A 72,089-nucleotide genomic window follows, 5' to 3' on the forward strand; every position below is an offset into this window, starting at 1 on the left:
CCTATTCTTGTATGTGTTTTTCGTACAGTTATATTGATTATACTGAACAAAATGAATGCCGATATGTGAATTCAAATAATGAAAAAATAATTAAATTATTCACTGGTTGGAAATCTATGTTTAATATGGGTCATGAACTTCTGAAAGATTTATTATTTAAAAATGATATTCTGAACTGGAAAACAAGAGCCAAATCTGTTGCAAAAAACGAATTTTCTTGATTCTATTCAACAAATATTTAACAAATGCTATTAAGTAGTGGAAATAAGTCATAGTAGTGAACGATTATTTGTACACTTGTGAAATCTGTGGCTATGGTTTAAAGAAATCATGTATTCGATCACATATTGGTGAAAGGTTTCACTTTTAAAATAGAATTGATACACATTCAGATGCACATCTGAAAAAATATATTCTTCAGGTAAAATCTTTGTTCATTTTTGTATCAATTAATACTTCTCACAGATGTGTTTAAAAGACCTCAGACAAGATAAATCAAAATTCCTGTGACATATTTTTGTGAATTCAAAATTCAAATTCAGTGAGGCACACCATGGTTAAATTTCTGTTCTTATGATGTATTTGTAATTTCTTGTTCTCTTAAATCAAGTTTACTTACACATATGGAGATACAAAAATCATGTGTTTGTAAAATATCTGAATGTTCTTGTTGTACAAAGGCAAATAGAACATAAGAACTTACACTGAGAAAACACCCTGTAATTATTGTGAATATTCTTGTTCTGTGAAACCATATTTAATGGCGCATAGAAAAACTCACCCTATAGAAAAGTCACATTTTTGTGAAATATGTGGCCATTGTTTTTCTAATAAATCACATTTAATAGCACATATAAGGACTCACACTGGGGAAAAGCCATATTCTTGTAAAGTTTGTGGATCTTCCTTTTCCGTTAAATCAAGTTTAGTAGCACATATAAGAACGCACACTGGGGAAAAGCCATATTCTTGTAAAGTATGTGAATATTCTTGTTCTGAAAGAACAAATTTAGTAGCCCATATAAGGATTCACACTGGAGAAAAACCTTATTCTTGTAATGTTTGTGAATATTCTTGTTCTGAAAAATCAAAATTAGCCGCACATATAAGAACTCACACTGGGGAAAAACCATATTCTTGTAATATTTGTGAGTATTCTTGTTCTGTTAAATCGAGTTTAGTGACACATATGAAGATACACAGTAGGGAAAAGCCATATTCTTGTAAAATATGCGGATATTCTTGTTCTCAAAATTCTAAATTAGTGAAACATATGAGAACTCACACTGGGGAAAAACCATATTCCTGTAATATTTGTGAATCTTCTTTTTCTGTTACATCAAGTTTAGTAAGACATATGAAGGTACACGGTGGGGAAAAGCCATATTCTTGTAAAGTATGTGGATATTCTTGTGCTGAAAATTCTTCATTAGTAAAACATATGAGAACTCATACTGGGGAAAAACCCTATTCTTGTAATATTTGTAAATCTTCTTTTTCTGCTCAATCAAGTTTAGTAAGACATATGAAGGTACACGGTGGGGAAAAGCCATATTCTTGTAAAGTATGTGAATATTCTTGTTCTGAAAATTCTTCATTAGTAAAACATATGAGAACTCATACTGGGGAAAAACCCTATTCTTGTAATATTTGTAAATTTTCTTTTTCTACTCAATCAAGTTTAGTAAGACATATGAATATCCACGGTTGAGACTATATTCTCGTAAAATATTTTAACAATCAACTTTTAATCTGCATAAAAATATTTATTGTGTAATATGTTAATACTCTTTTTCTAAAAAATCAAATCTTTTAAGAACAAACTCTAGGAAATGGGAATATATTGAAATGTGTAAGATATTAGGTAAATGTTTGACATCCAGCGTGTTGCTTTATCTGCAACTCGAACAAAATATAAGAAAATTGTTTTAAAAATTATATTATAACACAGTAAGTCTATACTTTAAACCATCATAAATTTAGTTTAGTATTACATATGCAAAAATCACACAATTAAAAAAAGACATATTCTTGCATATTCGTTTTATAGATCTAACATTTAATGTTTCAAAGTAACAAAAATATAATTATGAAACTCTGTATATCTTGGATATCTTTTATCTATAAACATGAAAGAGTCTGTCTGTGTGTCTGTATACATTTCTCTACACAATAACTCTGTCAATTTTCAGTTTACAGACTCGAAATTTGATATACAGGGAACTGAGATTTGGGAAAATCTTTGTAATCTGTTTTCAGCCAGAAATTTGGTTGTTAAGGGGTCAAAGTTCAACGATTTGACCTTTGAGAACTCTACCATACTCCTCCGCCAATTTGGGGTATAAACAATTGAAATTTTAGATATAGGTTCCTTGGACATGGGTCTAACTTAATAACTTTATTTGACTCTAAAGGAATAAATGTTAAGGGTTATAATAGGGATCAAAGTTAAAAAAAATTATCTCTCTGGTCTCTACTAAATTACTCAGACAATTTCTGGTCTAAACATTTAAAATTTTACATAAAGGGTATTCAGATATAGGGCAAGCTTTTTAATCGGTTGTAGTCGAAAATTGGAGCTACTAATATGTATGTATGTTTGCATGTATGCCTAAAACTTTCGATAGAGGCGACGGACTTTCGCAAGATCAGTATCGTTTTGAAGCTCGACCCTTCAGACAACAAATACCGAAAAATTGGCTAAAAACATTAATATCTTCAACCTCAATTGGGCAATTTTAAACAAGGAGGGGTCTCTTTTTTCGCCGATATTTTCGAAAGTCATCCCCTCTTTTCGATTGTCTAACTTAATTTAAACCTACGTCACCACCAGTTTGGCGGTGGTCGTAACAGCAAAGACGTCACTTTTTTCCCCATTCTTTTCCTCCTTTGCAGTACGGATTCAAGCCTGCCTTCCTACTACCACATTTTTTTTTTGCTCAACACACACCTCCAAACCCCCAGCCAACGCCGGGCACCCTTGCTAGTGCATAAATTATGAAATATTAAAAAAAAAAAGAAGTGTATGCTGCAAAATAATGTATGCAAGCCTGAAATGATGTAGCAAGAATTAACCTGTTGAATTTTAAAGAGAATGTATAATCCATTAGTAATTACTAAATAGTCTCACTTAGAAAGCCTATTAAATTGTTTGCCTATTAAATTCTATAGCAACTATAGTGGCTACTTCACCAAACTCTAAGGCGACACCATCAAATGAGTGAGATACATTACTGTAATAACTAAAGCAGAATCGTATACAGTCTCCACTGATTTTCTTGTATATAACAAACTAGACTCGAACATCAAGCTTTCAATACAGGCTGTTAAACACTTTACATTCGCCACCATGTAGGAGAAGAATTGTTTTCATGGAGAAAAAATAATAGACGATTGGAGGTTGAAATACAATCAACAGTACAAATTTACTAAACTACAACTAACAAATTACTTTGGATTGTATCGCAAATTTTTAAATATCTTCCAAAAGAATATGAACGATACTGTTGAAACTCAACTGAACACATGGAATAAATAACTACAACACAAAAGTAAAATAGAACAGATATATCGAAAGCAAAAAAGTATATACAATATTTACATAGAGTCCATTGGTATAGTCATGGGGAGACCGTCCCTGGAGAAGGTGTCGACTGGGTAGTCGTCGATTCACGATCTCGTCTATTTTGAGAGGTTCTCATTGGGTCTCTCTTGTCTTTACGGTACCAACCATATTTATAGGGTTGACACTCCACATATGCTAATTAGGTGGTTCTTATCACAACAGATATGATTGAAGTAAATGCTGTTAGTGAAACAATTATTTTATGGGAAAAAAACAATTAAATTTGTACAAAGTCAATGGAACAGGGAAGAAACATTCAAGTTTATATGATACAATATTATATATAATTGGTTGGTTGGTTGGTTGGTTGTAAAAACAAATATATTCTATTAAAAATATTTTTTCTTCAAAATCACTGGATTCGGCATTAAATAACCTGAAGCAAAAGTTTTGCGGCATTTTCAGGTTATCTAATGCCGAATCCAAAGATTTTGAAGAAAATTTTTTTTAATAGAATATATTTGTTTTTTGCAAGTCAGTTTCTATTTATCCCATAGTTGGGACCCTAACAGGTACTACCATTCTGGGTCAGAGTGGACCTGGGAGCAATGGCAATTAAAGGGTGGCTCCACACTCCCCAGAGCCTGCAAGCTGGGGCCTCACCATCGGATATAGTTTAAGGTCATATCCAGAACCCCTATTGAGGGACTTTTACCCACTGCAGGGGGCAGTCGGCGTATTCTAATGCCCCACCGGCAGGGCCGTATATATAATTGGATATGCCAGAATAAAACATTTTAAACTGACAGAAAGCAAACATTTTCCAAACACTTCCACCAGAACAAAAGAGACACTGAAAAGAAATTTACATGTCAAAAACAACATTTTTCGATCGAATTTCACACAGTTCTGTCAGTTTAAGAATCTTTATTGTACACTGTATATATTTGTTAAAGAGCTGCAAAATAAACACCACTCATTTACTAACCTTCTTATAGCATTAAACATGATCTTACCTGTAACATATGTACATTATATTTGTCAGTAATTTGAACTGTTCATATGTGTCAACACGTAAACTACAAAATATTGGCATAAACTTTTCAGAAAAACAAATATTATTTATTACAAGAAATGAAAGTCCATAGCAATTAAACAACAGTCACTTGGATGTAATCTTGACATATAAAATAAATAACACACATGCTATCCTATTTCTAGATAAAGTACAAAATATTGGCATAAACTTTTCAGAAAAACAAATATCAAATGTTTTTTGTGAAATCACGAACCTTTTGTATTATGTGTAGATGTTTAGGCTTGACTGAACTTTTCTCTTGATTTAATAATAGAAATGCATTTTATATGTTTATGTTATATGATATTAAGATACAATAAATTATCATTTTAATCTGAAAGCATCACGTAATTCTTTACTAGAATTCACATGACAGAATATTCTTTACTGGTACTGGCTAGGCTCAACGTTGCTTAACTTCGGTGATCTGGTGAGAACTTGTGTCAACGTGATTGTGCCATATTTTTTTTTTGCATAAGCATCATCACTTATCAAGGTTAAGAGGTCACTCGAGGATAAGGGTTAAGGAGTGTACAGTAGAAATTGGACAATATAGTAATCGTTAATAATTGAAATTCGGTAAATTTGTTAACTTATATGGAACGGTTCATCAAAAACTTATTTACGTTAGACTTGAAGACAACCAGCTGGAAAGCAGGAAAACAGAAGATAATTCCACGCGATGACCGTTTTCTTTTCAAAAATGAAAATGCCAAAGTTTATTTCAATCAAAATCAATTTTTATTTGGAGTCACGGAGGTCGTATTATTGTAGTTAAGTTACAAATTTGCAATATTTTTCTTTTCTAGATGCAAGAGTTAATATATTTATTTCAGTTTTTAATCTTTATCTTTATTTCATTGTTTTATTGTGTAAATGGTTTTCTCGTGGAAAAATGTGCCGATTCTATCTGGCAAGTTCATTTGGAATATATATTGTTTTATCTTTTTATAATGGATTTTTCTTGTTCATAAATGTTGTTTATATTTTCCAAGTTGATAGCATAAACAGATTAGGCAATTGCATTTATTTTCAGTTAGGGAGAGGGGAATCTTTCACCATACCTTCCTCTAAACACGCCAAATGGACTTTTAAAGTACTTTATACAAGTCCGGAGATAAGTAAATCCCTAACTGACTGGCCATGGCTATTGTATCTGCACAGATGTTGTGTATATGATATGAAAGCATTACGTGATAGAGAGAAAGAGATGTCCTTGTGTCAGATAATGATTCGTCTGATTGATGGTGAGTTTGAAATGAGAAAGGAAATCCATGCCAAGTAAATGCGTCTTTACATCAATGATAATGAAAATCCAAGAAAATCGTAAGCAAAGTCCAAGATCAGGCGTTATATATAAGGTGGCTGAGCCAGCTTCCGCCAAAAGAAGTTTCATGAGAGTACAAAGTTGTCCCAGTCGCATGTATATCTCTGCCAGCTCTTTTAAGGAGGTGTTTACGTCCTCCTACATACAGCGTCTGCTTTTCTAAATAGTCACCCATCTATTACTGACCAGGCGCAAAGTTGCTTATTTCGGTAATCCATCGAGAACCAGTGTCTCAACATGGTGTGACAAAACGTGTACTGACGCTGGCAAATTCAAACATGGCCGGATGATATACTGCAGATAAAGATTGAACTATTGTTCGTGGTCTGCAGGGAAAAGGAGTCACCTTCTTTATTGTCATATCATGTGGGGAAAAATCACATTTACAAAAACAGCAGTATTCACGGGGAATTTTAAGCAAGTGAGAACATTGGAGATATACATTAGGTGACATGGCTTGCGAAAGGTGATTGGGTCTGTCGCATAATTCTATGTGCTTATCAGTTTAAATAGTCCAGTTTCTGTAAGGAACATAATTGCTCCCATTTACAAGCCCTCTGCAAATTTTCGATGTTAGAAACACAAGCTAGATCTGTGTCACTGTGTTGAATGACGTTTGTCCTGAAAGATACGTCTCTTACGAGAATGTGAAAGTCTGCTTCTAGGAAGGCTTTTATTGTCCTGAACAAAATGTCGATTTCTACTGATGCAGAACTGGAAGTTAAAGAAATTGAAGGAGTCGCTGTGGTTGCAACAGTGATTACTGCCGGCACATGATAGACATTGTCAGCGATGTAGTCAGCAATGACCATCAATTGAGGAAGATCTTTATCACCAACAATTATTGACAGCCTGTGGGACATTTACTTTGGGATTTGTCAAGCTACAATTGAAGAAGGATGTAGTTGTTCATTGTTCCCTGTCATAAGAGGCTTTTCATCTGATGACAAGGCTGGGAGCGCTTACAATCTCTCTGAGAGAGAGAGAGAGAGAGAGAGATCGTTGAAAAGTTGTGTAAGACAAGTGATCTAAAACGTGCCTCTTTGTTCCAGAATAGTTTGTTTCGGCGCATTGTTTGGATTTTCCCAAGATGAAGATGCAAGTGTAGCAGCAAAAACTCGCTACAATCACAGACAGGAGCTAATTCTCACGACTCGAGATTTGAAATCCATTTTCTCCCTGGCTTGTCCAATCACAAGCCAGCTCTCAATCACGTGACCAAGTCTGTAAAAGACGAAATCTGAAGCCTTTCTTCCACTTTCCCACTGGTTTCTGCTGACAGTAGAGAGCCTGGGACCCTAACAAGAAACACTCGTCTAGCTGTAAACACTATCAATAATTCCCCCCCACTCTTTATCTGTGCCTAAACCTAAACGTAGATTCCATGAACAAAGCTTTTTTATTAGAACTGCACGCCTGTGGAATTGTCTTCCGTTTTCCTGCTTTCCGGCTGACTACAATATGGTTGTCTTCAAGTCTAACGTAAATAAGTTCTTGATGAGCCGTTCCATATAAGCTATCAAATTTAACAAATTTTCATTACTAATGATTATTATATTGTCCAATTTCTACTGTACACTCTTTAACCCTTATCCTTGAGTGGCCTCTTGGCCTTGATAATGTGGTGATACCTATGAAAAAAAAGAAAAAGTACAATGTGAACAAGTTCTAATTGAATCGTCCCCCTAAGTAATCCAAGTTACAAAATTCCCACTGTTTACTATGCTAAAATCACAATGACTAATGTATACCTATTAACCCTTATCCTTGAGTGGCCTCTGGGCCTTGATAAGTGGTGACACCCATGTAAAAAAAAAAAAAAAAAAACAGGCGATACGTGAGTACAACAAGCTAAATTGGCGACCTTCTAACTCCCACTTGTTTCGACATGCAGTACCCAAACGAACATTCTTTATCATGGAAAGGAACATACACCGGCGCACACACACACACAACAACAACAACACATAAACACCCTGAATACCTTTCCTTTTCTGCTTTAACCAGCCTCCTTCGTTCCAAAGACTACTAGCTATAAACATGTGTAAACGGAACTGTACTCTCCTCAACAAGCCGGCAATATATTAAATCAATCTTTATACAAGAACACTACCATCTATTAACCCGTTTTTCTTATGCATACTACTAACGAAGATGACAAATAAAGTTGTTTATCAATATAGAATGAAATTACATTTTGTTGTCTCTTATTCTATACAAGGATATCTTTGATCACATCCGTTCCAGTTATGGGTAAATTTTTCACAATGTAAAAAAATCTCTGGAATGAAAACATAACTTTTGCATAGCAAAAATAGTTTCCGTCTGAAAAAAACAAAACAAATGTGAAGTTTGTTTATATTATACTGAGGCATTTTGAACTGAAAAAAATCTTTCTATGAGGCGTGGAGTCGTAATATTTTCTTTCATGACGATGCAAATAAAATTCTTTAGTTTCCAATTATATTTCAGGTTGGATCTTTTTTATATATATATATAGTTGTTTTTTAATGTTTGGGGGGGGGGGAATAAAATCTTTTTGTTTATTTTTTTTCTGCTGAATGTGCCCGGTGTGAAAAATATTTGTGCTGACACTGGCAAATTTGAACGTTCAAATGAGTGCTAATTTATGCAATGTGTTTGAAATAATTGTTAATCATCTAATTACGACCTGTTCACCTTAGAGAAAACACTAGATGCGTAAAACCCCATGTTTACAAAGTGATTGAGTTCACAGTTTCGTTTTTTTTTTTTTTAATGTGTCAGGAAGTTAATGGCGCTATCTTAGCATTAGAGGTGGTTATAAGATTTATGCAACTAAGGGCGGAAAATCTACATATGGTTATGATTAAACCGGCAGCTGCTGGTGGATTGTAGTTGTGAGCGAACAAATGCTCGTTGACATTTTTACTAGATTTTGCAGAATGTCATTCAGTAATTTATTGAATGGATGGAGAATCAATTTTCTGTTCCGTTGTGCTAAATTATCTCAGAATAAAATCACCAAGAAATGATATCATGTGAGTTCAACACGTATTGCAACAATGTTAAAATCAATAACGTATATAATGTCACGCAAATATCATGGATAATATACTACCTTAGAAAGGACTAGAAAATGATAAAATAACTGGAATAGATCTGCAAAGTAATTTATATTAGATTCCCACTTAAACACGATGTAGCATAAAGGTGTAGGGGACTAGGATATATAAATACCCCAATCCGGCTACCTGGTGCTATCACGGTAGTTATTCCCCGTGGAATCGTCGATACCATTAGAAATTACCGAGGTGGAGAGAGAGAAGAAAAGGGAGGTGCGTTCTGTTTGATGTCTCTCTCAGTAAGCACGAGTTGTTGTTCTTCAAACCGGATGTTTGCTAGTTTCCTTAGGGGATAGGAAGGATCAATGCGCCGTACCCCTGATTAGTCAGTATGTGGCCAAATAGCACAGGGGAGAGGCATTGATTCGAGGAAGAAAAAAGTTCCATTTGTTTCTGCTACATAACCCCCGCTTATGCTGAAAGCCGACAGAGAAAAAGGTAGCATAACAAATAGCGAAAAATAAAAATGTCTTTTTATTGTATTTATTTTTTAAGAGAAAGAAAAAAAATGTTCTTACTTTTGTATGAAAAGTTGGGGAATATTTGCAACATTTTGTAATAGAATAGTCTTTTTTTTTAAAGAAGGGAAAAGGAGGAAAAATATTTTCTTAATAGAAATACCAAGTTTTACACAGTCTCTTCGGCCAATGTACCCATCGACCACTACGTGTAATGGTGACATGATCGTCTTCATTAGGAGCATTAGCTTCAAGTGTATGCATGTTTTGATGCTGTGTGAAAGTAGGGGGAATGTGTGGCTCGTGTGTTTTTGTGTCAAGAAAGGCTTTTTTTTACTCTATCAATAGAAACAGTTTATCTTTTACCACTAATATCTAAAGTAAAAAGTTTATCGGTACGTGAAAGCATGCGATAGGGGCCAGTATAAGGTGAAGTTAGGGGGGCTTTCACGGCGTCCTTTCTAAGAAAAAAGTGAGTCCAAGACGAAATGTCCTTTGGGACTGAAGATCTAATGGCCTGTTCCTTAGTGTGCATCGGTGGGAGCTTACTGAAATAAGCTTGCAGTCTGTTCACATACAGAGCTGAATGGTTTGTTGTTAACTTTATTGGGCTCAACATTTGGCCTGGCAACGATAGAGGTACTCCATATACAAGTTCGGCTGAAGAGTATCTCAGGTCCTCTTTGATAGCAACACGACAGCCAAGAAGGACAACCGGTACATATTCATTCCATCGCTGTTGGTCAGGGTAAGCACGTAATGCTGCTTTCAATTGGCGATGGAAGCGTTCATTCATCCCGTTAGAAACAGGGTGATACCTTGTAGTGCGAATACGTTGGATCCCTTGAATCCTGGAGAGTTCCTGGAAGAGGTGGGATTCAAACTGTATGCCACGATCAGTAGTGATGATGGTGAGAACCCCGTAACACGATATCCAGCCTGATATAAGGGCTCGCACTACAGACTCAGCCGAAATGTCTGTGAGGGGAATGGCTTCAGGCCACCATGTGAAACGGTCTATACAGGTCAGGAGATAAGTAAATCCCTGACTGACTGGCCAAGGTCCAACCAGGTCGATGTGCACATGGCTAAACCGAGCGTCTGGGGTGCTGAATGTTCCAAGGGGTGCACGGATATGCTTGTGCACCTTTGACTTTTGGCAGGATACACAGAAACGTGTCCAGGCCGTGATATCACGCCTCATATTTGGCCAGAAAAATCTAGCTGTAATCAGCTTCACTGTGGCTCTGCATCCGGCGTGTGCCAAATTGTGTAGAGTGTCAAAAACAACTCTACGGTGAGTCAATGGAACGAATGGTCGAGGTGAATCCGTTGAAGTTCACAAATGATCTGTGTGTCCGAGGTAGGCACGAGCAGGTATGCGAATTTGCAAGTTGCAAATTCAGGTGACGACGGATCCAACGTGTCCAGACTTGGCTGGTCTAAGGCCATCTGCTGCAAGTCGATATCCGATGGTGAGGATAGAGAATTAATGGGAAGGCTGGACAAAGCGTCTGCCGCAGCATTCTGCTCACCTGAGATATGTTAGATATCGCTGGTGAATTGTGAAACAAAGTCCAAGTGGCGCGTTTCGCGGGAAGAATATTTGTTCGGCTTAGAATGCAGTGCATATGTCAGCGGACAGTGATCAGTGTAGATCTCAAATTGACGGCCCTCGAGTGAATGTTGGAAATGTTTCACTGCAAGGTACATTGCCAGGAGTTCACGGCCAAACGTGCTGTAATGTTATTCTACCGGTTTCAGCTGTCTCGAAAAGTATGTGAGAAGTTGTAAGTGTTGTTGGTGCTGCTGTTGCAACACTGTACCTACAGCTTTGCCTGATGCATCAATGACCAGAGAAAACTGGGCATCGGGTACAGGATGTGCAAGTAGAGATGTTGTCGCCAGTTTTGTTTTCACTTCATTAAAAGTCTTAAGCTGGATCTCATTAAGTGAGATTTGCTCATTTTTCTTTTTCCTGTTACGTAACAGGTCGGAAAGAGGAGCTAGGAGATCTGTGCAGTGTGGGATAAAGCATCTGTAATGGTTTAACAGACCGAGGAAGTGCCTTAGTTGACGAAGTGAAGTGGGTGGTTGAAGGTCTTGTAGAGCCTTCACCTTTTCCGGTAACGGAGATATACCATCTGGGCTGATAATGTGGCCCAGGAAAACTAGTGACGCACCGAAAACACATTTACTGAAACTGTTCGAATAGTAGGCGGAGGTGAGTGACATGTTCCTCAGGTGAGGCACTTGCCACAAGAATGTCGTCTATATAGTTATAGACGAAGTCCAAGTCATGCACTACTTCATCCATGAAGCGCTGAAATGTGCCAGCCACGTTTCATAAACAAAAGGGCATAGTTAAGAATTCAAACGCTCCAAATGGAGTCATTACCACAGTCTTGGGTATGTCGGCCAGATTCACTGGAATCTGATGGTAAGCCTTAACTAGGTGTAGTTTGGAGAAGGTCTTACAACCATGTAGAAAGGAAGCAAAGTCTTTTATATGTAGGATTGGGTAACGATCAGGTACCGTCATGGCATTGAGTCATCAGTAGTCCCCAGTCAGACGCCAATTTTCGTCTCATTTCAGGACCATATGCAAAGGGGAAGCCCATGGACTGGACGAGGGGCATATTATTCCTAGTTGAAGCATATGGTTAAATTCTGCCTTCGCTGCCTTAAGTTTATCAGCAGGGAGGCGGCGAGGGCATGAGAAAACAGGAGCACCCGTGATCTCGATGTAGTGTTTTGTGATGTGCGTGGGTTCGCTTACCACAAAATTTAAATTTGTTAACTCCGGGTAGGAGTGTAAGGTGGTCTGATACAGGTTATCTGAAGTGGCAATGAAGAATACTGGGCTGATAGAGGGGGGGGTGTTTGTTTTTACACCAGAGACAGAAAGTTCGCTATTTGCGTCCATCAGCATCTGTGCATATCCACTATCATGTTGAAGTGGTACAGGAAGTCTGCGCCTAGTATGGGGTAGGGTAAATCTGCTATAGTGAAGACCCACGTAAAGTCTCTCCGAAATTCCAAGTCCAGAGAACGAGAAATTTGACCGTACGTGGGGATGGGGGAGTGATTTACTGCCTGCAGTGGGATGGACGACACTGGAGAAGTTTCAGTGGCCAGATACTGCAGGCCGCTCTGGTATCAACCAAGCAACGTGCTTGAGATAGGGAGTCTGTGATGAAATAGGCACGGTTGTTGAAAATATTCCATGGAGAGCCTGCCGTGCTCAGCTCCGCAGACCTTAGTTTCCCTGGTTCATGTATGAACAGGGGTTTTTGCATTTCCGCGCTTCCATACCAAAACGACTGTGATAAAAGCACAGTTTCGGCTTGTTTGAGTGGTGGCAGTGGCGACGGTAGTGGCTTGTATGTAAGGAGTTAGTCTGGAGTCGGTGCCTTCGTGACTGCGGCTCCAGCTTGCCAAGTTTTTTTTATCTCGTGAGTGAGTCTCTCAATGGCTTTTAAAATAGCCATATCCACGATGTCGTTAGGTTGTGACATCATTGCAAAGGCTCGTGGCAACTATTTTATATATATATAAAGAAAGCGACAACAGACCAAAAAAAAATTAACTATCCAAAATATAGATAGGAAATTGTCGAAGGACCACGTGAGAAGAAAAGGGGAAATATTTAACACGAGACAAAAAATACTAGAGAAAATACTTAAAAGACGAAAATGAAAAAGATTCCACAATAAAATAGAATAGAAAAATATACTCTTGAAAGGAAAATACAGTCATAAGAGTTGATATATGTGTGTGTGATTTTTCTTTCTTTTTTTTTGAGTGTGTGTGTGTGTATATATATATATATATATATATATATATATATATATATATATATATAGAGAGAGAGAGAGAGAGAGAGATTTTTTATGTGTGTATATGTAAAGCCTGAAGTTAAATCTTTTTAAAAGGGTACTTACGTTTTCTTTGGCTGAGAGACGAAGCGAAATATTATATATTTTTTTTCTTGGAAAAGTTCTCTTTTCTGTATTTGTTGTCTCTTGCTTGAGTGTGTATGTGTACGCACGTGTTTGCATGCGTGCTTGCGTCCTTCTTAGCCAAAACAAAAAAAATGTTTAGTCACTTTTTTTTTTAAGAAAATGTTTTGGGCAATTGACTTTGTATCCTGTTGTTTTGTTGTTAAAATCGTATATTTCTTGATACAAAATGGGTATTTCTCAATATATTTTAGCTAGAAAAGATTCCTCAAATATAATGCTTGCCTACACAGAATTTTTGGTTGTTCCAAAAACGGAGTGTGTTCATAAAAAAAGGTATTTACTTACGCGTGAAAAAGGCGTTTACTCTTTTTTTAGGGCTGACATTTGTTTTGTGTTTTTTTTTTATGCGTAGCCATTGTGAAAGAAAATGTGGTTTTTTGTTTTGTTTTAAGGAAATGTATCCAGCTGAAACGTTTTATTTTTCTCCGTGAAACTGTGAGAAGTATTTCATACGAAATGCGTTTTCAGCTTTTTTTTTTTTTTATATGTGACCATATTTCGGCTTTTTAGTTTATCTTGTTCGACGAGAATGTTTTGTCTTTCTTTCCGGCAAAAAGAATGTCCAGAGTTAGAACAGTGTTCTAGAAAATTCTCAAGTGAGAAGCAACATTTAAAGGTTGTTTTCGCTCGTCAGTGTAAAATGCCGTTTTTTTTGGGGGGGGGCTGGTTTTTCTATGCTGTGTCGGGTTTTACAAAAAAATGAAGAAAAAAGGTTTGCCACTCAGAATTGCTTGTATATCACGAGGGGGGTCACCATTTTAGGGGTTTGAATGCTTTTAGGGTACACTCTAAAAAAATAAATAATTCAATACAAGCTTCTGAAATGACGAACGCAACAACTTCATAAAATGTAACACAGCAAAGGTTTATTAATGAGAATGTGATATGTTCCCTGTTAAAAGTTGGACTCCAGCTACCTGGTGCTATCGCGGTAGTTATTGCCCGTGGAATCGTCGATACCATTAGAAATTACCAAGGTGGAGAGAGAGAAGAAAAGGGAGGTCTGTTCTGTTTGGTGTCTCTCTCAGTGAGCACGAGTTGTTGTTCTTCAAACCGGATGCTTGCCGATTTCCTTAGGGGATAGAAAGGGTCAATGCGCCGTACCCTTGATTGGTCAGTATGTGGCCAAATGGCATAGGGGAGAGGCATTGATTCGAGGAAGAAAAACGTTCCATTTGTTTGTGCTACAGTTTTCACCAAATTCTATTTTTTATTTTCTTTAAAAAGTAATTATCCACTTTATCGATTTTCGTAATTTTTTGATACAATCATCTTAAAAATACGAGGAATACCATCATTTTCTTGTGAAATTCAGTATTACGATATCCGAAATTTAGTCCCAATAGTATAGAAGCGCCGATTTTTCTTTATGTTATAATTTGCCCCCCCCCCCCCGAGTTGTTGCTAGTTACTGCTATTTTTTTTTTTTTTTTTTTCTGTTGGGGAGAAGAGTTTTGACCTGCTCCCGTCATATTCATAAATACGGACGTCTGTCGTTACCCCCTTCCTTCACCACTCACGCTTTTAATTATGTAAACAAGACATCAGTTTAAGAATAACAAGTTATCCAAAATGGCCGTATTTGGAACCGTTTGTTGTTAATTTTAACTACTGTTTACATAAAATCGTATATTTCTTAATACAAAATGGGTATTTCTCAATATATTTTAGCTAGAAAAGATTCCTCAAATGTAATACTTGCCTACACAGAATTTGTCTCGCAATATCTTTGTTTAATTTTAATTAAAAATTAATATTTCATTTTTAGCCTGACAAATGTGCTTCTTAAACTCTAATTTTGATTCAAGGAACGACAAAAGGAACGGACATTTTAACACGAGGAACGAAATAAAGATTACACCGGGTGACGATGACCTAATTTAATTCTTCTTTATCAGTCATTTTTTTTCTTTAAATAATTTCACGCTTAAATCGTGTTTTCTAAATCTTTTCATCTTGATTCTTTCATATCTGTATATATTTTATTTGATACTGCATTGGACACACGACCTGAAATTGTATGATTTTACTGAAGAAATCCCAACAAACCGAGAAAATTTCTGTTTTTAACACAAAAGAAATCATCCCGCTTTTTTTTTTTTTTTTTTTTTTTGGCTTGGTTTTTCATCTGAATGTTTTGGAATAAAAGGTAAGATTTTCATAACACTTTATGGTATTAGTGCAGAGAGTGATCCGGACGTAAATAATAACGTTATTATTTAAAAAGCCATTCTTAACATGAGGAGGGTAGGGTGTTTTGTACCTATTCTATACTTCAACCTTACAATTGAATTAAAAAAAAACATATCATAAAACTTTAATTAAACTTGGAAATACGATTTAAAAAATAGCGCGGATCACTCTCTGCACTAGCACATACTTTATTATTTTTTAAAGGTTCATTCAATTACTTTTTAAACAATCTTAAATATTTCAAAAGAGGGTGATGCATGCGATCGCCGTCGTAAAACGAAAATTCGAATTTAAAAAAAAAAAGTGTAAGGCTATATTTATTTTTTTTAGATTATGACAGGATGAAAGTTTTTGAGTTGAATAAATTTGCCAAATATGGACTTTTGTACGTTGATGAACCAGGATGGGCGACTGCTGCTGACGTCACATGGTAATTTAAAATTGCGAAATGCGAACATAGGAACGAAACGCGTTCTAACACACACACACACACACACACACACACACACACACACAACACAAACGACCTTTTTTGCGTATCCGCTTTTTAATTTTTTACCGAAATATTTTGCATTTAACGAGAATTTAAATAAAAGAAAGTAAACAGTAGGCACCGCCAAAACTGGGGGGGGGGGCAGGTAAGTACTTTTTGACAGACCGTCTTTTTAAAAATCTACCAAAAATCAGGTAATTATCCAATCAATACGAAATTTTAAGCGATTTTTAATAGAAGAATGAACTTTATAACAGTCTACTTATTTTTCATAAACAATATTTATATATATATTTTATTTTGCTTACAACCCCCCTTGTTTTGAGGGGGTTCCAAATATGCTTAAAATAATCATCTGAAACTGAACACAACATATTGTGTTGTTGTAAGGGACGGGATTATAGATAAAAAAAAAAACTTGTTTGTATACCTTATTTTGCTGTCTGAATATCAGAATTTCGATTGTGTTTAATTATCTCGCTTTTGAGTTTTGAAGTGTGAAATTCGGTGAATATGTTAAGTAAAATAATTAATTTAAGTTAAGCAAAACAAAAAAATATTTTCTTTTAATATTTATACGAAAAAAGTCATTTTAAAATCTTTCATAAATAAATAAATTTCTTTTTAGCGAGCCGAATAATGCATGATCATTATTAAACAGGGCATGCTAAGCATGCCGCATGCTTTGAAGAATCGATACAAAAAAAATTCGATAAATATTGTGGCCTTTGTGTTAAAAATATCATCATTTTTTTCGATCCAGTTTGGAAACGTTTGCCGCCTTTCGACTATGGTGACCAAACGCGCTGAAATAATTTTTTTAATTCTGCTTTAAATTGCCCCCTCCCAATTTTGGAGAGCCTGGCCCCCACACACATACACATTAAAAACCAAACTCATACCAATGGTCACCCATCTGGTACTGGCCAGCCTCAGCATTAATAATACATTGAAATTTTTGTCACTGAAAAATAAGTTTTTTTTTTTTTGGCGTTTTGGTCTTCCGTAGTTTGCTTTTTATCAAGTACAAATGTAAACAGAGTAATCAAATCGACTCGAAGTGACTGGTTAGTGGTTGCCTATATGAATAAGTGGAATTATTTGAAATCCAGGTACTTATATTATAATATTTTTGCATATTCTCATAGAAAATCACCCTAAATCTTAGTTAGACAAGAAATAAACAAATTAATTCTTTCAAAAACCTTTTCTTTTCTTTTTTCTAACTATTTATATACTTTTTTTGTACAAAACAAAAACGCCAATTGTTAACTTTTGGAGGAAATTTAACATTTAAAATTTAAGTAAAAATAGTAGAAAAAGTTTTACATTATTCTGCTTTCTATATGATAAAATACAGGGTTTTATCTTTCTGGAAAAAAAAGTTACTCAGAAATAATGGATTTTAATAAATGTAATTTCGTTTTAAAAACAACTTGATTTTTCGGTCATTTTTGGCGGTGTCTAGTAAACAGCAAGCATAAAGTTTTTATTAAATGAGTTCATCATCACGCGATTAGTTCATTTGCATAATTAAATAAAAATTTTGGAGAAATAGTATTTTATTTTATTTTAATTTTTAGTTTTTTACGAATAACATTTTTTTGTTTAAGTGTAGTTTCAACTTCTTGGGTTTGTTTTACTATACACATAGATTCAAAAAAGTTGTCAACAAAACAAATATATAACAAACAAATGTCATCAAAGGCAAGATAAGTTACTTTTCTACCTAACTGGATATGTTTTTAGTGTTTTTATTTAATGTAAAATATTTATTCGGTTAAAAAAAACATACAGTGGTTATCGATATATTTGAAAAAGGCAAGTGGCAGTGAGGTCTCTGTTGAATACCTTAAGTTTGGGAAAATGAGCTCAAACTAAAAAATTATACAAAATACTGTTAGAAACTCACTTAATATATGTCAGCCTGTCACAATAAGGTATATTGGATGGGTTTATTTTTCATTATGATTTAAAAGCGCACTTATCAGCTGCATTTATTTGTTATATATTGTTTTTTTTTGACAACTTTTTCGAATCTATGTGTATAGTAAAACAAACCCCGACTCCTTTTTCTTTAACTTCAGAAATAAGTCGAGATATGATATAAAATATGATATAAAATGAAATAATGAGCGAAAATATATTGTAATAAGCTCGAAATAAGTAGTTTTAGATGCATTGCTTTCCTTTCTAAATTTATCTAAATTTCATTTATTTACACATTAAACAATGCTTCAAGCAAACTATTTTAACCTCTTATAACTTTTGTGATTTAGTTAAAGAATTTCATTCGAAGGTGGTTTAATGTAAAAAAACAAAGTATAACCATTTTATTTTCACTATTTTTCTTTGTATAATTCTTTGCCCATGTTAGAAATCGACCTTGTGATGAAAAGCTAAGCAATTTAGATTTCAGTTTTGATTGTGTGCACAGCTCAAAGACGAAACGTCTGTCACTTTCATCCTTCTTATTTCTTAGGTCCTTATATTAGAAATACCTGTTTATTATCAGTCTCTAATTCCTGTGTATTATGCTAGGTGAACAGAAAAGTTACAAATGAAGTTGAAATATAAATGTGATGTAACATAATCGCTTTAGCATTTTAGCATGAGGCATAAGCATAACATTAGAGAATTAAATTAGGTATTAATATTAGGAGACGAATGGAGAGGAAAAAAAGAGAAAAAAATGTTGTGTGGCAGTTATCATCATTCGATAAATGTGAGTTTCCTCTCTCCTACTACTCTATTAAAAATTTGAACTTTTTAATAATTATTGAGAATTAAATTAGGTATTAATATTAGGAAAAGAGTGGGGAGGAAAAAAGAGAAAAAAAATGTGTGACAGTTATCATCATTCGATAAATGTGTGAGTCTCCTCTCTCCTACTACTCTATTAAAAAGTTGAACTTTTTAATAATTATTTAGAATTAAATTAGGTATTAATATTAGGAGAAGAGTGGGGAGGAAAAAAGAGAAAAAAAATGTTGTGTGGCAGTTATCAAGTTATGTTCGGTAAATATGCGAGTCTCCTCTCTCCTGCTACTCCATTCAAAGGTCAAACTTTGTAAAAATTATTGAGATTTATCACATTTTTTTTTCCGGTGCGCTGTACTGACAGACAGTGGCTGTGTTGAGTGCATTAAATAACTTTTTCATTCAGCAAGAAAAGTTGTGTTGAGCTTCTCATGTTCCTTTGCGACTCTCTACATTCAATGTTTATCAATCTTTAGATAGAACAACATTACAATTAGGTATTAATATTAGAAGAAGAGTGGGGAGAAAAAAGAGAAAAAGAAAATCTTGTGTGACATCATTCGGTAAATACATGCATCTCCTCTCTCCTACTACTCTAGTCAAAAGTCGAACTTTGTAAAAGTTATTGCGATTTATAGCATAGGTTTTTTTCTGGTGCACTGTACTGACAGACAGTGTCTGTATTGGGTGTATTAAATGAATAAAATAAATACCTTTTTTTCATTCACCAAGAAAAGTTGTTTTGAGCTTCTCATGTTCCTTTGCAACTCTCTACATTCAATGTTTGGGGTCTGTTAGATAGAACTACATTACAATTAGGACAGCAGACATTATAAAAAAACATGTGTACAGTGGCCAGCCATCAGTTATAAGCCAAACAGCTGCAAAAAAGTATAGAAATGTCATCTTATTTTTCATTATGATTTAAGAGCGTACTAATCAGCTTTATTAAGCATTAAATATGATTTTATTGATGAGTGTGCTGCAAAGTGATGGCTTAAAATTTTCCACTCGGGAGATTTGCATTTCTGTTATGAGCCCTGCAGTGAACAACTACAATAATAATAGAATGCTGAAGGCAGCCCTTGAAGAGGACAGTAGTCGAGCATGTGGTGAACTTGCAAGACTAATGTTTCTGGTGTAAGATTGTACATGCATACAAACTGAGGAAGTAGGTTCTGCAAATGCTGTTGTAGGTTCTCAACGGACAATGACTGGTGGCCTGCATATCACTGCTGTCTCAACACTGTACCACGTCTTTATGCAATTGACTGAATAAAAGTGCATTCCAGACATTAGTTGTTTCCTCAAGATGCTGTTCCTCACACCCCAAGATCGCCTATACACCAAGACAAGGTAAAGCTTTGTGTCTGGTAGACAGGTTGTCAATTGATTATTTATGAAGTGGTAACAATGGATCAAACAATCACTATAGACATGTAATCACAATTGAAATTTGTGCAGCAGGCATTGTGCCAGAAAGCGCCAGCACTGGTTAATGATGAAGGTGTTGTTCTCCTCAATGACAACCCTAGGCCATATGTTGCATAAATCCTCATACATTCACCTTATTCTCATGACCTTGTGCCATCCGATTATCACCTTCTTCACTCATGGGAAATCCTTCAATAAAGCAAACTTGCACTAAGCCCTCATGGACTAAGCGTAACATTCAGTTATGCCATGTTTATATGTTAAACATTCTTGATGATGGCTCTGTTGACTTCAAAAGTGCAATTAGACATCTGTGACCATCTCTCGTGTTGAGGTCAACAACTGACCCCTGAAATAATCGTCTTCGGACTTTGGCTCATAACGTTTAGTTCTCCAAAAGGCTATCACAGGAAATCCTGAACACCTCGGTGTAGAATTCTCTGTAAGCGGTAAATATAAAGCTCGCATATGTCAGAAAGAAAAATAAACAATTGGGTTCTATTCTAATAAAAATTAATTTTACAAAAATTACAACTTTTTACAGATATGTACACTTCAGTTCTTAGCATGCTTTTAATGTCTCAAATCTCCGGTCTTCATAGATTGCATCCAGGCAAAATGATGAGGGGGTTGTCATGCCTTTGGGGGTGCTATTATTATCTCGAGATTCCACGCAAATCTCTCTCCAATCTGTTTCCGATCTGTCTAAAAAACTTGGGTGTTTGGTTTATATAATAAGGTCAGGTGTGGGGTAGACGATCTCCCTGGGCAATCAGAGCACGCTACATGTCCAGGGAATCTAAAATGCATGTGTGCAATTCAGCCATGGTCTAGAGTTTTGAAATCTGGGACCAAAAATGATATCTATTCTCATGATCTTAGAGGCCAATCCCTGTCATTCATAATACCTGGCCCGGTGCTCTTCAGGCTAACAAGTACAATCTTGTTTCTACATTGGCTGACATTTCCTGTTATTTTTTTTTCCAAATAGCAAATATATCTCTGATTTTCGAACAATAAAATGAAATATATCTATATATTTCAATTCGAGAATTTCGATATCTGCCATTGTCTGGGATTAAATTAAGCAAATTTAGCATATTTACCTCGTCTTTCGCAGGTCCCAGGGGAGTCTCAACCTTCCCAATGAGGAGCAAATCGCTCCCTCAAGTCAATTATGTCACACATCCACTTTCATCGTATTCATGAACAATTTTATTTGAATACGACTGCTATACCCTTTGTTATCAGACATTCAAGTGTAGCATTGCTAACTTATCTGCTTTGTCTTTCATCGTAGTTGTTGATAAATGTTTGATAAAGCCTGTCACCACATACGGCAATATCGACACTGTTTTTCGATACATAAAGAAAATACATTCTTATGTCATGCATATAGGACCATCCATAGTACTGCTTCTATGCTGGCGTCTTACTTGACCAAAGCTTCTCATCCCAGTGCTTTTGCATAGCTTCTGCTGATTCCATATCCTTATTGATTTATTATCTATATATTAATACGATTCTATTTCTTGTAGTAAATAATTTTACCAAAATTTTTTCATAAGTTTTGGTTTCAGTTTCGATTATAGCTGATGGCACTTAAGTCATCTATTTTTTTATAAATAATTCTATCCAGAATTCTTCATAAGTTTTGATTTCGGTTTCAATTATGACTGAAGGAACTCAAGTTCGGTTTCGATTCAAACTAATGCACCCATGTCATATGGATATATTTTTTATTTTTAAAATCACAACTTTACAATATATAAAAATTGATAGAACATTAACTCTATAATAATATATACAAAATCTGCAAGAATTAAAATATCATATTTAAGCGTACTTTACGACTCGGCTTTACCGAACATTCATGCTAGCTTAGATAAATACTTTTGCAGTTTTAACAAAAAAGCTATAATAATATTAGAGCATCTCCATTTACACTGAACATCTACAGAATGTCAACATCAATATATTACATATGGATGAGTCCCCTGTGGAATTTCCACAGGTCCTACTAGTTATTATTATTATTATTAATAATAATGTCTTAAAATATGCCTATTGGTTTATATCTTTGCTATGCTTATTTCATCATGTTGAATTAACAGACTTTCTAGCACAAATGGCTAGAGTTGCCACATTTAAGCCGAGCTAAATCTGAGTAGATAATATATTTGTCCTGTAAGGTATGCTTATTTTTTTAAACTGCAGTATGGCCATGAGTGGTATCGGTCACTTTGATAACCCAAACTCTTAAACATTATATGGAAGCAATTAACTATAGTTTATCTCATTTGGCAAATCTTCCTTAATTCATTAGATATCAGATATTCAAACGTCCGAGTTTCAAGCATTTCCATATTCTCTTCCACTTATCAAATTACCAAGCAAAATCAGCTTCATTGGTATGATGCTTTGCAGAAATAGCTTATGTCTCGTCAAACTTTTAAACTCTGCGATGTGGTTGTCACCATGTGCTTTTGTGGCATCAATGACATTTAACATGTTAAAATTTCATTTAACAATTTGTATGAAAAGAAAGTTGAGAATGGTAATCACATCTTAAAACAGAATGTTTCTTCAATGCATGAATGACTTTTACTAAAACTCGAGCATTAACGTTTATTTCTGCTCTTTTTTGAACGCAACTGTCTACTTCCAGTATGTCTGTTTTCTCTGGACATACAAATTAGTTTATGCATGCAAGCCAATCCTAGCAATAAAATGATTTTTTTAAATTTAGACAAAATCAAATTAAAAAAATGTGATAAATAAAGAGGTAAATGTTTTTTTAAATAAGACAAAATAAAATTATAAACATAGATTCATTTGGAAGTAAATGATTTTTTTAATTAGACAAATTCAAAGTAAAAACAAGATTAATTAACAAGTAAATTATTTTTTTAATTAGAAAAATTCAAAGTAAAAACAAGATTTATTAACAAGTAAATAATTTTTTGTAAATTAGACAAAATAAAATTAAAAATAAAATTAAGATGTAAATGAGTTTTTAAAATAAGACAAAATCAAATCAAGAACAAGATTAATAAAGGAGTAAATGATTTTTAAAAATTAGACAAAATCAAATTAAAAATAAGGTAAATTAAGGCGTAAATGTTTTTTTATAAATTAGACAAATAAATTTAAAAAGTAAATGATTTTTTTAAAAATAAGACAAAATCAAATAAAAAAATACGAATCATTTAAAAGTAAATGATATTTAAAAAAATAGACAAAATCAAATATAAAATAGAAAGAGTAAGTTCACTTTTTTATAGAAAATAAAAAATGCAAATATTAACTTAAAAACTCTTCTGAACAACACTCCTAAATTTGTGTATGATTGTACGAAAATAGAAAATCAGAAAATAAAACAAAATGGTTGAAATGCAAGAAATACAATGTAGGGTTTTCTTATCACATCAATTGTTTCAAGATTTTATTGAATACACGGCATTTCTCAATTGTTCTTTTTATGTAACCCAGTTTCAACTGTCTGCCAATTTTACTGGCTATCACACTTTTCTAGTATAAATGTAAACATAACACATTAATATTCTATGCCAGCACTTTCTCTTAAATGACGATTGTGTAGTATAATCGAATTAGTATGCTGGCTTTACCAGTCCTCTGTTCTATTCAGCAACACTAGCATATTATTACAAACACTTTTCTACTCTGCATGTTCCACCCAACACCTGTATCCACTTTGTTATGTGTCAAGTATAAAAATGTTGGCTTTCTATCTAATGCACGTTTCCTGAGTGAATTCAATCCAGAAGTTGTGAATTCAATCCGATATTATTGATAATAATAAAATTAATGTTAATGTATGAATACCAATAAAACCTTATTTTATTTATTTTTGTTTTACAGACATACCTGCTTGAGTGCCTTGCCGAACTTGATAAGATATTTTTTAAATAAAAGAATATATCTTGCGTGCAAGTCGACAGTAACAGCTGTTCAAAAAAAAGGAGTTTCCATGATTCTACTCATTAGCAAATCTTCCGTGATTGTACAGAATACAATCACACAGATGGAGACACACATTTGGAAAAGATAGGAAATAGTTTCACTTCATTTGGGATAAAACAAAATTCAGAAAAATGCTAAAGAACTAACACGAGAGATAAACCTGGAAAAATACATAATTTATAAAGATTTAGGTTTCTAGAAATAAAGTTGAAATATGCAAGTTGATGGCGATAAAAAGTCATATTGTTGTCAAACATGTGATTATTCTACTTCTTGGAAATCAAATCTAATGACTCATATGAGAACTCACACTGGAGAAAAGCCATATTCTTGTGAACTTTGTGAATATTCTTGTTCCCATAAAGTAAGTTATGAAATACATATGCAAACACACAGTGGAAAAAAGCCGTTTTCTTGTAAAATATGTGAATATTCTTGTTCTGGCAAATCAAATCTTATGAGGCATATGAAAACTCACACTGGGGAAAAACCATATTCTTGTGAATTATGTGAATATTCATCTTCTACAAAGTCAAGTTTAGCAATACATATGCAAAAACACAATGGAGAAAAGCGCTATTCTTGTAATGTATGTGATTATTCTTGCTATGAGTCGTCAAATCTAGTTACCCATATTAGGACTCACACTGGAGAGAAACCATATTCATGTGAAATATGTGAATCTTCTTTTTCTCATAAATCAAGTCTTGTACACCATATGCGGACGCACAACACAAAAGAGTCATTTTCTTGTGACGTTTGTGGATATTCTTGTTCAGGGAAATCAAACCTAGCCAGACATATGAGGACTCACACTGGAGAAAACTCATATTCTTGCGAATTATGTCCGTATTCTTCTTCCCTGCGGTCAAATTTATTAATACATATGAAGACACATAGTTCTGAAAAGCCATATTCTTGTAAGGTTTGTGCCTATTCTTGTTCGAACCAATCCAAATTAATAATTCATATGAGAACTCACACTGGGGAAAAACCATTTTCCTGTGAACTCTGTGACTATTCCTGCTCTCGGAAATCAAGTTTAGTACTGCATATGCGGACACATAGTGGAGCAAAACCATTTTCTTGTAAAGTATGTGAATATTCATGTTCTCGCTCATCATATTTGCTGAAACATATGAGAATCCACACTGGTGAAAAGCCATATTCTTGTGAATTGTGTGAATATTCTTGTTCCATACGGTCAAGTCTGGTAAGTCATATGCGGACACATAGTGGGGAAAAGCCATATTCTTGTAAAGTATGTGAATATTCTTGTGCCCAGTCATCAAATCTAGTAATTCATATGAGAACACACACTGGGGAAAAGCCATATTCTTGTACAGTATGTGACTATTCTTGTGCTATTAAATCAAGTTTAGTGTCTCATATGAGAATTCACACTGGGGAAAAACCATTTTCATGTAAAGTATGCGATTTCACATTTCAAACGAAATACTATCTAAAAAAGCACATGCAAACACACAATTGAATCAGTAAATAACTTCATAAACAAACACGAAATAATTGCTTTTAACCAACTTGCCATGCTAGTAATGTCATACACTTTTACAATTATTGAATTGCAAAAAAATTCATCAAAGGTCAGAGTATCAATGCCTACTAGACAACACAATCTTTAGTCTCGAATTACAGCAGCTTGTCATTATATCTTGGTAGTGGTATCTGCTTCTTTACACAAAATATTTTTAAATGATATTGTAAAGTATGCCCAGAAAGGTAATAATGCAAAATTGATAACTTAAGCGATTATTTTAGTAATGTATTTTCTCAAACTCAGAGAGAGTTACAACCTTGATTGAAGTGAGTGTTCCTAATGGTGGCGGTCTGAACAAAGCTGAAAGAGAGAAACAGACCAAATACTAAGGTCTCATGTATGATGTGAAAAGAAACTAGAATCTGAAGGAGATGTCAATCATACCAGTTATCATAGGTGCCACAGGGCTTATGAAGAAGAACCTGAAGTCCTACCTAACTAATATTCCTGGTGAAACAAGTGCAGATCCAGACAATTGCACTTAAGGGAACAGCGAGGATACTAAAAAGAGCTCTCGGTTGGTTTCAATAAAAAGCAGGCAAATGTTGGCAGCTGGTTTGGCTGCCCCATACCCAGCATTACAATCTTCAAAGGAAGAAAATTAAACAAAATAAATTTTAGTTTGTGAAATTAATTACATTTGAAATTGACTATTCTTATTATGTAGTACTATATTATTATATAGTACTATTTTTATTACTATATAGTACATCGTGAATGCATATTGCGTTATTTTAAAAAAAGTTTTATCAATAACATTCTACTAGTACTGATGAACCTCATCGATACTCTAACAATAATTCTTCACAATCATGACAATATCTCCATGTTCCTACTGTCTGAAGTAATATTCGTTGGTATTTTATTTAAGAAAGTAATATCCGTTGGTATTTTAATTAAGAAAGTAATATCCGTTGGTATTTTAATTAAGAAAGTAATATCCGTTGATATTTTAATTAAGAAGATAATATCCATTGGTATTTTAATTCAGAAAATAATATCCATTGGTATTTTAATTCAGAAAATAATACCCGTTGGTATTTTTATTAAGAAAGTAATATCCGTTGATATTTTAATTAAGAAGATAATATCCGTTGGTATTTTAATTCAGAAAGTAATATCCGTTGATATTTTAATTCAGAAATAATATCCGTTGGTATTTTAATTAAGAAAGTAATATCCATTGGTATTTTAATTAAGAATGTAATATCCGTTGATATTTTAATTAAGAAGATAATATCCATTGGTATTTTAATTCAGAAAATAATACCCATTGGTATTTTAATTCAGAAAATAATACCCGTTGGTATTTTAATTAAGAAAGTAATATCCGTTGATATTTTAATTCAGAAATAATATCCGTTGATATTTTAATTAAGAAAGTAATATCCGTTGGTATTTTAATTAAGAAAGTAATATCCGTTGGTATTTTAATTAAGAAAGTAATATCCGTTGGCATTTTAATTAAGAAAGTAATATCCATTGGTATTTTAATTAAGAAAGTAATATCCGTTTGTATTTTAATTAAGAAAGTAATATCCGTTTGTATTTAGTTCAGAAATACTAGCCGAATGATAAAGCAAGCATGCTAGCAACTTTATTAGGGAGAGTATGCTAGGGCGGTAAGAGTTACATCTGATGAATTTTGTCTGTGGTACTATAATATCACCAAGCTTGTTTAATTTTTTTTTTGTAATTGATATTGTTATATATTCTGGAGTGGTTTTTAAGTAATGCAAATGACAAAGTAAACTCAAAACAACATTAATGAACAACTAATCAATCAAAATTTCACCTAAAAGTTGTTTTACTTTCACTCTATAGAAATCAAATTTTGAATATTAAATACTTAATTAAATTTTTACTTGTGAAAATGTCATAAACGAAGGTGGCGCACAATATATTATTTTCAAACTATGCATGTCATTGGTCATGGACAGAAGGCACTTTTTTCTCCTAATCGTGAAACTTAGAACTCCTTGGTCCGCTATTTCTATTCTGACCTAATTAAAAGTAAAAATCAATTACAAAATAATTTATTTTAAATGTCTATTTCAACCTTAAGGAAAGTATGTGTGAATATTTTTTTATTGAAATATTTTTAAGCAAAAATACTTTTGTTGTAAATAAAAAACACTTAAACATTTTTTATTACAATTCACCCCAAACAAGGCACAGTTCACTTTGATGTAAGGGACTGCTATCGGGGACATAAGTTGCAGGGGTACTCTGTAGGGAGTTGAGCAGCTAGATGTCTGTTCACATTACATTTGAACTTCTGCATGTCATTACAATTGGGAAAGCAGGAACCTAGAAGGAAGTTCAAAAGTCTAGAAAGAAGAAGCTATTACTATTTATTGCATTTAGGGATCTCTACTGTGTAGGGGTGAGATTTAGCTGCTTGTCGGGGGTATTTACATTGAGGGGATACAAGGGCTTGTAGTTCGTCGGAACATCACCATTGAAAAACTTAGAGAACAGACGGGGATGCTAACTGAAACTAAAAGAGGATGTCCGTTTTTGTCAGCAGAGCAATTGTACATCAGTAAACGATTATCAACTGGCATTGTCCATAGTTCCTTTTTATTTTTGGAAATTTGCTTCAACATCGTTCCACATGGCTTATTTGTTTATATATGCTTCTAAAAGCATTAACTATTGTTTGTATACAAATTTTTTTTTAAGTACATATCACCGAATGATCAATTTTCAATGACATCTGTGCTTTTCATGTTGGTTTTTAATACAAGAATAAAGTTATTTAATCTACTAAATTCGGTGCTTCTATATTGAACAAATAAAGCGAAATATTGATTTTCAAATGAAATAAATGGTATTTCTGAATTTTTGAGATGAGGATTGGTTGTTTGTATAATTTGGATTAATCAGACTACTGTTCTCGCCTTGAGTGTCACTTTTCACAACGTTTCACCCAATGTAACCTCCAACCTTCTTCAGGTGTTTCTTGCCGAACTCCAGAATGTTTTTGTCAGACTGAAATTTGGACAGACTTTCAAAGAGAACCATATATTCACATTACGGGGATAGCATGTTTTTGTTATATCAGCCAAGATTAGATAAAAGTCCTAAGTAATTCACAATTGTATTTTTTGGTCATCCACATTGAGAATTGAACCTTAAACCTTCAAGTAAATATCTAGTAATTCATATTTTACAATTGATTTTTCCTGAGTACTCTAGCCACTGCACCATAAGGACCCGCGTCACAGTGGTTAGAGTACTTAGATATTAAGTATATTAGAGGTTACATCGACCGAAACATTCTGAAAATTACACTCAAGATGAGAACAGTAGTCCGATGAATCAAAATATTTGAGATTTCAGAGTAAGGCATAACGTTCCTATATAAATTTATCATAAAGTGAGCACGTGTGTGTTTTACTATACACAGATTCAAAAAAGTTGTCAAAAAACAAATATATAACAAATAAATGTTATCAAAAGGCAAGATAAGTTACTTTTCTACTTAACTGGATAAGTTTTCAGTGTTATTAAAAAAAGAACTGTTCCTCATCAGGCGAGAGAAATAAAGTTTATATCTACTATTCAGAGTATCTTGTATTTAAATGAAAAAAAATATTTTTATTTATAAAAAATAATTATATATAGAGAGAGTGAGAGAGAGAGAGAGAGGATAAAGATTAATAATTGTACATTATGAATAAGTTTTAAAAGGAATAACAAAACAAAATCGAATTGAGTTGACGATTGTTTCGGAAACGATATTCATCTTATTACTATTTGCAAATAATATTGGCAATAATTGCCAATAATTTTTTTTTCATACTGTCTCCTTATCAGCACAAAGATACATAATTTAAGACAAAGCAAGTGAAGAATCTCTTTCAATAAATAAGCATATTTATTTATTAAAATTAAATTCAACATTTCAATGCATTAGGAAATATAGGTTTCTTTTTTCTTTTAATTTTTTGTATCATCTGAAGGAAAACGTGCCAAGCATTACCACTGCTATGGTGTGTGATATAAATAATAAGAACCAAGAAAAAAATCTATATTTCCTGATGAATATGATGTTATGAATTAAAATTTCGAATTTAATTTTAATAAATAAATATGTTTATTTATTGAAAGAAGTTCTGCATTGTTTAGTCTTTAAAACTTTAAATTTTTGAATTTTGCATTCTATATCAACAGTGCTTTAAACGGTAGACATTCTTTTATTGATATATGTATAGGGTGAATCACATTGAAGTAGCCCGATCTCTCTAATCTTTCTCTTATTGATCAACTGACACCACAATACAAAACGCAATTCCTTTTCCAACAAGATTACGCTACATGCCGCACATCTCACATATCACTGACACGAGTTCATGGCATGTTTACGGAAGAGAGAACAATAAGCAAAGGGTTATTGCCACTATGTTCCCCGGACTAGTCATCATGTGGTTTTTATCTTTGAGAGACTTTAAAACAAAAAGTTTATGCAAATAATCCTCACAATCAAGACTAACAAAAAGAGAACATTACCAACGCTATCAGGAGAATCACTACGGGCAGCATCTGCAAACGTTGTTATAAGCGTGTCAAGAATGCATGGATGTCAATGGAGAGCAATTTCAGCATTTTTTTTAACACTACAGGTAATTTAAACAATAAAAGAATGTACCTCCTCTCTACTACATTTTCTGGGCTACTTGTAAGTGTGTCAACCCATATATATAATATATATATATATATATATATATATATATATATATATATATATATATATATATGTGTGTGTGTGTGTGTGTGTGTGTGTGTGTGTGGCACAATGGCCAGCCCCTTTTTGGGGAAGCTGGGGGCTTCTACATTAATAAACATTGTGTCTAACTTGGCCTGCACTTATGTGGAGGCAAACACACACACATTTCAATGTGGACACATTTTTTTAAAAAGGTTAGAGAAGAGCCTGTCGCGTGGGTTTGAAAGACAGGTGTTATGAAACTTTTAGCGGTGTCAGAATCATTCAAGAATGGTCAGACTTTCACGTGGATATCTGAATTTGAAAAGCAAAGCATTGCGTGAAACGCATATTTCTCTCTCTCTCTCTCTCTCTTATTCTCTCTCTCTCTCTCTTTCTTCCTTTCTCTATTTCTCTGATTCACTCCCTTCCTCTTTCAATGAAGAAAATATAATTTCGTTGTTGTAAAAACAGTTGAGGCTTGCACCCCACACGCAGTGGGTCGACTAAATATGCTTCCTACTTGTTAACTGTTAAATAAATTATATATTTTTATAAAAATGCATTTTTTCGCTATTTTTATACAAGTGTTCGATTTCAGCATGTCATTAATGCAACGACAAAAAGATGCCTGTAACGACACAATGAAGAAGCGAGCTATGCATGCCATTATAGCCGACGACATATTGATCCGTTTTCGTTGATGTTTCTAAAATGTGCCTATCGTTTAGATATCATTGGATATCGTTTATTCCTCGAGGAGCTGGTTGCTGTCATATTATGAGTTATGTCCCCTTCGGTCAACTCTTTAATATAAAACAATACAAGAGTTGCGTGCCTTGTGGGTAGCAACAATAAATACATGGACTTGCTCCATGGCTTATCACGCTTAAATGTATCTTGTCCTCTGGTGTTTTTTTAATAAGGTTCATCCCGTATCATATAGTGAAACTAACATAATCAGACATGGTGGCAGCTGCGGGGATTTTCTTAAAAAGAGAAAAAAGAAAAGAAATCCATCCACAAATAGAATGAACGCAAAAGAAAACATCAGTCTTAATGTTGCGTGTAAACGCACAAGGAGACAAGGACAAGCGGCATCTTAAAAAAAAAAATCGATGCACAAAGTAAGTTCGCCAATTTCATTCAGTCGTGTCATTGTTTTGTTTTCTTTGTCTTTTTTTATTTAAAATAAAGGGGGTATTAGTATAATAATAATATATAAAAAAAAATAATTAAATTAAAGTAAAATGAGTTCTAATGCAAGCGAACCTGTTTTGCACTGGGGGTCTGAGAATCTATTTGAATCGTTCAGATTCTTCAAGCAACGGTGCACATTATATTTCTCAGCAAAAAATATTCCCGTCGAGAAGCAGGTTGACCACATTCTACTGCTGTCTGGTGAGGAAGGTTTACAGCGATATAATGCCTGGACATTTGACAATGATGCTGATCGGACGAACCCGGAGGCAATTTGGCGTAAATTTGAGGAGCGTCTAGAGCCCCAAACTAATTTTCGTATTGCACGCTTCTATCTGCGTAAATATAAACAGAAGAATACGGAAAGCATTGACGACTTCATGGCGAGATGTAAACTACAGGCAAAAAAATGCAGGTTTAGGGATAACCAGGAGACTGAAGAACGTCTCATTGAACAAATGATTACCGGCACCAGACACACGGAGTTACATAAACTTCTACTTTCGAAAGGCATGGAGCTTACACTCCAAGAGGTCTTAAATAGTGGTTGAACGCACGAAGCGTCCCTTAACCACATGCGGCAAATGGCTGAAATTCGAGGCGATTGTCAGGAAATTAGTGCAATAAGAACAAGCCAGTGTCGACGTTGTGGAAATAAACATGAAAGAGAAAAATGTCCAGCCTGGGGCACCACATGTTCAGCGTGTGGCAAAAAGAACCACTGGGCGAACGTCTGCACTAACAGAAAGTAGGGCACAAGAAAATACAGCCAAACAAAAACGACGAACAGCCAAAAGCAGTCGCAAGAAAACAGATACAGAAAGCGGAACAGTAAAATCTGCTCAGTAAAATCTGAGCCCAAGGAGATGTATAGAGAATTTGAGCAGTTAAACTTTAATGCGATTCATCAGCCAAAAGACGAGCGTACTGAAATAATAACGGAACTTAAAATAAAGCTTCCCAATATATCAGGCACTCAGATACTCAAAGCAAAGGTGGACACAGGTGCAGAAGGGAATACGCTTCCTCTACAAACTTTTCGAAACATGTTTCCCAACAGAGTTGATGATTTAGGACAACCCATTCCAGGCTCCACAAAGAAAGAGCACACGATTCTGACGGCATACAACGGCTCAAACATAATACAGCATGGATCGATCTACATAAAATGCGGACACAAAGACAAGTGGAAAACTTTAAAATTCTTTGTAGTCACAACAGAAGGGCCTACAATCATAGGATTACCTTCTCTCAGAGACTTGGAGCTGATAAGCCTCCACTACACCATTCAACAAAAGAAAGATCCGATTAACTCCGTCAGCGAATTAAAAAAAATGCATATGCAAGTCAGTTCGATCGCATAGGACATTTTAAAAGTGACTACCACATCGTCCTAAAATCTGATCATCCTCCGAGGAAATGCCCTATCCATCTTAGAGAAGAAATAGAAGAGGAGTTGAAATCCATGGAAGCACAAAGCATCATCAGAAAGGTCACTGAACTGACTGAATGGGTCAGCAGCATAGTATATGTTCGAAAGAAGAATGGACAACTTCGCTTATGCCTTTACCTAAAGGATCTGAACCGGGCAATAATGAGATGTCATTACAAGACTCCCACCATGGAAGAGCTAGCACACGAGCTATCAGGTGCTCAACACTTCTCCAAGCTAGATGCCAAAAACGGATATTGGTCCATACCTCTTCACGCAGAATCCCAATTATTAACGACCTTTAACTCACCGTTTGGGAGATACTGTTTCCAAAGAAAGCCCTTTGGTCTGGTAATGTCACAGGATGTATTTATGCAGAGAATGGACATGATACTGGAAAAATGCCCTGGTACAATTGGATTAATAGATGATGTTATCGTCTTCGGAAAGACTAAGGAGGAGCACGACAGCAACCTCCACCGGCTTATGGAAGTAGCACAAACGGAAGGATTGTGTTTTAATGGTGATAAATGTGAGATAGATCAAAAGCAGATAAGCTTTTTGGGGGCTATCTATGACAAGAACAGCATTAAACCAGATCCTAGTAAGGTAGAAGCTATAAAGCAGCTTTCCAGCCCTACCAACGTCAAAGAATTGCAAAAAGTGTTGGGAATCATCACTTACTTGTCACCATTCATTCCGCGCCTATCAGACTTAACTGCACCCATGAGAGATCTGTTAAAATAAGAAGCAGACTACCAGTGGACTGCCAGTCACCATAAGGCTATGCAGAAAATAAAGGATGAGATCTGCAAAGAAATGTCTCTCGCTTACTTTGATCCAATAAAAGAGACAAACCTACAGGTAGACGCCTCAAACAAGGGTCTAGGTGTAGTACTCTTGCAAGAAGGAAAGCCCATTGCATTTGCATCAAAAGCTCTAACAGCAACAGAACAAAGGTATGCAAACATAGAGAGAGAGCTTTTAGCTGTAGTTTTTGGCTGTGAGCGCTTCAAAACATACCTATATGGAAGCAAATTCCAAGTAGAAAGCGATCACAAGCCGTTGAAAATGATCAGCTTAAAAAATCTAATTGCTGTTCCACCTCGTTGCAACGCATGCCGCTCCGCCTACAAGGATATGACATGACCATCATGTATCGCCCAGGTAAGGAAATAACCCTGGCGGATGGATTCTCCCGACTACCCAACAGAAGGAGTAACGAGGAGATCGACCTTGATATCCGAGTTAACTTTGTCCAATCTTCTGCTAAAAAAGTAACACAGATAAAGCTAGCAACGAAAGCCGACCCTATACTCTGTGAACTTAAGGAAACCATCCTGCACGGCTGGCCCAATATATTCAGGGAATTAAGCAAAAACTTGCAGCCATATTGGTCGTATCGGGATGAGCTGGCCATCGAAAATGGAATTTTGATGAAGAGTAATCGGATAATTATACCCAAAATGATGCAGCAGGAAATCCTACAAAAAATCCATTATGGTCATCAGGGTATGGAAAAATGCAAACTGCGGGCAAAAAGTTGTGTCTTTTGGCACAATATTAATAAAGATATAGACAGCATCACACAACAATGTACCACATGTCAACAGCACCAAAAAGCCCAGAGTGCAGAACCTCTGATGCCACATGAGATTCCTGTAAGGCCCTGGCAAGTAGTGGCCACTGACCTGTTCCACAGTGAAGGGCACAATTACCTGCTGATGGTGGACTATTACTCAAAGTTTCCCTTTGTGAGGAAATTAAAGGAATTTTCCAGCCAGGAAGTAGTCAAATAATAAAGCAGATATTCGGTGAACAATGGATCCCAGAAAGAGTCATCAGCGATAATGGTCCTCACTATAGCTCCAGTCTTTTCAAACAATTTGCAAGCGAATGGGGATTTGAACACGTCACATCATCCCTTAGATACCCCCAATCAAACGGTCTGGCCGAGCGCTGTATACAAGCCATAAAATCAGCGATGCAAAAGGCTGCCTCAAGTAGTCGTGATGTAGACATGGTATTGCTGTGTTTACAGTCAACCCCAATCGACCATGCAATTCCGTCACCAGGTGAATTGCTATGGAACCGAAAGCCGGTGGGAAACTTACCAGTGAAGTGCCCCAACAATTCGAACCAAAAAGAAAAAACAGCAACTCGCCTCTATCAAAGGCAATCCTACCAAAAGTCTCACTATGACCAACACACCCGAGAGTTACCAGAGATACAGGAAGGACATATGATCCAGATTCCAGCAAATGGTCTCCAGCAGTCGTCACACAGAGATGTGTCGAACCAATATCATATGCGGTGCCGACTCCATCGGGGATGTCACTTCGCAGGAACCGCAGACATCTGAGAACAGATAAGTCTGCAACAAGGCTGAACTCCAAAACGTATGCAGCCACACCCATGATGACCTCAGAATCAAACGATTCGTCAACGGATTGTATACCCATGGAGCATACCAGCCCCAACACAACCAATAACAGACCCGGTACAAATACGCCCCACAAAACACTGAACACTCATCCTGGAACACAGAAAGTATCCAGATCCGGTTATATAATAAGACCACCCAAAAGATTTTCTGATGATGAGAACAGCCGGGCTGTTCTACAGCCCATAGTTGAACACTCACACTATTGTACTAGTGTCAAGGTTCCTCCCTTATGTAATTGTTATTGTTTTTGTTTTATTTTTCTTCGGAAAAGAGGGATGTCATATTATGAGTTATGTCCCCTTCGGTCAACTCTTTAATATAAAACAATACAAGAGTTGCGTCCCTTGTGGTTAGTAAAAATAAATACATGGACTTACTCCATGGCTTATCACGCTTAAATGTATCTTGTCTTCTGGTGTCTTTTTTAATAAGGTTCATCCCGTATCATATAATGAAACAAGCATAATCGGACAAAAGCTGTTTGGATTTTTTCATTCTTTTTACAGTAAAATCTAACGAGAATACATAAATGTTTCTGAGTCGCTACATCAGTGGATTCATCCACAAGTAAAACATATTTTTTGTCTTTCAAATCATTTTTCAGTTCTTCTTTTAGTGCAGCCGAAATCACATTTTTAATTATTTCAGTGCACTTAATTCTATGCACGTTTATATTTTCTAGAACACTTTTTCGCTATATTTTTTCACAATCTCACCAATATGGTCAACTGAACGGGTTTGTAGAGGACTAGGACATATAAATCCTAATCCCGTTACAAAAGAAAATAATGAAACGAATAAAGTAAACAATAACTCAATTGCGGAATGAAATAAACATGTCGTTTATTTTCTGTTGGAAATAAAAATGGTTTAGGTGTAACACGTGTTCATTCAGGCGTTGACAACTACATGCGTGGAAAAGAAAGAAATGAAGTCGAGGGCGAGAAATGGCCGTCCCACATGTAAAAAGGAAAATAGAACAGGGAGTGTTTGCCTCAGCAAAACCGTGCGTTCATAATAGCAGTCGTCCACATGGAAAAGTCTTCAAACCAAGAGCTATGGACGCCGAACTTGCCTGGTTGACGAAACCAGGCGAAAGAGAAGAAAGAGGAAGTTGAATGGTTGTGTTGACTTTTATATCGGGGTGAGTGTTCTGACTGCGCATGCCTAGAATTACTTTCAGGGGAAGTGACGTTTCGCATGTGTGCGTACTTGTGCGCGTATATGTGCGTACATGTGTTTGCGTGTATGAGGATGTGTATATGCGTGCGTGTGTGCGCGTATTTGCGTGTGTACATGTGGGTGTGTATATGTGAGGGAAAACATGTTCGAACAGATTGAAGAATGGCAAACTATACTTAAACTATAAGTTTTATTTCTGCTTCCTTTTCTTAGTAATTTGATTTTGTACATATAAAATTATCAAGAGCACCTTGTGAAATATTCCTGTTTGGTGTTTTATCTTGATGTTTTTTTTTGTTGTTTTTTTTTTTTTTTCGTGTGTTGAAATATTGCTTTGCTTAGGTAAAACTGTCACTTTGCAGAATACACAGTACGTTCGCTGACAATTATCAGCACTTTTGAGCCATGGATATGACTTTTCCCAGGCTTTATTATATTTACGCCCAGTTTCATAACTATTTTTCTACTTGGGGATTTGCTTTTTAAAGGGATTACGAAGAAAAAAAAATTAATATTTGTCCAATTCAAAGGCTAGACTTGATGAATAATGTGTGTGTGTGTGTGTGTGTGTGTGTGTGTGTGTGTGTGTGTGCTTGGCACTAACCTTTGTTGCTAATAGTAGTAGTAATGCTGTTCCTTGTTGACTTAGTGGCAACTTCAATGAATGAAAACTGAGCTGTTTCATATTTGGTCAGCTAGCTGTTATATATATTGGAATCAGTTGAATTCAAGAGAATAATAGACAAGCCATTTTCATTGGTTAAGTATTTGTGATTTCACACCTACATGTAAAATCATGAAGTGGATACACCATGCTGTGAAAAAGAAAAAAGGAAGAGTAATCTACAGGGTAGCAGTAGCTCATGCAACCTTTTTATCAGGTCACATTAGAAGTATGGACTTCAAAGATTGTATTTGGCTTTTTTCCAATTATTTTAATTTCAATTTGATAATTATTAAAGTTATTTTAATTCACATGATTTTTAAAAGTTTGTAATGCTTATAATAGTTTGGTTTTTAAACTCTTCAATTTATTGTTTATAAATTTATAGAATTAACATAATTGTTTGAGTTTTCAGTTTTCCCTTTTATTTTTTTCATTTCAATAAATATTCGATTCATAATAAATTATATATATATATATATATATATATATATATTATATATATATATATTTTTTTTTTTTGAAAAACTTTGACTCATCTTCTTGGCACATCTCCAAATTCATCCTCGAGCACTCAATGTGTTCTCGTTTCTGGAATGGTGTGAGCAACCTGGGAATCCATCTGGCAGACACATGCATATGCAAATGGTCATGAATGATAGTTTCCACAGACCATGTACTAATCTTGACATCTTGGGCTATTTGGCCAATAGTAATGCGCCGATCTTCCAAAATGGCAGCCTCAATTTGATGGACAGATGCCTCATCAATGGCAGAAGAGGAGGGGGGGGGCGACCAGGTCTGGGAGCTGTTTCCACAAACTTCCGGCCATGTTGGAATTCATGATGCCAGCGTTTTAAAATGTCATATGATGGGGCATTATCACCATAAGTTTCTTTCATTTCATCAAAAGTCTCCTGTGGTGTGTGTCCTTTCAAATACAAAAACCGGATCACTGCTCGACATTCAACAGGCTCCATTTCACACCTGATTCAGTTTAAACACCTGTAAAACAGAAACCACAATTAGTTAATAACTGTAATTTACCACATAACCCGTAGAGATATAACTCATTGCACATGCAAAATTTCAACTAGATCAGAAGTGGGTCAGGGGCATTACTTATTGCACGACCCTCGTACATCTATGTGTCAAAGTAGATGAATACCCTTAGCTATCTCTATTAAAAATGTAATTCTACTTTTTCAAATGATTAGGTGTGAACATCCAGAAAGTGATATTTTATAATTTAAATTAGGTAATTAGTTTTGCATATAAATCAAACATAAAATGATCCTCCATTTTCGGGCCATCATAACTTTTTAGAGTAGTTAACTTTTTTCTATATCTTAGTCTGATTGGCAAAATCGTGAAACCAGATGAAATCGCCTTAAAAAGTGAAAAGCACAGAATTTATTTCCGATAGAAAAGGACAGACTAGATAAAGTATAGTATCAAAACAGATACTACTCTTTAACATAAACATTGATTCACGATGGGGACGGATTACAATAAAAGAAATGTTTATAGGCGATATAAAATTTTTAAAAGAATATGCCATTAGTAACCCTTTGGAGTTAGCATCTATTTAGTATTACACATGAAATTTGAAGAAAACATTTACAATGAGTAAATATGCTAGTGTAATCGACAGATTTCTAAGATGATGGCATGATTGAAAGATAGTTGGTTCCTATTTACAATGCCTCCCCACGGGACAGAGTTAGACACCAGGGTCGTTTTTTAACGTGGAGAAAGGGAACAAAAATAAAAATAGTCTCAGTCGTGAAGGATTTCTCCTCCACGGACAGAGAACAAGAAATTGAAGTGCAACATCTGAAGAACAGATACTACACTTTGATCTTGTCCCGAAGCTGGTTATTAGCTGAGATTTCACATCTATTTTTAAATATAGATAAGATTTATTTTTAATTTGCCAAAGTTCTGCGCGAGCCTTTTCTAGTCTCACACAAAAACATGCGTTCACATTTCAAGCTATATACAACCGCACACACAAACATACGCACCCACGTCCACACACGTACATATATTCACGTTCGCGTATATACACTCACATTCACGTGTATACACACACACGCTAACGAACACACATGTACTCACATACGCGCACACATACGCACACAAAGGAAATCCACACATGCGCAAAAGACCACCTGAAACAAGTATAAAAGAAAGAGCAATAAGCGGCTTCTTCCTTTTTTAGGACCAGCTTTTGAGCCGGTCGGTCTACAGACTGACCGCGTGCCTCACACCACTTGCTACTATGTGGGACAAAGAGCTAATAGGCCATACGTAAACTTTATACGCTTTCTATCTCCTTAACCTGGATTGACTTTCTCACTCTATCTCCCCTTTCGGCTTGGTCCATCAACACAGACATGTGCGCGATGCTCTTTCTACAGGCCGGCTTGCCACTTCACATTTCTCTATTGCATTCCCCTTTCCTTCCATGCGCGTAGTCGTCAACGGCTGAATGAACACGTGTACACCCAAGACTTTAATTTCTCAACAGAAAATAAACAACATGTTTATTTTATTCCAGCATTTGAGTTCTTTGTTTCCTTCATTTAATTTGTTTCATTATTTTTTCTTGTGGCGAGTTAGGGTATTTATATATCCTGGTCCGCAACAGCTCTTAATATTTTCCCTTTATGCATTGCATCCAAAATTTTCACAAACTCTTGAGATTTTTATCTATATCTTTCACTTCTGCTATTTTTTTCATATTTAATCCATTTTACCATTTTATTAGTGCCAATTTTTCCGCTTTTATTGATACAGTTTGTACATAAGTTCCTATTTGTCTATTCTATCTGTCTATCATATTCTTAGAGAATAATTATTTCAATCACCACAATACCACATTTACTCAGGGGTGGTGGTATCAACTTAAAATATCTCTAAAATATTGATAAGTTTAATTTTAGTCATAACTCTAAAACTAGACTTTTTTGTTCTCAGTTGGTAGATTAAAAATCCTTCACGACTGAGACAATTTTAAAATTTTGTTTCTTTTCTCCACATTAAAAAACGGCCCTGGTGTTCTACTCTTTCCTCCTGAGGAGCTAAATCAGAACTCTAAAACTAGACTTTGTTTCCGAGAACAATATATTATTATTAAGAAAAATATGTCTATTATGTCAAGATAGAAAATCTATAATTATTGATTTTTAATGAAACTTTTGGGACTTACTCACGAAAAAGTATAAGATTTGTAACGGACCAATGTATAATACCCTAGCTCGCCACAAGAAAATAATGAAACGAATGGGAATTGAAGGAAACAAAGACTCAATTAATGGATAAGATAAACGTCGTTTATTTGCTGTTGAAAGAAATGAACGTTTTAGTTATAACATGTCCGCGCGTATGTAACCAATGTTCCTTGCAGGACTGGTGTTGTAGCAAGAAAAGGAAATGTGTTTTCATCTCAAGTTCGGGTCACTATCGTTTGTTCGCGCGTGGGGAGAGAAATAAGTGTTATAGTGAAAATTGAGAATGATAGTCCAGCATGTAGACAAAAGGGGGGATATGAGAGTTGACATCACTTAGTAGTCAGCTACGCGAACGTGTTCTTAGGGACCAGTAGTAGATGGAGAGAGAAAGAGTGAGACGGTGTATACAGTCCGTTAGCTCGTGCCCCATACATAGTCGCAGGGGTGTTGACGCGCGCGAGCGTGTGCCTCCCGAAGGGGAGGCGGTTGGTTAGCCCAACCTCTCTAGCCGAGAGCTAGTCCTAAAAAAGGATTAGAAACAGCTTGTCTCCTTGTTTTATACTCGTTTCCGGAGTGTCTTTTGCGCATGTGTATTTCCTTAGAAAGCGGAAGTGACGTCGTCCATGTGTGCGTTCGTGTGCGCGTGTGTGAGTACATGTGTATACGTAAGCGTGTGTGTATATACACGTGAATGTGAGTGTATGTACGCGAACGTGAATATGTGTACATGTGTGGACGTGTGCGCGTATGTATATGACAGCTTGAAATGTGAATGTGTTTTTGTGTGAGACTTGATAAAGGCTCGTACAGATTATTTTTAAACATTTCTTTTTAAATACAAATTTAAATACAAATTTAAATACAAATTTAAATACAAATTTGAGAGATAATTTAACAGTTATAAGTTTTCAAATTTCCACAAATCGAAAATAAAATTGATTCAATTAATTTCAAAGCACTAGGTTTAAAGAATTCCAAACGAAAAATACAAACATTAATTATTTCAGAGGAGATATACTCAGTGACCGAATGACCTGACTGGACAAGGCCAAGGCACCAGTACTAAAAAAACGTCCCCAGAACGGTTTTATGCTCAACTGTGACCTGTCTGAAAGGTTCCATATAAACGTTTAGTAAGTAGGTGTGAAAACAAATTTAAACGTTAAGATGTGAGATTCCCTCAGTGCGGCCCTTTAGTCTTTAGAAAAAGAGTTTTGTTTTTTTTCCTGATATGACAAATGTTAACAGATGTTGATTCTGGTGGCTGTTTCTCTCATGCAAATCCATGATGGAGAGGGGAAAAAAAGCCAAAATATAAAAAAAATATCTACAAGTTTTGACATCCAAAGTGCTTTGTAAATTACTTAATTATAACTTCATTTTTTTTTTTAAATACTTACTATTAAATAAATATTTATATAAAATGGATCTGAAACAGGCCAAATTTGAAAAAAAAAAAAAAAAAAAAAAAAAAGCCAAACAGAAATTTTAAAGGCCAAACTGCTTTAAAAAGGCCAAATTCGCGAAATTTGGCCTTAAAAAGGCCAACCTATAGTGGACAAAAATAGAAGAGCGGCAATCAAGGGAGGTAATTTTGTACGGAAAATTACTTTTGCATTTTTTATTTAGAGAAGCCATTTTAAATTTCTTCGTATTTGACTTGTTTGAAAGAAACATGGTTAACCAGAAATGTATTTATTGTTTATTTAACATCGAAAAAACTAATTTCCTTCTTTAAATCAAATACACCATTGGAAAGAAGAAAAATGGGCAAAAAAGTAAGTACTCTTATGACTTCGATATTATTTGTAATGTGAAAAGAATTGATCACAAATTATCGAGTTTGTATTACTATACACATAGATTCGAAAAAGTTGTCAAAAAACAAATATATAATAAATAAATGTTATCAAAGGTAAGATAAGTTACTTTTCTACATAACTGGATATTTTTTGTGCGTTTTTATTTAATGTAAAATCTTTATTCAGCTCGAAAAACATAGAGTATTTACCGATGTATTGGAACATTTTAAATGGCGCCGGACTCTCTGCTGAACACGGTAAGTTTGGGAAAATGAGTTAAAAATTTAAAAAAATATACAAAATACTGCTAGAAACTCACTCAATATATGTTACCTTTATATAGGCTGACATTCGGTAGGTTTTTAACAGTATTTTGTATTTTTTTTGTTTGTTTTTGCTTTTGATAACATTTATTTCTTATATATTTGTTTTTTGACAACTTGTTCGAATTTATGTGTATAGTCATACAAACCTAAAATATAATTTTTTTTTAATTTGAATATTTTATTTTATAATCTAAATATTGTCTTCTATTATATAAAAAAGTAGGTTTAATTGGAGTTTAAACATTTTTTACAGAGTTAAAATTAAAAACATATTTGAATGAATTCCAGAGTAGGGATGAACAAAGCCATTAGTATTCTTATGTTATAACTTGTCTATGCTACTAAACCACACGTTTTTTTTTTTCTTTGAATGTCTGGTAAACCAGAAGTGTAATACAGCCGGACATTTCCAAATTCCAGATTTTAATTCTCCAAATTTTTCTCTTTCTTTTTTTTAATCTGTTCATATTTATTTTCAATTAATAGTTTATCAGCTCTAAAAGAAAGATAACACACACACACACACACACATTTTTCGGTAATGGTCCATAAAAGGAGACACTTTTTAAAACTTTTTTTTAAACACACTGGAAGTTGGCACACACGTTTCTCAATTTAGGTATGGAAGCACAGAATCGATACAATTTTCAATTATATTTTATATTTATTTTTTTTCATCGGCTTATAATAAAAATATATAAATATATGTAAACTTTTTTATCAATTATTTTTTATTCTAAAATTGCATAAAGATATGCGATAAAAAAATAATTGATAAAAACGTTTATAAATTTTTTGTTAATATATTTTTTCAAATATACTTAGTTTTTTTTTTCAAGTATAGTTAGTTTTATTATTGGAAAAAAATTGCCGAAGGGCGAAGCTCAAAGGCAAGCAGGCAAACGTCCTTTCTAGCATCTCTTACTCAGATGTGGCAACCATACTCCATCGTTGGACGTACCTGACTCTTACATAGAGAATTGCATCAGCAGTGAGATATTTACTGGATCCATAGAAGGATCCCACCATTTTTCCAGTGGCCTTGGATCACCTCATGCTAAACACTGACACTCATATAAAGCATCATGATTGGAACAGCATTGAGGGCCTATCCTCCATTTGGTCCAGAAGATGAGGCAATCTCTAGGTGTGTCAGAAATTTCGTGAAAATAGTGAATAATTCCACCCCATCTTTCCAAGCTTATAACTCCCAGAAAAATGTAATTCAAGCCCTAATTTTTTTTCAATTAAAGGAGTAAGGACCAAGGTTTCATTTTAAAAAAACAAAAAAAAAAACGTGTTTTTTTTAAAAAAAGGTTTTAAACTTCGAACTTTACAGGTGAATTTCTAAAAAACACTACTTTTTTGTTTTAAATTTTAATATATTATTCATTCACCTTTTCTCTTCAATTTGTGATATATAACACTTTGGTGAGTAAATTAATTATTTACTTTTTAATAGACATTTCAAAATGGGAGGCGTGAATTATTCGACCCCCAGTCTTCCAAGCTTATAACTACTCGAAAAATATAATGTAATTCAAGCCCTAATTTTTTTTCAATTAAAGAGCAAGGACCAAGGTTCCATAAAAAAACAAAAAAACAAAAGAAAAATAACGTGGTTAAGAAAACAGGTTTTAAACTTCAAACTTTACAGCTAAATTTCTTAAAAAAAACACTGTTTTTTTTGTTTTAAATTTGAATATAATGTTTATTGACCTTTTCTCTTCAATTTGTGAATAAACTAATTATTTACTTTTTGGTGAGTAAATTAATTATTTACTTTTTAATAGAAACTTGAAAAGGGGGTGCGTGAATTTAAAAAAAAACGTTTGTGTAAAATATTATATTCGGTTTATTGGAAAGAGCATGAAATTTCACATTGACCCTGAAAATATCGTAAAAATAGAATCAATAGAAAAATTTTGATAGATTTTTAAAGTTTAAAAATTGAAAAATATTGAGTTCGTAAAATTCATTACTGTATTTAAAAAAAAAAAAAATTTTGATTACTTTTAAAACAACTTTAATAGTTTATTTTGGAAGTATAATCCATAAAGAAAATAAACAACCCACTTTTAACTGAGAAATTAAGAGATTTTTATATTTTATTCACAGTTTTGTGTTACATTAGTGAGTAGCTAGACGCCTAACGTTGCTGGGCCAAGTAATATGCTTAAACATGATATTTTAATTTATGCAGATTGTGTATGTCTTATAGAATTAATCCTCTATTGAATATTATATATTTTGAGGAATAATTTGCCTGGTGGACTAATTTGCAAAACAAAAAGAAGAAATATATAAAAAATAACATGATAATAGTAATAATACGAATAATATGACTTCAATACTATTTATACTAATGCTAACATGATAATAGTAATAATATTACTTCTATATTAATAATACTAATGATAACTTGCTAATAATGCTAATAATATCATGATAATACTAACAATACAAATAATATCACTTCAATACTAATGATACTAATAACGAAATGCTAATAAATTTACTAACAATAACATGCTAATACTAGCAATACTAATATTATTACTTCAATAATAATCATACTAATAATAACATGCTAATACTAACAATACTTATAATATATGCAGTTCATCAAATTCCGTTTGTGTTTGTTTACAGTATCATGTCAGCTGACGATGAATGCCTTTGAAACTCACTTCTACTTTATGAGTAGTTTTAAAATATGCAAACAAAGAAATGATTTGCGGTGATTTTAAATGGTAACTCTTCTTTTATCGTAAATTGAACTCATTAATAAGAAAAAATAAAATGGTGAGGTACACTTAGATTTGAACACAGGATCATTCAATCTGTAGTTGAATGATCTACCACTGAGCTGTTTTTCCAGATGTCAACAAATCTGTTTTTTTCCTAAGAAAAAATAGTTGTTGAGATTTTATTATCTCACTTGCCGGTGCAACTAAAAATAATTCCCTGTAAAAATTTGTTTTCATCTATAAGAAAGAAAGACAATTTTTAGGATTTTTTCGATGTTTAGATACTTATCAGACGAATTTTGTACAAAACATATCTAAGAACACTGCCAGACATATAAAGTACCTTTGTGTGAAATTTGCAAAAGATACACTCAACCGTTTGGGAACCTATAATATAACAAAGGAACTCACACACACACAAAATTACTTTTATAAAATAGATAAGACTCAAAGTTCAGAACTTGAGAAATTCCACATTAAATTTTGCCAGGGTCTAGTGTCTAATGGCGCACCTCTGCTGTACAAATAATTAGATTAATTTTCCTTTTGTTCAGCAGCACGTCTCTGCTGTATATAAAAGAAGTGGATGGACTTCTATGTTGTCTCGTGGCGCCTCTATGGTAAAAAGAGTGTTCAACTTTTAGGTTGTTAGTTCAGCTCTGTTGCTGTGAAATAGATTTCCCTTTCAAACTTTCCAAACAAAAATTACAATGCTGTAGCAAAATATAGTAAGCAAAAATCAGGAACAAAGATAGAAAATAGCCAGTTTTGTCCTGCACTGTCCACCTCTAGAAGAGAGGGGTTTCTCGGCTGTAATGACCGTAGAGAAAGAAGGAGACAGAAAAAAGGCAAAAGAAAACTCGCTTCTCGCAGATTCATGGTTCGTCACAAAGAACAATCCAACCGCCAAAACCACCCACACACAATCTGCAGGACACTGCCTGACCGCTTCCCAGTATCTTGCCCTTATAGCGGCCGGGAATTATATATTTGCATAATGGCGGGAGAGCATGGGGTCAACGATTCAATTTTGACAGGAATTATTTAGTCGACCGGAATATTCTGACATGCTAAGTATCTCTCAGGGGGGGAGCACAATTAAATGCTTCGAGCCTCTGACTCATTCGCTCATTCTTTTGTTCTCAGGATTTTTAACTGAGTCACCTCCTTTATACTAAGGAAAGTGGAATGGTTTAGGAGAAATCTATCTAATCAAAAACCAATCAGAGAATTCCACCTCATCTTCGGACCTCAAACAATCAGACAGATGCATTCACTTTTGCTGTGAAATTCCCCGATTCTCACGGAAACATAACATTGTTCAGCTTGGCGTCATTCTTGTCATGAGCCTTTAACATCAACCTGTCAGTATGAGTGGTTTTAACAATAATAATTCCATCTGCCCCTGGCTTTAGGATTCGGCAAAACCAAAAACGATGATATGTGAGAACTTCTAACTGACCAACACTGTGTATAAAATTAAATAAAAACACTTTAAAGTTATACCCCTTTGGATTTAGAATAGCCTCCTAGGTTCAATCTTCAACCAGATAGGGGTGATTTTCTGTTAATTTTTACTTCAGCATGAAAATCCTTGGTCTATTTTGCTATAGTTAAGCGATTGTATCACAACAGTATCAGACAAAGCTGCGTCACAGTATATAATTACAAGGAGTATAAGCGTCACAGTATATAATTACAAGGAGTATAAACGTCACAGTATATAATTACAAGGAGTATAAGCGTCACAGTATATAATTACAAGGAGTATAAGCGTCACAGTATATAATTACAAGGAGTATAAGCGTCACAGTATATAATTACAAGGAGTATAAGCGTCACAGTATATAATTACAAGGAGTATAAGTGATAGAGAGCGGTTTGCAAATACCACCAGTTAACCACAACAGATACAGAGATCACAACATTTTGATCAGGTAGTATCCACATTCATTCCAGCAACAGTAGCCTTTTCTTCATATTCAGCAACTGCCTTGTCACTGATTTTGTAGTGTTGCTCACCGTTTGATGTCTCAGCCGCCTTACATGTTGAATATTAAATTCACTCTGAAGAAAATAGTAGTGATGAATTATTAAAACTGAACTCATTAACGCTTTCTCTGCATTTCTCATGGCAAAGAAGTTCATGAAATATTGTAGTATTGTAACTGTTTTTCAGAGGAATATGCGTCTTCACCAGGTTTGTAATGACTTGCCATGATCTAAGACAGCTATCAAGGGACTGGTATGCTGAGGTTTCCGTATAGCATGCCAGAAGCAAACGTCCATTTTTTAGTAAATGTACTCTGAAGTATCCTTGTTAGATCGACCCAACGTAATCACTACACTTAGCCTCCTAAGACAGTGAGGGCCTATGATCGTTAATTGGAGAATCTCGCATCTCAAAGCATGTTGTTCTAAACTGTTTTCCTTTACTTAACCTTTTATAGTATTAAGTGATCTGCAGTAAACAACTCCTGAAAATTCTTTATCACTGCTCATGATATCACATATTCTGGTCTGCCAACCAGTTGTGCCATTAGGGCAGGTCGATTTGCAACTTTTTTTTCAGAAAATCAACATGGCACTGGTGATGATAGCAGGGATTTGATGTGATAAGAACATATACCAAAAATTAGATTCCCATCTTGAACAGAAAATTGAGCATTTAATTTTTAAAATCTTGTAGAAAAATGGTGAAAAATCCTTCATTTTCATAGCATTTTTCACAACACTGACTTTGAAATTTCACTATTTTTTATAAAATATTCAATTAAAATTGATATATTTATATGAAATACATTGAAAGAAAAGTATATACATGAATTATAATTTTAATTATGAATCACACCTAGCAAAATATCTCAACTTTTACTGCATTGATTAAACAAAAATTGTAAAAAAGTTAATTAGCAACTAAGTCTTTTAAATTTCACAATTCAAAAAGATATGTGGAGATATATTACACAATATAACAACTTGATACAAGTTACAGAACCATGTATTTTAATTTTTTATTAAATGCAATAATATAAACTGTTACAATAGAACTAAATTGTTCTGTATACTTTCCTTTCAAGGAAAATGAAGGTCTAATTTGCTGGCATGATGACTTTGTAATAATGTGTCTATGTCTTGCTTCCTGTTCATATGCAACTTTTTGAGAAAAATCAATCTAATTTGACCAGTGTGTGGCTGAAAAATTGATAGCAGTAATGTTTTAATTTTTTTGTGTGTTGTTCACTATTTATGGAAAAAACAACACAAAAAAATTATTTGAAAACACTTATTTTTTATATTTTGCAATGTAATATGAATAAAACTAACTATTGTTTGTGTAAATTAAGAAAAATAATAAAATTTAATGGATAAATATTTATTTACCTTATGGGTAAAATCGTTTGAATGCACTCTTCTCTCACATCGAATTCATCTGAGTTTATCATCGATATTATATTTTCCAGAAGTAGTACAAAAGCACTATATTTTGTTTAAAACAGTAATTTGGATTTCAGTTAACTATTTTGTTCTCTGCAATCATATTAAAATATACTGCTATTGGTTAAAAAACTATTATCAGTTTTGATCTCAAACTAACTAACTGCATACACTTGGATAATAAATTTGACCAAAATGTTTAATTTATCATAGTGTTTGAAGATAGACAACTCTAGTCCATAAACACATTTATCTTGTGGCTTATGTTAGCCATCTTCCTTGATTCAAGAATCCAATTTTCTAAGTTAACTTCTCAACAAGAAATGCCAACAGCATACTCAAAAAGTAACCTCTGGTCTTTACACTTAAATTATTTGTTTCTTCTGCTGTCAGATAATGATGATCGGGAGGGACACTAATTTTTTAGAATTTTACTTGAGGCAAATCTTGATAATTATTGATACAAAGTTTCCCCAAAGGACCAATAAATGTTGTTAGGCTTTTTGTTGTTCCATCAATTAATTAAAAAATTGCTGTAAATGGCAGTTCTTCTAGTGGAACCTGAAAATTGGAAAATTTGCATGTTTTATAATAGAGCCAGATTACATAATAAACACCAATATATTATTTTATTTTCCACAAAAAAAAGGAACATAATTGCAGGTGAATCTATTGAATTAATTTTACCTCCTTGTTAGAAGGACAAGTGCAGATTATGTGCTTTTTTGACAATTTTCTGTCTTGTACTTTACTGCAAAGTCATCACATCTCAAGACAGAAAGTTTACAGCTACAAGAAAATATATCAAAACGTCTGTCTAGCTGTTCCATCATTCTTTTCACTGATTACTGCAAGAGATTCCCTGTGGATTTGTTTGGCCCTCTTATAGCAAAATATATTGACCTTCTGTCCTATGTAACATTTCCTTAACACGGGCAATTGTGGGTTGACTGCTTGCCAAATACTAATTATTTCCTTGGCAATTAACTTAGAAATCTCACTATTTTTTAAGTGGGGTTAACTGTTTTCGAGGAAATAACTAAACTGGATGACTTGTCGTGAAGTTGGGGGTGCTGTTTCATCCAAACGACAAGGTGGACCAGAAAATTTTGTGAACCACTGGTTAAAACTGAACGTCGTGCTTTTACTGACATTCTAATCTGAAAAGTAAAATAAATAAATGGATTATAACTGAAGGAAACTGTATTAGGCTATCTTCCATTTTCATATGTAAAAAAATAAGTGCTAGTTATAAGAAATAGTGAAAAACTTTGTAGAGTTGAATTAGATGTATTGAAGAGAGAGGACCAAACTAAATCAGAGGCATAGTAGTGTTTAGTTTAGATATTTTTAGCAGATTTTAGCTCCACCTTCGATAACATGAATTTATCCATAAAGAGATTCATTCTTGCTGTAGCTGTGCCATTTTAAACGAGTGTTTAGTGTTTAGAGTTTGAAAAACCAGTGCTTGTTATCTATGTTACTATGCTATTTTTAATAATATTTTCAAGTTAAATTTAATTTTTATGAAATATTTGTTTATTAAATTTTTAGGTGAAAGTACAATACAACCTCCTTCCCATATTAAGAATGGCTTTCTAAATAACAGTTATTTTAGCACAATAACATAGATGCACACATAACGAAAAACCTTTAAAGGAGTTTCCTTATTTACTTGTATTAATCTTTGTGGATTATCTGATTTTAAAACTATAATTTTAGAAGAAAAACACTGCTTAAAAATAATTACCCCTTAAAAATAAAAGAAATTAAAATTTGACACTAATTTTCTGCAAAGTATTTTTTTATTAAGTAGAAAAACTTGAAAATTTATGTGGTTATGTTTCGTAAAGAATGTATAGAATAAAATTGTATGGACTATATTTTTGTTGTTGTTTTAATATAAAACTGGAGTATCACCATATTTTAATAAAAATTTCAAATAGAATTTGACGTGAAATATTAGGTTGGTGCAACAATAATGCTTTTGACGTCAAAAAATGACATTGTTTTTGTGTCAACCTAATAGAAAAACAAAAAAAGATAAAACAAATATGTTTAAATTCACTGCAGACATTTGCAATATAATAATATATATATGTTAAACAAGTCTTTTTCGTTTTTCCTTTTGAAATAATTAAGCCTAAATCGTAATGTTTTCAAATTAAATAATAAACAAACATTAATTTTCAATATCAATAACGAGCGTGTTTTGCGACGATGAAATCTAAACTGCCCCCCCCCCCCCCCCCGCAAAAAAAGTTCCTGAAATGAAAAAGCGAACTTTGGTCGTTATTATTTAAAAAACATAATTTTTTCTTTACACATATTTATTTTATCAATTCATTACCCTCACACATTTTATTTAAAAATGTAGTTTAAAAATTATTCTAAATAATGATTCTATTTTCTTAACAGTATGGATTGTTTTGATGACGAGACGTTCTTGACAATTCACCGAAAAACTTTTAATCACTTCAATCTTTCAACTTTTAAAGTCATTTCCTCAAGCAAAGATAACGATTTTGAGAAAAATATTTCGTGTAGATCTTTTCTATGTCAAAACCCAACTATCATCACCATTGCCTCACCGGGGTTCCAAAATCGACCTGCCCTATTGTGCCATGTAACTGAGGCATTTGTAAATATAGTGTTGGAAGTCTGATATATGCAACCAGCAAGGACAGTTTCCTAATTGTCCTGCATGAAAAGGTATTCAAAACGAATGCACAGATCTCTGAATAACAGGGGTACACCTGATGCAGGGAACACACCCTCTGAACAAACTTACCAACATTAAGAACATATGGCCATGTCTCCAGACTGGCTCATTGGCCTAAGATAGCGATGTAGTTGTTCGCCAGAATGGAAATCTCCTGCAATGACATGCAGTCATTGTCCCATAATATGCTCTTTTGATAACAATGCACATTAATATGGGACAATACTTCCGATACTCTTATGCTTTTAACTTGGCTGCATCTGTGAACGAAATTGTATCTGCTGGTTACCAGTGCGCTTCCTTGACAAGTCTTCTTACTCATAGTTGTGCACTCAGACATAGGTTCATTGCTGATGTCATCAAGAGTAACAGATACCTAATTTTTGTCACACACTGTTGCATCCCTTATACCAGACATTGCAGGATAGTATTCTAAAGATCCGTATGTCGTCATAAAAACAGGCATCGGTTTGTAATATTTTCAAAAAATGATAGGTTAATGTGCAGCTGCAATGCCCTGATAAAGTCAGGTAATTCGCAAACCCCTAACATCAATTCTGTCGCTGAGAAGAGCATCCAAAATGTTCAAAAAGCTTCTCAATGTAGATGCATCTAGTTCACAGATCTCTATAATCTCCCTGTCTGTAGCTTGCAGTGCATTGAACAGTTAAGTCGTAACTTGGATTTTACCCTAGTGAGATCTTGTATTATTGGGAGCAATAAAATGAATGAACACATCCCCTTGATGACATAGAATAAACTAGCAGGGCTACCCGGCGTTGCTCGGGACCGTATAAACAATGAAAAAACAAAAGCAGATATTGAACATATGTTTTATTCTTAGGGGAGAGGAATCTTTCATCTCAAGTTTTAGCGTTACAAACAAACATTTGTCTTCTTTTATATATATAGATAATGACAGGTTTTTTGGGGGCCCCCCTCGAAGATAACTGATCAGTTGACCAACTTCTAGTGGTCCGTTTGATGTGAAATTTCGATATTTGTCATCCGGGTGATGGGGCTTCGATATGATACCAAATTTGTCAAGTTTGGTTCCGTCTTTCAAAAGTTTTAGCGTTACAAACAAACATACATACACACAGACGTTTGGCTTTTATATATATAGAAGAGAGACATCTTACGTGCTTGACCCTATTAGTCCATATCTTAAGAGGACAAGCGGTAGAGAAGAAAAAAATAAATGCACCATGCCAGTATAAAGTTATGAGAATATTTAGCAGTCACGATAGATAATTCTAAATGTAACAGTTATTTGTCTTTCTCATCTGTTCATTTTCCTTTCTTCCATTTTTGATCATATTACATTTTGTTTGTGTGCTAACCATGTGCTTCCACTCACAACCGCCGACACTAATGTTGTTTTTGTGATCTTCATCTTTTCCTGTGTTTGTGTCCCTCACATTTGCAATTGTCATGGGATGTGCTCATAAGTATATAAAACAAAATTAAAGAAGACACAAACAAAATAAAACAAAATTAAAGAAAACAGAATCAACATAGAAAGCCTTCCAAATGTTTATTCCCTTTTATTTAATACGCTTATATTAATCGATGAAAAATAACGTACAGAGTCTGCACCAAACTCTTTTATACAAATTTATATGATCAATTTTCAACCTCACCACGATCATTTTGTAAATGATCCACATGCTGGCAAGAATGTCAAGTTTGTGCTAAGGTTAAAATCTGACATAAAAAAGAGAAAATCCTAATGGAATCATATATGTATATGTTATTCATGAAAGGGCGAAATTGATAGTTTATTAGACTACAAACACAAATGCAAATTACAATATTCTTAATTATAATTGTTTGCATAATTGAAGTAGTTGGGTTTTAACTAGAATGACCTGCAGAAATTCCAGAAAATAAGAAATATATTTAATCAAAAATATGCTTTGACAAAGCTTATAATTTTGGAATGATATGCAAGTTTCATATGTCTAGTAATAACAAGGTTCCCTAATAAGTGTTGCATGAAAATAAGGTTGCACAGTAACGTGTTTGCATGATAACAAATTTTGACTGTATCTAATTACTGACAGCATAAGGTGAACTAAAAGCGACCAACAAAATACTATGTATATATGGAATCTTTGGGTGAAGTTTTGGTTATGGTGTTGCACATTTTGGAGTAACAACATTGAACATGAGTTGTTTTAAATGTTATTTGTCTAGTGAGCAAATAACAAAGCTGTTTAATAAGCACCAAACAATACCAGATTTTAGTTCTTGACATGATTTAATGCATACCAGTTATTATCCATGTAATTTTTTTATAATTTTGTTTTGTATATTCACAGGTAAGAGTATCCTTTTGAAGTGTTTGCAACGGAACTCTTTGTTATAAAAAATTAATATTGGAGGAGGCATGTTCAAGCAATACTAAATCACTTCACACTAGAGAAAAACCATATTTTATGAAGTGTGTGCTCTGGCATTTTTGACTAGTTCTCAGGTTAAATCTTGCTTACACACATGAAGAATATTCAGTGTTTATCTCTATTTCAAAATTTAAACGAACATGATAAAAAGATTCATGTTTATAAAGTATGGAGGGCTAGCTGTGTCTAGCCGAGTATTGTGGGCTAGCTGTGTCTAGCCGAGCATCGTGGGCTAGCTGTGTCTAGCCGAGTATCGTGGGCTAGCTGTGTCTAGCCTAGCATCGTGGGCTAGCTGTGTCTAGCCGAGTATCGTGGGCTACCTGTGTCTAGCCGAGTATCGTGGGCTAGCTGTGTCTAGCCGAGTATCGTGGGCTAGCTGTGTCTAGCCGAGCATCGTGGGCTAGCTGTGTCTAGCCGAGCATCGTGGGCTAGCTGTGTCTAGCCGAGTATCGTGGGCTAGCTGTTTCTAGCCGAGTAGCCCCACTTTTGCTAAGGAGTATCCGATAAAGACAGACACTACTTCCCTACCCAGTTTATGATCATGAGATCAGAGGAAAGTGTAGGGAAAATTTTGGTGTAACTGCAGTCATGAAAGCGGACTGCTAAGGATGGCATGTGTGAACTCGAAACCCGACCGACAGGACACAGAAAGAGACAAATCAGCAGGTTCGATCATGTCTTAATTTGCATGAATGAGACAATATAAGGCGGGCAGTGAAGAGGTCGGGATCAAGTTGTGACGAGTTGAGTTCTCGAGAACCGGACTGAATGTGTGAGAGCGGAGAATGTTTCCAAGAATCCAGTCCAGGCTTTTTTTCTATTGGATCAACATTTTTGTAGAATAAAGAGAAATAAGTTGTTGAGAAGGTCATTCCAAATACTTTAGGTTACTATATAAAAATTGAAATTCCAAAACACATTGGCCCATAAAACGTTAACTTCTATAACAGCATGAAAAAGCATCTTCCAATAATTGTTAAGCAACGATAAACTCTTACTGTTGTGAAGCTTCTGGCAAATCATTTGCAAATTATTTTGATTTTATCGTTCACATGCGTACACACTGTTGAAAAACTTTACTCTTCTCAAGTGTGTAGTAAACATGTTTAACCAGTTCTAGTTTGAAGACTAATAACAACAAAAGGTGTGATAAACGATTTTCAAAAAATTTTCCTGATAAAGAAGTAAAATATTACAACAGAAAATTTTATATCAATAAATAACTGAGCCTTGTCACAAAATATTTACTTTTGAACAAAAGGAAAATGTAGTTCGTGAGAAAAGTGTAGTAAACGTTTACAGATATTTCTCCTATAAAAAATCTTGAACTGCAGCACACATTGAAACATAAAATGTCAACTCTTACGGGAAAAATCAGTAAAGTTCACGAAGTGTGTGAAGTAGAATCTTCCAAAAGTTATAAAGCAACAAAGAACCGTTATTTTTGTAGAGTATGTTTCAAATCATGTACCAACAATTCTAATGCTAAAGCACACATGAGAAGACACACTGGAGAGAAACCTTTTCATTGTGATGTGTGCGATAAAGCATTTGCAACCAGGGCCGAAGTAAAATCACACATGAGAACACACACTAAAGAGAAACCTTTTTCTTGTGAAGTGTGTGGCAAAGCATTTACACAAAAATACCATGCTGCAATACACATGCGAACACATACTGGGGACAAACCGTATTCATGTGAAGTGTGTGGTAAAACATTTACACAACAATCTAGTGTTACGGTACACATGCGAACACACACCGGAGAGAAACCTTTTCCATGTAAACTTTGTGGTAAAGCATTTGCTAGGAAAATTGATGCAAAATCACACATGAGAATCCACACTAAAGAGAAACCTTTTTCTTGTAAAGTGTGTGATAAAACATTTACACAAAAAAATAATGCTATCGTACACATGCGGACACACACTGGAGAGAAACCTTATTCTTGTGAAGTTTGTGGTAAAGCATCTACAAATAGAACTACTGCAACAATACACATGAGAACACACACTGGAGAGAAACCTTTTTACTGTGACATTTGTGGATGGTCATTTTGTACAAATTCTAATTTAAAAAAACATATACGAACACACTACTAGATATATCCTTGAGTGCTGTTTCTTGGAGGGGGCCTATGATCTCTTAAATCTAATTGAAGTAAACTAAAAAGAAAGAACAAGAAAGCTTATCCTTGTGATGCGCATCATAAGGTGTTGATCTACATTTCTGCTGCTAAGACACATATGCAAACATACATTGAACAGAAACCTTATTACTGTGACATTTGTGAAAAATTCAGGATTTAAAAGCTACTTGTGAACACATGAAGTTGTATCACTAATCATAACTACAGGCTTTTCTACACAGAATATGAATGTGTATTCCATCATTATCCATTTCTGTTATCTTTAGGGCGACTATTCTTTAATGCAATGTAGTGCGTAAATATCTCAATTTGACTATCAGTAAAAAATTTAATATTCATTGAAACAGCAAATACTAACACACATAGCAGAGAAAACCGTTAGAACTGCATCATACATTGCCTTATTCTTGTGTTGTGTGTCAGTAACGTGGTACTGAGTTGAATGCAACTTGTTTGTGCCAAGGAGTCAATAAAGGTTACTGGTGATGTAGATTAAACCTAGGACTTCTATTCACAGGGCATGTGCCTGCATTGCGAGACAGGTCAGTGAGTGTATTTTGGGTGCAAGCTGGTTTATGGGAATTACAGCCCCACACACACATACATAAAATAAAAGTTAGTCTATAGAAATGTGAAGAATAGATAAAAATATACGTTTCTGCTTTTATTTTATAAACACCCCAAAAGGGCTGGTGTGCCATAAATAATAACATTGGCTTGAAATAAGCAGACGCCATCCTCCCCCCCATAAAGACATAACACTTATTCTATATATGGCAAAGCATTTGTAGTAAAATCTAATACTAAACTACACATAAAGTCACACCCTACAACTACTTACAAGGTAATATTAGACAAGAGGAAGAAAGAAGGGTTAGGGTTAGGGTTAGTTGTAGTAAATGTCCATGATGGTGGGTTAAACAGAATACTAGAGTTTTATAGTCGACATCAAAATAAACTAAAATCTCAAGAAGATATTTATTAGGAATTTTGTGGTAAGAGGTATGAAAGACCAGATTCATATCTTCAGGTTTAAAAAGCCACCTGGGAGTACATACGAGGAAAAGTTTTAATGACCATTACATTCAAGAAAAGTAGTTTCAAAAATAATAATCTGCTCCTCTTCGAGAGTGTGATTAATCTTAAACTTAGTAGTTTTCTCCTTGATGACGACTTATGCAAAGCAACACACCATTGAGTATGTACATATTTCCATCTGACCCTCTGTAAAAAAATTGACTATCAAGCAAGCAAGTAAAATACATAAGTTTGAAAATAAAAGAAAAACATCACATAATGTAATATTTGTTTTATTATTCAATAATGCAAGGAGTTTTTTTCTTTGTTTCGTAATAACACAAGATGTGTTAAAAAATAAAGTAATTTTTTTTTAATAAACATATTTTGTTTTTGCATCTCTTGACTGTTACTCCGTTCTGTTCAGTTGCATTACAGTCAACCATATCCACTTCTGATATTCCGATAGTTTGTTCAGTTGCATTACAGTCAACCATATCCACTTCTGATATTCCGATAGTTTGATTTTTTGCTGAACACTGATCGTGGACATTACTTTAAAAAATATGCACATTTATTTTCTTTTGGAGGGGAAAGTTATTTTTAAAACTATATCTACTCCAATATTTTCTTTAAATCTTTATTTTTGAGCGATTATCGAGATTCATGTCAAGCATTTTTTTGTTCTAAAGTAACTAAACGTTTTAAAAGAAGTTGAACCATTAAAAACTTACAAAGCTAGGTAGAAAATGAACACTTGGAAAATCGTTTTTATATATTTTAAATCAACAGTAAACAAGTAAATATATTTTTAAAAAATTAAGAGACCATAGGCTCCCTCCAAGAAACAGCACTCTCTTTTATAAACAATACCTCCTTCAAGAACGGTCTTAAAATGTGTTTTCAATCGATATGTAGTCGATAATGGAGAGTTTTTCTACCTATCAAAAAGGGACAAGTTTTTCCTAAATTTTACGCTGCATTCAATTTTTAATTTATTCTAAGTATAATTTTCGTTAGGTCTAACTATTTAAATTTGATATGGTAAAATATCTTCTTTTGGCGTCAAAGATCATTAATTTTGTAACTTTTGGCTCATATTTTTTCATACCTTTGTATATTTCTTCTTTATTATTTACTTAAGTATCTATATGCATATACTTGTATTTATTTCTTTGGTAATGTTTTTAGGCCAGTTTTTATTTATGTATAACCGTGTTTTTCTCATCTGATGAGAAGTATTAAGCTTTGAAATACCATGGTCTTAACAAATTTCATTATATTTGATATGTTTGTATTTATTGATTTAATTATTAAATAAAGTTTATTTAACCGAGAATTGTAATAAAAAAATTGAAATTCTTATGATTAAAAAGTCAGCGATGTTTTATGAAATATAAGAAAGTGAAGAAAAAAAATGAAATTCTTATGATAAACAATGTCAAAAAAGTGTCAGTGATATTTTGAATCAAGCGGTGTATGAATTTATTTCTCGTGGGTTTGCTTACAGTACACGCATATCAGATATTCTTGTGCGCACATGCATCAGAAGTTCTATAATACAGATCTTTATATCTCACAAACTACTTATTTCTGTACGATTTAAACCATTACATTCAAGAAAAGTAGTTTCAAAAATAATAATCTGCTCCTCTTCGAGAGTGTGATTAATCTTAAACCTAGTAGTTTTCTCCTTGATGACAACTTATGCAAAGCAACAGACGATTGAGTATGTACATATTGCAAAGATAGTAAAACATTAAATTTCAATGTGATTTTCGTATTCAGCATAGTCGAAAACCTTAAAAAGTCGTAATGTCAACCCGGGTAAACCCTTACTTTATCTTGTTGTCTTGTATCGTAGTGGGACAAAGTTCACACCCGGGTAAACCCTCTTACATTTTCGTTTAGGCCAAAAACATCTCTGTCCTTTTTTCTTCCCAAGGGAAACAACTCACCCGAGGTCTAAACAAACCGGTGCTCCTTATCTTTCGTCTTCAGCATAGTAGAAAACTTACAAAGTCGCAATTTTAAAAAAATTTGTGGGCTGTTAGTCACAGAGAAATAGATTTGTTTACAATGTGCTTCTCGATGGCATGTCCATTTTTTTGAACCACTTGTGTTATCACAAAATGGTAATAGAAAATTTAGGCATTTCCAGCCATTCTGCTGTTTACTGGTGAGCTTTCTGCTTAGAAGTTAGCGACTACTTGTTACAAAACTTAGACCCAATAGGAGGCAAAGGTTTTTGAGGTTGAAATCAATTAAGCTTTTATCGTTTGCTGAAAATGTAATTGAGAAAGAGTCCTCAGTAAAATTTGGCCTTTTCGAGGGCATTGAGAGAATTTCCAAACGGAATTTCGTGATCGCTCTGACAGGGCCTAACAAACGATCATGTACATGTGATATTCGTTTTCAGCATACTCGAAAACCAAGAAAAAAAAAATTTTGATTTGAATGTTCTCTCCTTTTACTTTATTTAACACAATTTTCTTTAAATGACGACTTTTATAGATTTTTAAATGTGTTGAATACGAAAATCACATTTGAAATTTTGCAGAGACAAGTAGTTATCGAGATATAAAAACAAAAAATGACCAATTCTTTTGGAGAGGGGGGGGAGGCAGTGTCAGTCTCAGAGAGTGGATTTTGGCGGACCTATACGAGAGTGCCCACCCCCTAAAAATTCGCATTGTTCACTTTTTTAAAAAGTTTTTTTCAGGAGTTGCCGGAAATGGCATATTGCGGAGAATGCAGCTAACAGCTCTCTGGAAAATGTACTGTAGCGTTTTTCTGTCTCTGTGAATTTCCTGGAGAAGAAGGAAATGGGTTTCCAATCCATATCACATTTTTTGTTGTAGAACTGCTCCAATACCAATTGCAGACGCGTCCACTGCAAGGCACAGTTCATGGTTAGGTTGAATGTGGGACAATTTGACGGTCTCCTGCAACATAGACTTGATCTTGTTGAATGCTCCTACTGCATGCTCTGAAAGTGCAATGTCCTCTGTAATTTTATTCATGCGAACTTCCAATCTCTTCTGCCCCTCCATTAATTTTAATAGTAACTCGTCCTTCACTGACATCTTAACACCAGCCATCATTGACGACTGTGTAGACATTATGTCAGCTATGTGGTCGGCTATCTCAGCCAACCATTCAACTGGCATGGACTCATCCTGTGCAGCAATTGCCACCTTATATTCTGGTGGTATGCACTGAAGGAAAATGTGCTTGACAATGTTTTTATCCATTGCCTCTTCAGCCAACTTCTGCAGGCGTTTTAAAAACTGTGATGGTGTGCTATCCCCCAGAGTCTCCTGTTCCAACACCTGTGAAATCCGCCTGTGTGTGGAAACTGTAACAGCCGTTGTAACTCTTTCCCGAAGGATGTCATATAGTTTGTCCGTGGGAGGGGATATTATATTATTAATTCTCTCATCTCAGCGATAACGTCTTCAGGTAAGATACCGGCTACCTGACAAAACTTATCTGCTTGCCTGGATATCGCTTTCTGTCTAAAATATAGATTTAACTGTGCGAAAAACAAAGCCAGGTCCTACGTTCGTCGGATTTAGACTGAATGTAAACGACGCCATTTCACAAATGTTTATGATTATTTTTTATTATTTATTTTTTATTGTTATTATTATTTTATTTATTTTTTATAACGAGCGGTGGTCGGTCGATATAGCACACTATTGTAGTAGTCCTCGATACATGAGAAAAGAAGCAGGCAGCAAGTGACGTAGCTGTTCTTCAGCCAATCACGAGGCAGGCGCCAAACGTGATTTTGGAAAGAAGCGAGTGGACGTATTGAAAAGACATTTCGCCAAGAAAAAATATAGAACGGTAAACGATAAATAATATATTTCTAAAAATAAATCTGCCACAAAAACATAACCAATTTTTTTAATTTATTTTTATTAATTTATATCTACGGAAATATATTATTATTTTTTTAATAAATTTACTTGTTTCTACTCTATTTTACTATTAGTTCTAATTAAATACTGAAATATTTTTAAGGGAGCGGATAAATTTAAAATTTACACGTTTTCCCTATATAATTAAAAATATGCAAATTACTGCGACGCGTGTTCTAAATTGCGAGCAACAGTCCAGTCACCAATGTTGTAAACGTTAGGAAATTAATGGCCAGTCGAATTACCGAAACTAGAAAGATTTACAGACATAAATGCTTAATAAACTCAGATACTTCACTAGTACATATATACACATTTTTATTGCTCGTTGACAAACATGAAACGTCATACAACATTACAAATTCAGATACTCACTCAGAAGTGGTTTATGGTGTCTTGGATCGTAGTGGGGCAAAGTTCACACACGGGTAAACCCTTACATTTTCGTTTAGGCCAAAAACATCTCTGTCCTTTTTTCTTCCCAAGGAAAACAACTCACCCGGTGTCTACACAAACTGGTGCTCCTTACATAAATTCATCTACAGCAGTGTCGGTCGTAGAGAAGCAGATTTGTTTATGGCACGACCATGAACATGACTGTCAAAGAATATAAGGCATAATACAGTTTTTTATATCTTGATGAGTACGTGTCTCTGCAAAATTTCAATGCGATTTTCGTATTCAGCATAGTCGAAAACTTTAAAAAGTCGTAATGTCAAAATTTACCTAAAGCAGTATTTTGTTATATTTTTAAATTTTGTAGATAACGAGACGCTAAATGTTACAACCTCATATCGGTCATCTTTCTGTCGTTCTAACTTTGCAACACGTCAATACTTGTGTTTCAAATTAAATAAACGCTTTAAAATAAGTTAGAACTAAATATTTTCGCTCTAATAATGAAGAACCACTGACATATTTTTTACACAGAGTTAAAAGAAAATTAAAATGCGTTTAAACAATTACTCGTACAAGCATGATCGGGTTTGTATTACTGTACACATAAATTCAAAAAGTTGTCAAAAAAAAACAACAAATATATAACAAATAAATGTAATCAAAGGCAAGATAAGTTACTTTTTACTAGGCACCACCAAAACTGCGGGGGGGGGGACAGGCAAGTACTTTTTGACGGACCGTCTTTTAAAAAATCTACCAAAAATCAGGTAATTATCCGATCAATACAAAATTTTCAGCGATTATTAAGAGAAGAATGAATTTTATAACAGTGTACTTATTTTTCATAAACGATATTCATATATATATATATATATATATATATATATATATATATATATATATATATATATATTTGCTTACAACCCCCCCTTGTTTTGAGGGGGTACAAATATGCTTAAAATAATCATCTGAAACTGAACACAACATATTTTGTTGTAAGGGACAGACTTATAGATTTAAAAAAAAATTGTTTGCATACCTTATTTTGACGTCTGAATATCAGAACTTCGATTATGTTTAATTATCCCGTTTTTGAGTTTTGAAGTGTGAAATTCGGTGAATATGTTAAGTAAAATAATTAATTTAAGTTAAGCAAAACAATTTTTTTTTAATATTTATACGAAAAAAGCCATTTTAAAATCTTTGATAAATAAATTAACATTTTTTTAGCGAGCCGAATAATGCATGACCATTATTAAACAGGGCATGCTTTGAAGAATCGATACAAAAAAAAAATTCGATCAATATTGTGCCCTTTGTGTTAAAAATAGCATCATTTTTTCAATCCTGTTTGAAAACGTTTGCCGCCTTTCGACTACGGTGAACCAAACGCGCTGAAATAATTTTTTTTATTCTGCTTTAAATTGCCCCCCCCCCATTTTGGGGAGCCTGGCCCCCACACACATACACATTAAAAACCAAACTCATATAAATGGTCACCCATCTGGTACTGGCCAGCCTCGGCGTTAATAATAAATTGAAATTTTCGTCACTGAAAAATAAGTTTTTTTGGGCCTGCTTGGTCTTCCATAGTTTGCTTTTTATTAAACACAAACGTAAACATTGTCGATCTAGACTCTAGATCGACGCGAAGTAACTGGTTGCCTATATGAATAAGTGGAATTATTTTAAATCCAGGTACTTATATTATAATATTTTTGCATATTCTCATAGAAAATCACCCTAAATCTTAGTTAGACAACAAATAAATAAATTAGTTCAAAAACCTTTCTTTTTTTTTTCTTTTTTTTTAGTATTTATGTACGTTTTTTGTGCAAGACAAAAAAATGTCAATTGTTAACTCTTGGGGAAAATTTAACATTTAAAATTTAATTAAAAATAGTAGAAAAAGATTTACATTATTCTGTTTTCTATATGATACAATTCAGGGTTTTATCTTTCTGGAAAAAAGAAAGTTACTCAGAAATAATGGATTTTAATAAATGTAATTTCGTTTTAAAAAACAACAACTTGATTTTTCGGCCATTTTTGGCGGTACCTACTTTTTACCTAACTGGATGTTTTCAGTGTTTTTATTTAATGTAACATGTTTATTCAGCTCGAAAAACATACTGTGTTTACCGATGTATTGGAAAATTCAAAATAGCGCCCGACTCTCTCTTTAACAAGGTAAGTTTGGGAAAAGGTGTTATAAATATAAAACTAGATAAAATACTGTTAGAAACTCGCTCAATATATATTACCGTGACATAGGTTGACATATATTCGGTGTTTTTTTAATAGTATTTTGTCTAGTTTATTACTTATAACACCTTTTCCCGAACTTATCGTGTTAAAGAGAGAGTCGGGTGCCATTTTGAATTTTCCAATACATCGGTAAACAATGTATGTTTTTCGAACTGAATAAACATGTTACATTGAATGAAAACACGAAAAATATATCAAGTTTGGTAGAAACGTAACTTATCTTGCTTTTGATAACATTTATTTGTTATATATTTGTTTTTTGACAACTTTTTCGAATCTATGTGTACACAGTAATACAAACCCGGATGAACTGAAAAGGGTCAGTATTCTACAAAAGATGTGGACCAAAAATGCAATATCAGGGAATAGAAGAGTGAATATCAAGGGAGTTAATTTCGTTTAAAAAAAAAAAGAAAAAAAAAGCTGTTTTCAATTTGATCGAGAGGACGTGACTTATTTGAAAGAAACTGGTTAACGAAAAAAAAAAAATACTTTTTAGATCTAAATATCGAAAATTATTTATTTATTTATTTATTTATTTTTTTTTTTTTTTTTAATTGTGGAAAAAAAAATGAGTTGGATGAATGTTACTTACATCTGGCAGGCTCAGCGACGGGGGATATTGGGACTAACTTGAATGTCTACTTCTGATATTTATAGTCAGGATTGAGTAAGAGGGGTGGGAGGTGATTACAACCTAGGGTTGATCTCTCTCTACCTGTTCAGTCTGTACTGTGTTATCATAGAGACCAGACCGTTAGTCTTCTACTCAGGTAGTTTAGATAGTGCTGTTACCAGACCCCGTTGGGTCGCTTAAAGAGGATTTCTTTTTGCAACCCTGATTGCTACCTGCACCTTTTAAGCATCGCCCTTCAACCCTTTTTCTTTTTCATAATCAAATACATCATTTGAAAGAATACGACGGGACAAAAAAGTAAGTAACCTTATGACTTATATGATATTATTCGTAAAAAGAATTGATCACAAATTTATCGGAAAAAATAATTGCATTGTTTCGAATTTGAATATTTTATTTTATAATGTAAAAATGGCCTTCTATTAAAAATATGTTTAAAAGGATTTTAGACATTGTTTTTATGGAGTCCAAATTAAAAACGCACTTGAACAAATTCTAGAGTAGTAAAGGTGAATAAAAGCGTCGGTATTTTTGTGTTATGGCTTGTCTATGCCGCTACTGAACCAGAACCAGGCATATTTTATTTCGAATGTATATTTTCAATGAAATTTTGGTCAATTATTTCTTTCCACTCTTCCAAAAACTTTAAAATGGCGACTTCATAGGGTTTCGGTGATGCTGAAGACAAATATCACATTTAAATTTGGGGCAGATAATTAGTTTTCATGATATGAAAAAATTACTTTTTCAAAAAGTGGGGGATCACTTTCCTATATAAATTTAACGTAAAATGAGCACCCACTTTCTGGCCACCTAGTAATTTCTTCATATCGTAAACAAATTTAACTTTGATATTCGTTTTCAGCACTCCCGAAAACCAGCGCTGTTTTTTTGTTTGTTTTTTTGTTGTTGTTGTTGTTTTTTTACTAAGAGATTCGTTCATTTTTTTTCATCTTATAATTTAGGACGCTAATCATCCTGTCAGTAAATTTACAAAAATATTCTTTTGTTTTTCGTTCTTTTTTTTTTTCATTATAGAACTTGTATAATTGTCAACAAGTGTTTCTGCATATTAAACGATTCTTCTACTTACATGGTTAATGTCGGCACGTTACTCAAGGAAAAACGGTTAATTAAACTACATAAACAACTGCTAAAAACTATATAAGTTCTATAATTGAATACCCACCTCAAAAACAAAAAAAAAAAAAAAAACGAATGAAAAACAAAAGTATATTTTTGTAAACCGTTCGTGTAAGCTTACCGACAGCATCAGTAGCGTTTTAACTTATGAAAAATGAGCGCATCCCTTAGTAACAAAAACAGCGCCAGTTTTCAGGGGGGGGTATTGAAAACGAATATCACAGTTAAATTTGTTTTATGATATGAAGAAATTACTAGGTTGTTAGAAAGTGGGTGCTCATTTTACATTAAATTTATATAGGAAAGTTATCCCCCACTTTTTGAAAAAATAATTTCTTCATGTCATAAAAACTACTTATCTGTCCCAAATTTAAATGTGATATTCGTTTTCAGCACCACCGAAACCCATTAAAAGTCGTCATTTTAAAGTTTTTGGGGGAGTTGGAAAGAAACTTGACATTGACCTAAATTTTTCATCAACTCTCAAAGAAAACTCTAAAAAAAAAAAAAAAGCTTAGAAAACGAAAATTAAAAATATATTTTTTTTATTTTATTTATATGGTCCATTAAAAAGTTAATAATAAATTTTTATCAAGTTTAGAAAACGAAAATAATTTTTTTTAATCCACTAAAACGAACCTTAAAAAGGTTTCTACATATTTTGACCCGTGTTCCCTAAAATGGCACCGATAGTATGAAGTTACGAACATATTTATCGATCAAGGGGAGATAACTAAGTGTGGCAGGGTTATTTGCCCTTTTGCTCTGCTCGTTTAATGTTTGTTTTACTATACACATAGATTCGAAAAAGTTGTCAAAAGACAAATGGTAAATTTTTACGACGTGCCCCAACGTATTATAAACACCTCAACCTCCCCATGTTAAGAACGGCTTTCGGAATAAACATCCCCCAACCTCGGAAGCCGTTCTTACATGGGGAGGTTGGAGGGGTGTTTGTTCCAAAAGTTGTTCTTAACATGGGGTGGTTGGGGGTGTTTATACTATAGTGGGGGAGGTCGTAAAAAAAATACCAGACAAATATATAACAAATAAATGTTATCAAAGGCAAGGTAAGTTACTCTTCTGCCTATCTAGAAAATTTTTAAGTAGTTTTTAGGTACCTCCAACGCATGTTTCAGTTTTAACCCCCCACCCCACCCACGCTGTAACTGTACTATAATTTAAGATTGTCATCTCAACTTTTTTACCATTTAAAAGAAGAAGCTTCAAATAAACTGCAAATATTTTAAAAAATTTTTACAGGATACAAAAGTAATTAAAATGTGAGACAAAATTGTGTTTACATTATGGACGCTTTAAAACAACGTTCCTATGTAGTGACGTTTTTGAAGCCGTATCATGTTTTAAAAATCTACCAAAAATCAAATAATAGTCATATCTTCCTGAAATTTTCGATATTTATCCATTTTTAAATAAACTTGGTCAAGATCAAAGTGTAGTATCTGTTCTTCAGATGCTGCACTTCCATTTCTTGTTCTCTTTCGGTGGAGGAGCAGTCCTTCACGACTGAGACAATTTTTTATTTTTGTACCTTTTCTCCACATTAAAAAACGACCCTGGTGTCTAACTCTGTCCCATGGGGAGGCATAGTAAATAGGTACATAATAAAAGTAGATTTTGTTAAATATATCAGAGAAAATATTTTTTTAGGTGTTCTACATCCCTATATTTCATGTTACGAAAACTAAATAAAATAAATGTAGGTCAATAAAAATGTCAATATTTTTTAAAGCTAAAAAGATCAAATAATTAAGAAATAGTTATAGAATCCCGTTATTTATTTTACTTAAAGTTGTAAATAAAATTGGACACAAAATCTATATTATTATGTTTAAAAAAAAACAATATTTTCTTGATAATTTTTTCCTTGGGAATATAATTATTTAAATTACAACAAAAAACAGAATTCTAAAAAATAATTATTTTTAAAAAGCTTTAAATTATATTAAATTCAAATATTACGTGATATGGCGTTTAAACAAAGATTTTTTTATAACAGATTTCCAGTAATAAAAAAAAAATATATTCATATATTTTAATATATGACGCTTGAGATAATAAAAATTGCAAATCCAAAATTGGCCTAAAAGAAAATTCGTTTTGATTTTATTATTTAAATTGATAAAGGGTTATCTGTCTTTTTTGCACCTTTTTCAAAAGAGTACGGAGGCTTGTAAGCAACATTATCTTTAGATACATAATTGTCAACAGAAGACGTTAAAATTAATTTTATTTTATTATCTCTCATCTGTGTAGTTTGTCAATAAAATGTATTTGTTTTACAAAAGGTAAATCCTATATTTTTATCCATAGCGAAAAAACGTTACTTCCAGTAACCATTATAATGCAAATGCCCATCAATAGAAATTGACACAAACACACGAAATGATGACGTTGCTATTAATGCGTACAATGAAGACATTTTACTCAATGTCGTGGAACCCATTTGTTTTACTCGTGTGTAATCGCTTCGAAAATCATAGTGTTTACAGATATATTTGAAAAAGATAAATGGCGGCCAGCTCTCAGTTGAATACGTTAAGTTTGAGAAAATTAGTTCAAAATAAAAAATTATACAAAATACTGTTAGAAATTCACTCAATATATGTTACTGTGACATAGGCTGATAATTTTATGCCTTGTACTTCAATGCCCCTTCTATCGATTGGCAGACAAATGTATGCTTGCCTAACGACCTCTTCAGCAACAAATTACTGGGCACTGTTGGGGAGTGCTGTATCTATCAATATGTTCTACATCCTACCAGATTTAGATGTGCTCAGTGACCATCTCTACTCGACCTAATTTTGTCATGCTATTCTGAGTCACAGACCTGAACCCTCTCTCAGCTTGATAAATGTGACCACATGACACCTTGCTTTACAATGCAAACTTTCTTCACACCATTCAGAACATGATCTCTCAAGACGAGTTTATACTGCAACTGACCTCGATCTCGTTAAAATGACTGCTGTGGAAATAGATTGGCACATGCTCAGAAAGATCCAGTCTGTTGAAACTTTTTGGCTCAATATAAAGCATATCTTACTGTGGCTGACAGATTTTGCAGTTCCTCTGAAGCATTCAAAATGGTTAAAACGCAAACCATGGATAACTCCAAGGGTTGAGCGAGCAAGAAAGCTGAGAAATGCTGCCTTGGAAAATTATCAACTCCAAACTGATGTAGTGTTCAAGGTGTACTGAAGGTAGTGAAATCGTGTTGAACATCTGACTTGAAAAAGCAGACAGCAATTCAAGAGTCAACTACCGAGAGATTCTGGAAGGAACCTTAAAGGGTTCTATGCTCATATGCAGCGAAATCACAAACTCGACACTTTAATCATGATCTTGAAGATGAATGATGGAGAAGTATTTGATCAACCAAATCTGCAAGCGACACGTTTTACCAATCCATTTGCACAGATATTCAAGGAGGACAAGGGTTGAAAGTCATCAAATCTGGATCTGAAAGTCCAATCAATAGCACCTGATGTTTGATGGCCTTACAAGATAGAGAAATTACTGTTGGCCTTAGATGTGGACAAAGGTCATGGACCAGATAACATCCATCCGATGATTCTCCGTGCTGTTGCATTTGAACTAGCCATCCCTTTTTCAAGACTATTCAACATGACGCTAGCTACAGGAGTTGTTCATGATGATTGAAGAGTGGCTACAATATGCCTCCTTTTCAAAAAGACCAGCAAAGAAGATCTGCTCAACTATGTACCAGTGAGCTTCACCTCTATAACCTGCAAAATCATGGAGACATTGCTAAAATGGGCAATAATAACTCATCTCACCTCAATTTTTGTAATTTCAACCTTTCAGAATTGTTTCACGTCAAAATTCTCCTGTCTAATGCATCTCCTTGTGATTAAAGTGTGGATAACAAGGATAATAGGCATGAGTGATACTGAAGATTTTACTAAGGTATTTGATTCCACTAGCCCCCATGCAAAAACTCGTTGCATATGGTCTAAACGAATCAGTCATCCATTGGATTCAAGCATTTCTGGCAGACAATACCTTCCCAGTCTAGGTGAACAGCAATCTGTCTGCAGAGGTGGGCGCTAGCAATAGACTTTCACAAGGGTCGTACGCAGGTCAATCCTTTTCCTTCTATTCATCAATGACATGCTGAATGCTATTGGTGGTAATGTGTTGCTGTTTGCTGACGAAATTAAGCTGATGGCCTGCTGCAAGTAGATTTGTCTTCTTTAGTCAAGTTTTCAGCATGCGTGGAAGTGGTTAACCACATGGAATTTCGACCTCATTGACAATCTATTGGAATCGCCATTTTCAGCACTGCATAAAACTCTCTGGCAGAAGTTGAGAAGACCAGAGACCTTGTGATGCCAGTTGATTCCACCTTCGAGTCTCTGCATTCAGGCTACCACCAAGGCAAGGAGTGTTTTTCTCATCAAGTGCCCTTCCAGAGATCTTCCTCGCTAAGTATGTATCGATCGCCTGACCTGTGTTGGAGTATGGCATCCAGGCATTGTCTCCATATCTGATTCGTGCCATTTAAACATTTAGAGTGAGTGCAAAGGCTGGTGGCCTTTTCAGTACAAGGTTTTCATGACCTTCCTTGCGAGAACCGTCTGGCAGCTGAACCTTTTGTCTTGAATGCTCAAGACTGATTTTGGTCTACAACATCGTCTATGACCATTACAACCTCCGTCTGGATCTTTTCTTCACTTTAGTACCTGAACATGGACTGGGAAGACATGATCTGAAGCTGTTTTATCAGATTTTGTCTGAACTGACGAAAAGCACATTTTCCATTCACATAGACTTCTGTTTCAGATTGTCACCACACCAATAATAGATCAGCTCAAGACGAAGTTGGAAAGGTGCTGGTCAACTGTATTTTCAACCATCTAAATTCACAGTGCCCCTCTTTCCTGCTTGGTTTGCTTTCATTTCTCTCTCTCTCTCTCTTGCAATGCCCTTAATACTTGTTGCATAGAGGTCATATTTAGGCGACATATATTATATAGTTGCTGTGTTCATATTGGGGAGAATATATCGGGTACATTCTAAAGAGTGACGGAAACATGTAATACATTTTGATGAGGGAGATAGAAGAGAGAGGCATTTATACAGTTCTGTGAATGTTTCTTCTTAAGGCATATATTAGAGAGGAGGGATCGGTTCTTTATAACATATATTAGGAGAGGGATGAGTTATGTACTTTTATCACAGGAGGGGACAGCCATTACTTGTTGATAGAGAGGGAGACACATTTCTTTAGATGTTGGAGAGACGCATTACTTAGATGGGTTTATACACAAAGTTCACTATAGAAATGAGTGGAACAAAGTTCATATAAATGATTCACAATACCTTTGTTTGTTGAGAATGACAACACAAGATTCAGTTACAAAATGATGATGTTCCTTTATTTCTTCGACCGGTCAATGAAGATATCCCAGGAATTCAAATTCATTACATGATTACAACTTCTAACCCTTCACTTCCAAAGGGGGATTCGATCGAGACTCGACTCTGCTGTCTGACCTTGTCTCTTTCTGTCTGACTCTCTCTCTCTCTCTCTGTTCTCTGTCTAAAACTTGCCCTTTATTGAGAATTCATTTCCCCCATGATGTCATGCACATATCCGAGAATGTGCTCGACTCACGTGGCCCTGAACTCACTTGCACAGTTCACACATGTCTGCAAACAAAAATTCTCTAACCTATTTTTGGTAACCTATTTTTCAATGTTTTTCATTTTCTATTGTTCGCCTCTCGACGACCTTATTTTAATTGACATAAAAAAGAATTCAACAATTAAAATTCCTTTTTACAATAACATTTCTAAACAATCGAATTCCTTTTCAAACAAACATATCTGTTATTTTATATTAAAACTAACAATGGGAATTCTTTCCTGAATTTATTCCCGACTTATTTCCGAACCTTGCTTTCCAGGTTCAATTCTTGTTCTATCCTATCTAATTTTTACTTACAAGAAAAGGGGACCTGTTCTTGTAACACAGTGGCGAAAAATGTAATGCTTTAACCTATACTGAATAAATTGAATTTAATTGAAGTTGTGAAAAGAATTTCCTCTGCATTTCGCTAGAAAACTTCCTAACTCATAGCTGTGCCTCAGTCCAGTGAAAACTTTCAGGATGCTTTTAGAGTTCCTTTCACTGCTGATGTAATTAAGAGGAACAAACAATTTTTGTCTTATCTGAGTATGTCAGCTCATAAACTGTTGCACTCCTT

General features: G+C 34.1%; 2 protein-coding genes across 2 annotated transcripts; both read left to right on the plus strand.

The window, feature by feature from the left end:
* The first annotated feature begins 24,323 nt into the window (after window positions 1–24,323).
* Window positions 24,324–28,823, plus strand: LOC145269430 (uncharacterized). The gene has a single exon (XM_080125106.1). The coding sequence runs from the start codon at window positions 24,636–24,638 to the stop codon at window positions 25,911–25,913; it is 1,278 nt and encodes a 425-aa protein (XP_079981232.1). The 5' UTR covers window positions 24,324–24,635; the 3' UTR covers window positions 25,914–28,823.
* A 13,642-nt stretch (window positions 28,824–42,465) lies between these two features.
* Window positions 42,466–58,746, plus strand: LOC145269431 (uncharacterized). The gene is made up of 2 exons (XM_080125107.1): window positions 42,466–42,628; window positions 54,213–58,746. Exon 2 carries the CDS (start codon window positions 55,646–55,648, stop codon window positions 56,393–56,395), a length of 750 nt encoding a protein of 249 aa, XP_079981233.1. The 5' UTR covers window positions 42,466–42,628; window positions 54,213–55,645; the 3' UTR covers window positions 56,396–58,746.
* Window positions 58,747–72,089: the final 13,343 nt, after the last annotated feature.

This window comes from Euprymna scolopes, chromosome 45 (assembly GCF_053919585.1).
Source record: "Euprymna scolopes isolate OS-2025 chromosome 45, ASM5391958v1, whole genome shotgun sequence".
Classification (NCBI taxonomy): domain Eukaryota; kingdom Metazoa; phylum Mollusca; class Cephalopoda; order Sepiida; family Sepiolidae; genus Euprymna; species Euprymna scolopes.

Bases quoted from the DNA above. Each gene is read 5' to 3' on its own strand.
- LOC145269430 (XM_080125106.1), top strand. From the start codon at position 24,636: ATGCAAGTTGATGGCGATAAAAAGTCATATTGTTGTCAAACATGTGAT.
- LOC145269431 (XM_080125107.1), top strand. From the start codon at position 55,646: ATGTCAACTCTTACGGGAAAAATCAGTAAAGTTCACGAAGTGTGTGAA.